Below are 71,345 nucleotides of genomic sequence, written 5' to 3' on the forward strand. Positions count from 1 at the left end.
ATGCCCCAAACTTGGTCTGGTCTGCTCATCAGAGTCCCCTCTACGGGCGTGTTTTGGATTGGATTTTTTTTTTAATGACTATATTTGTCTTCCCTTTTTGTCCGGCCCATAACTCTGCCTAGAAAGGCCTTACATGCCCCAAACTTGGTCTGGTCTGCTCATCAGAGTCCTCTCTACGGGCATGTTTTGGATTGGATTTTTAAAAAAATTGACCATATTTGACTTCCCTTTTTGTCCGGCCCATAACTCTGCCTAGAAAGGCCCTACATTCCCCAAACTTGGTCTGGTCTGCTCATCAGAGTCCCCTCTAGGGGCGTGTTTTGGATTGGATTTTAAGATTTTTGACCATATTTGTCTTCTCTTTTGTCCGGCCCATAACTCTGCCTAGAAAGGCGCTGCATGCCCCAAACTTGGTCTGGTCTGCTCATCAGATTCTTCTCTACGGGCGTGTTTTGGATTGGATTTTAAAAAAATTGACCACATTTGACTTCCCTTTTTGTCCGGCCCATAACTCTGCCTGGAAAGGGACTACATGCTCCAAAACTGGTCTGGTCTGCTCATCAGAGTCCCCTCTACGGGCGTGTTTTGGATTGGATTTTGAAAAATTTGACCATATTTGACTTCCCTTTTTGTCCGGCCCATAACTCTGCCTAGAAAGGCCCTACATGCCCCAAACTTGGTCTGGTCTGCTCATCAGAGTCCCCTGTACGGGCATGTTTTGGATTGGATTTTATAAAAATTTGACCATATTTTTCTTCCCTTTTTGTCCGGCCCATAACTCTGCCTAGAAAGGCCCTACATGCCCCAGACTTGGTCTGGTCTGCTCATCAGAGTCCCCTTTACGGGCATGTTTTGGATTGGATTTTAAGATTTTTGACCATATTTGACTTCCCTTTTTGTCCGGCCCATAACTCTGCCTAGAAAGGCCTTACATGCCCCAAACTTGGTCTGGTCTGCTCATCAGAGTCCTCTCTACGGGCATGTTTTGGATTGGATTTTTAAAAAAATTGACCATATTTGACTTCCCTTTTTGTCCGGCCCATAACTCTGCCTAGAAAGGCCCTACATTCCCCAAACTTGGTCTGGTCTGCTCATCAGAGTCCCCTCTAGGGGCGTGTTTTGGATTGGATTTTAAGATTTTTGACCATATTTGTCTTCTCTTTTTGTCCGGCCCATAACTCTGCCTAGAAAGGCGCTACATGCCCCAAACTTGGTCTGGTCTGCTCATCAGATTCTTCTCTACGGGCGTGTTTTGGATTGGATTTTAAAAAAATTGACCATATTTGACTTCCCTTTTTGTCCGGCCCATAACTCTGCCTGGAAAGGGACTACATGCTCCAAAACTGGTCTGGTCTGCTCATCAGAGTCCCCTCTACGGGCGTGTTTTGGATTGGATTTTGAAAAATTTGACCATATTTGACTTCCCTTTTTGTCCGGCCCATAACTCTGCCTAGAAAGGCCCTACATGCCCCAAACTTGGTCTGGTCTGCTCATCAGAGTCCCCTGTACGGGCATGTTTTGGATTGGATTTTATAAAAAATTGACCATATTTTTCTTCCCTTTTTGTCCGGCCCATAACTCTGCCTAGAAAGGCCTTACATGCCCCAAACTTGGTCTGGTCTGCTCATCAGAGTCCTCTCTACGGGCGTGTTTTGGATTGGATTTTTAAAAAAATTGACCATATTTGACTTCCCTTTTTGTCCGGCCCATAACTCTGCCTAGAAAGGCCCTACATTCCCCAAACTTGGTCTGGTCTGCTCATCAGAGTCCCCTCTAGGGGCGTGTTTTGGATTGTATTTTAAGATTTTTGACCATATTTGTCTTCCCTTTTTGTCCGGCCCGTAACACTGCCTACGAAGTACCCACATGCCCCAAACTTGGTCTGGTCTGCTCATCAGAGTCCCCTCTACGGGCGTGTTTTGGATTGGATTTTGAAAAATTTGACCATATTTGACTTCCCTTTTTGTCCGGCCCATAACTCTGCCTAGAAAGGCCCTACATGCCCCAAACTTGGTCTGGTCTGCTCATCAGAGTCCCCTCTACGGGCATGTTTTGGATTTGATTTTTTTAATAATTGACCATATTTGACTTCCCTTTTTGTCCGGCCCATAACTCTGCCTAGAAAGGCCCTACATTCCCCAAACTTGGTCTGGTCTGCTCATCAGAGTCCCCTCTAGGGGCGTGTTTTGGATTGGATTTTAAGATTTTTGACCATATTTGTCTTCCCTTTTTGTCCGGCCCATAACTCTGCCTAGAAAGGCGCTACATGCCCCAAACTTGGTCTGGTCTGCTCATCAGATTCTTCTCTACGGGCGTGTTTTGGATTGGATTTTAAAAAAATTGACCATATTTGACTTCCCTTTTTGTCCGGCCCATAACTCTGCCTGGAAAGGGACTACATGCTCCAAAACTGGTCTGGTCTGCTCATCAGAGTCCCCTCTACGGGCGTGTTTTGGATTGGATTTTAAAAAATTTGACCATATTTGACTTCCCTTTTTGTCCGGCCCATAACTCTGCCTAGAAAGGCCCTACATGCCCCAAACTTGGTCTGGTCTGCTCATCAGAGTCCCCTGTACGGGCATGTTTTGGATTGGATTTTATAAAAAATTGACCATATTTTTCTTCCCTTTTTGTCCGGCCCATAACTCTGCCTAGAAAGGCCTTACATGCCCCAAACTTGGTCTGGTCTGCTCATCAGAGTCCTCTCTACGGGCGTGTTTTGGATTGGATTTTTAAAAAAATTGACCATATTTGACTTCCCTTTTTGTCCGGCCCATAACTCTGCCTAGAAAGGCCCTACATTCCCCAAACTTGGTCTGGTCTGCTCATCAGAGTCCCCTCTAGGGGCGTGTTTTGGATTGTATTTTAAGATTTTTGACCATATTTGTCTTCCCTTTTTGTCCGGCCCGTAACACTGCCTACGAAGTACCCACATGCCCCAAACTTGGTCTGGTCTGCTCATCAGAGTCCCCTCTACGGGCGTGTTTTGGATTGGATTTTGAAAAATTTGACCATATTTGACTTCCCTTTTTGTCCGGCCCATAACTCTGCCTAGAAAGGCCCTACATGCCCCAAACTTGGTCTGGTCTGCTCATCAGAGTCCCCTCTACGGGCATGTTTTGGATTTGATTTTTTTAATAATTGACCATATTTGACTTCCCTTTTTGTCCGGCCCATAACTCTGCCTAGAAAGGCCCTACATTCCCCAAACTTGGTCTGGTCTGCTCATCAGAGTCCCCTCTAGGGGCGTGTTTTGGATTGGATTTTAAGATTTTTGACCATATTTGTCTTCCCTTTTTGTCCGGCCCATAACTCTGCCTAGAAAGGCGCTACATGCCCCAAACTTGGTCTGGTCTGCTCATCAGATTCTTCTCTACGGGCGTGTTTTGGATTGGATTTTAAAAAAATTGACCATATTTGACTTCCCTTTTTGTCCGGCCCATAACTCTGCCTGGAAAGGGACTACATGCCCCAAACCTGGTCTGGTCTGCTCATCAGAGTCCCCTCTACGGGCGTGTTTTGGATTGGATTTTGAAAAATTTGACCATATTTGACTTCCCTTTTTGTCCGGCCCATAACTCTGCCTAGAAAGGCCCTACATGCCCCAAACTTGGTCTGGTCTGCTCATCAGAGTCCCCTGTACGGGCATGTTTTGGATTGGATTTTATAAAAATTTGACCATATTTTTCTTCCCTTTTTGTCCGGCCCATAACTCTGCCTAGAAAGGCCCTACATGCCCCAAACTTGGTCTGGTCTGCTCATCAGAGTCCCCTCTACGGGCATGTTTTGGATTGGATTTTTTTAATAATTGACCATATTTGACTTCCCTTTTTGTCCGGCCCATAACTCTGCCTAGAAAGGCCCTACATGCCCCAAACTTGGTCTGGTCTGCTCATCAGAGTCCCCTCTAGGGGCATGTTTTGGATTGGATTTTAAGATTTTTGACCATATTTGTCTCCCCTTTTGTCCGGCCCATAACTCTGCCTAGAAAGGCGCTACATGCCCCAAACTTGGTCTGGTCTGCTCATCAGAGTCCCCTCTACGGGCGTGTTTTGGATTGGATTTTGAAAAATTTGAACATATTTGACTTCCCTTTTTGTCCGGCCCATAACTCTGCCTAGAAAGGCCCTACATGCCCCAAACTTGGTCTGGTCTGCTCATCAGAGTCCCCTCTACGGGTGTGTTTTGGATTGGATTTTTTTAAAAATTGACCATATTTGGCTTCCCTTTTTGTCCGGCCCATAACTCTGCCTAGAAAGGGCCTACATGCCCCAAACTTGGTCTGGTCTGCTCATCAGAGTCCCCTCTACGGGCGTGTTTTGGATTTTAAGATTTTTAACCATATTTGTCCTCCCTTTTTGTCCGGCCCGTAACACTGCCTACGAAGTACCCACATGCCCCAAACTTGGTCTGGTCTGCTCATCAGAGTCCCCTCTACGGGCATATTTTGGATTGGATTTTAAGATTTTTAACCATATTTGTCTTCCCTTTTTGTCCGGCCCATAACTCTGCCTGGAAAGGGCCTACATGCCCCAGACTTGGTCTGGTCTGCTCATCAGAGTCCCCTCTACGGGCATGTTTTGGATTGGATTTTAAGATTTTTGACCATATTTGACTTCCCTTTTTGTCTGGCCCATAACTCTGCCTAGAAAGGCCCTACATGCCCCAAACTTGGTCTGGTCTGCTCATCAGAGTCCCCTCTACGGGCGTGTTTTGGATTGGATTTTTTTTTTAATGACTATATTTGTCTTCCCTTTTTGTCCGGCCCATAACTCTGCCTAGAAAGGCCTTACATGCCCCAAACTTGGTCTGGTCTGCTCATCAGAGTCCCCTCTACGGGCGTGTTTTGGATTGGATTTTTTTTTAAATTGACCATATTTGACTTCCCTTTTTGTCCGGCCCATAACTCTGCCTAGAAAGGGCCTACATGCCCCAAACTTGGTCTGGTCTGCTCATCAGAGTCCCCTCTACGGGCGTGTTTTGGATTGGATTTTAAGATTTTTGACAATATTTGTCTTCCCTTTTTGTCTGGCCCATAACTCTGCCTAGAAAGGCCCTGCATGCCCCAAACTTGGTCTGGTCTGCTCATCAGAGTCCCCTCTACGGGCGTATTTTGGATTGGATTTTAAGATTTTTAACCATATTTGTCTTCCCTTTTTGTCCGGCCCATAACTCTGCCTGGAAAGGGCCTACATGCCCCAGACTTGGTCTGGTCTGCTCATCAGAGTCCCCTTTACGGGCATGTTTTGGATTGGATTTTAAGATTTTTGACCATATTTGACTTCCCTTTTTGTCTGGCCCATAACTCTGCCTAGAAAGGCCCTACATGCCCCAAACTTGGTCTGGTCTGCTCATCAGAGTCCCCTCTACGGGCGTGTTTTGGATTGGATTTTGAAAAATTTGACTATATTTGACTTCCCTTTTTGTCCGGCCCATAACTCTGCCTAGAAAGGCCCTACATGCCCCAAACTTGGTCTGGTCTGCTCATCAGAGTCCCCTGTACGGGCATGTTTTGGATTGGATTTTATAAAAATTTGACCATATTTTTCTTCCCTTTTTGTCCGGCCCATAACTCTGCCTAGAAAGGCCTTACATGCCCCAAACTGGGTCTGGTCTGCTTTTCAGAGTCCTCTCTACGGGCGTGTTTTGGATTGGATTTTTAAAAAAATTGACCATATTTGACTTCCCTTTTTGTCCGGCCCATAACTCTGCCTAGAAAGGCCCTACATTCCCCAAACTTGGTCTGGTCTGCTCATCAGAGTCCCCTCTACGGGCGTGTTTTGGATTGGATTTTGAAAAATTTGAACATATTTGACATCCCTTTTTGTCCGGCCCATAACTCTGCCTAGAAAGGCCCTACATGCCCCAAACTTGGTCTGGTCTGCTCATCAGAGTCCCCTCTACGGGCGTGTTTTGGATTGGATTTTTTTTAAAATTGACCATATTTGACTTCCCTTTTTGTCCGGCCCATAACTCTGCCTAGAAAGGGCCTACATGCCCCAAACTTGGTCTGGTCTGCTCATCAGAGTCCCCTCTACGGGCGTGTTTTGGATTTTAAGATTTTTAACCATATTTGTCCTCCCTTTTTGTCCGGCCCGTAACACTGCCTACGAAGTACCCACATGCCCCAAACTTGGTCTGGTCTGCTCATCAGAGTCCCCTCTACGGGCGTATTTTGGATTGGATTTTAAGATTTTTAACCATATTTGTCTTCCCTTTTTGTCCGGCCCATAACTCTGCCTGGAAAGGGCCTACATGCCCCAGACTTGGTCTGGTCTGCTCATCAGAGTCCCCTTTACGGGCATGTTTTGGATTGGATTTTAAGATTTTTGACCATATTTGACTTCCCTTTTTGTCTGGCCCATAACTCTGCCTAGAAAGGCCCTACATGCCCCAAACTTGGTCTGGTCTGCTCATCAGAGTCCCCTCTACGGGCGTGTTTTGGATTGGATTTTTTTTTTAATGACTATATTTGTCTTCCCTTTTTGTCCGGCCCATAACTCTGCCTAGAAAGGCCTTACATGCCCCAAACTTGGTCTGGTCTGCTCATCAGAGTCCTCTCTACGGGCGTGTTTTGGATTGGATTTTTAAAAAAATTGACCATATTTGACTTCCCTTTTTGTCCGGCCCATAACTCTGCCTAGAAAGGCCCTACATTCCCCAAACTTGGTCTGGTCTGCTCATCAGAGTCCCCTCTAGGGGCGTGTTTTGGATTGGATTTTAAGATTTTTGACCATATTTGTCTTCCCTTTTTGTCCGGCCCATAACTCTGCCTAGAAAGGCGCTACATGCCCCAAACTTGGTCTGGTCTGCTCATCAGATTCTTCTCTACGGGCGTGTTTTGGATTGGATTTAAAAAAAATTGACCATATTTGACTTCCCTTTTTGTCCGGCCCATAACTCTGCCTGGAAAGGGACTACATGCTCCAAACCTGGTCTGGTCTGCTCATCAGAGTCCCCTCTACGGGCGTGTTTTGGATTGGATTTTGAAAAATTTGACCATATTTGACTTCCCTTTTTGTCCGGCCCATAACTCTGCCTAGAAAGGCCCTACATTCCCCAAACTTGGTCTGGTCTGCTCATCAGAGTCCCCTCTACGGGCGTGTTTTGGATTGGATTTTGAAAAATTTGAACATATTTGACATCCCTTTTTGTCCGGCCCATAACTCTGCCTAGAAAGGCCCTACATGCCCCAAACTTGGTCTGGTCTGCTCATCAGAGTCCCCTCTACGGGCGTGTTTTGGATTGGATTTTTTTTAAAATTGACCATATTTGACTTCCCTTTTTGTCCGGCCCATAACTCTGCCTAGAAAGGGCCTACATGCCCCAAACTTGGTCTGGTCTGCTCATCAGAGTCCCCTCTACGGGCGTGTTTTGGATTTTAAGATTTTTAACCATATTTGTCCTCCCTTTTTGTCCGGCCCGTAACACTGCCTACGAAGTACCCACATGCCCCAAACTTGGTCTGGTCTGCTCATCAGAGTCCCCTCTACGGGCGTATTTTGGATTGGATTTTAAGATTTTTAACCATATTTGTCTTCCCTTTTTGTCCGGCCCATAACTCTGCCTGGAAAGGGCCTACATGCCCCAGACTTGGTCTGGTCTGCTCATCAGAGTCCCCTTTACGGGCATGTTTTGGATTGGATTTTAAGATTTTTGACCATATTTGACTTCCCTTTTTGTCTGGCCCATAACTCTGCCTAGAAAGGCCCTACATGCCCCAAACTTGGTCTGGTCTGCTCATCAGAGTCCCCTCTACGGGCGTGTTTTGGATTGGATTTTTTTTTTAATGACTATATTTGTCTTCCCTTTTTGTCCGGCCCATAACTCTGCCTAGAAAGGCCTTACATGCCCCAAACTTGGTCTGGTCTGCTCATCAGAGTCCTCTCTACGGGCGTGTTTTGGATTGGATTTTTAAAAAAATTGACCATATTTGACTTCCCTTTTTGTCCGGCCCATAACTCTGCCTAGAAAGGCCCTACATTCCCCAAACTTGGTCTGGTCTGCTCATCAGAGTCCCCTCTAGGGGCGTGTTTTGGATTGGATTTTAAGATTTTTGACCATATTTGTCTTCCCTTTTTGTCCGGCCCATAACTCTGCCTAGAAAGGCGCTACATGCCCCAAACTTGGTCTGGTCTGCTCATCAGAGTCCTCTCTACGGGCGTGTTTTGGATTGGATTTTTTAAAAAATTGACCATATTTGACTTCCCTTTTTGTCCGGCCCATAACTCTGCCTAGAAAGGCCCTACATTCCCCAAACTTGGTCTGGTCTGCTCATCAGAGTCCCCTCTACGGGCGTGTTTTGGATTGGATTTTTTTTTAAATTGACCATATTTGACTTCCCTTTTTGTCCGGCCCATAACTCTGCCTAGAAAGGGCCTACATGCCCCAAACTTGGTCTGGTCTGCTCATCAGAGTCCCCTCTACGGGCGTGTTTTGGATTTTAAGATTTTTAACCATATTTGTCCTCCCTTTTTGTCGGGCCCGTAACACTGCCTACGAAGTACCCACATGCCCCGAACTTGGTCTGGTCTGCTCATCAGAGTCCCCTCTACGTGCGTGTTTTGGATTGGATTTTAAGATTTTTAACCATATTTGTCTTCCCTTTTTGTCCGGCCCATAACTCTGCCTGGAAAGGGCCTACATGCCCCAAACTTGGTCTGGTCCGCTCATCAGAGTCCCCTCTACGGGCGTGTTTTGGATTGGATTTTTTTTTTTATTGAACATATTTGTCTTCCCTTTTTGTCCGGCCCATAACTCTGCCTAGAAAGGCCCTACATGCCCCAAACTTTGTCTGGTCTGCTCATCAGAGTCCCCTCTACGGGCATGTTTTGGATTGGATTTTAAGATTTTTGACCATATTTGTCTTCCCTTATTGCCTGGCCCATAACTCTGCCTAGAAAGGCCCTACATGCCCCAAACTTGGTCTGGTCTGCTCATCAGAGTCCCCTCTACGTGCGTGTTTTGGATTGGATTTTGAAAAATTTGAACATATTTGACTTCCCTTTTTGTCCGGCCCATAACTCTGCCTAGAAAGGCCCTACATGCCCCAAACTTGGTCTGGTCTGCTCATCAGAGTCCCCTCTACGGGCGTGTTTTGGATTGGATTTTTTTAAAAATTGACCATATTTGACTTCCCTTTTTGTCCGGCCCATAACTCTGCCTAGAAAGGGCCTACATGCCCCAAACTTGGTCTGGTCTGCTCATCAGAGTCCCCTCTACGGGCGTGTTTTGGATTTAAAGATTTTTAACCATATTTGTCCTCCCTTTTTGTCCGGCCCGTAACACTGCCTACGAAGTACCCACATGCCCCAAACTTGGTCTGGTCTGCTCATCAGAGTCCCCTCTACGGGCGTATTTTGGATTGGATTTTAAGATTTTTAACCATATTTGTCTTCCCTTTTTGTCCGGCCCATAACTCTGCCTGGAAAGGGCCTACATGCCCCAGACTTGGTCTGGTCTGCTCATCAGAGTCCCCTTTACGGGCATGTTTTGGATTGGATTTTAAGATTTTTGACCATATTTATCTTCCCTTTTTGTCTGGCCCATAACTCTGCCTAGAAAGGCCCTACATGCCCCAAACTTGGTCTGGTCTGCTCATCAGAGTCCCCTCTACGGGCGTGTTTTGGATTGGATTTTTTTAAAAATTGACCATATTTGACTTCCCTTTTTGTCCGGCCCATAACTCTGCCTAGAAAGGGCCTACATGCCCCAAACTTGGTCTGGTCTGCTCATCAGAGTCCCCTCTACGGGCGTGTTTTGGATTTAAAGATTTTTAACCATATTTGTCCTCCCTTTTTGTCCGGCCCGTAACACTGCCTACGAAGTATCCACATGCCCCAAACTTGGTCTGGTCTGCTCATCAGAGTCCCCTCTACGGGCGTATTTTGGATTGGATTTTAAGATTTTTAACCATATTTGTCTTCCCTTTTTGTCCGGCCCATAACTCTGCCTGGAAAGGGCCTACATGCCCCAGACTTGGTCTGGTCTGCTCATCAGAGTCCCCTTTACGGGCATGTTTTGGATTGGATTTTAAGATTTTTGACCATATTTGACTTCCCTTTTTGTCTGGCCCATAACTCTGCCTAGAAAGGCCCTACATGCCCCAAACTTGGTCTGGTCTGCTCATCAGAGTCCCCTCTACGGGCGTGTTTTGGATTGGATTTTTTTTTTTATGACTATATTTGTCTTCCCTTTTTGTCCGGCCCATAACTCTGCCTAGAAAGGCCTTACATGCCCCAAACTTGGTCTGGTCTGCTCATCAGAGTCCTCTCTACGGGCGTGTTTTGGATTGGATTTTAAAAAAAATTGACCATATTTGACTTCCCTTTTTGTCCGGCCCATAACTCTGCCTAGAAAGGCCCTACATTCCCCAAACTTGGTCTGGTCTGCTCATCAGAGTCCTCTCTACGGGCGTGTTTTGGATTGGATTTTAAGATTTTTGACCATATTTGTCTTCTCTTTTTGTCCGGCCCATAACTCTGCCTAGAAAGGCGCTACATGCCCCAAACTTGGTCTGGTCTGCTAATCAGATTCTTCTCTACGGGCGTGTTTTGGATTGGATTTTAAAAAATTTGACCATATTTGACTTCCCTTTTTGTCCGGCCCATAACTCTGCCTGGAAAGGGACTACATGCTCCAAAACTGGTCTGGTCTGCTCATCAGAGTCCCCTCTACGGGCGTGTTTTGGATTGGATTTTGAAAAATTTGACCATATTTGACTTCCCTTTTTGTCCGGCCCATAACTCTGCCTAGAAAGGCCCTACATGCCCCAAACTTGGTCTGGTCTGCTCATCAGAGTCCCCTGTACGGGCATGTTTTGGATTGGATTTTATAAAAATTTGACCATATTTTTCTTCCCTTTTTGTCCGGCCCATAACTCTGCCTAGAAAGGCCTTACATGCCCCAAACTTGGTCTGGTCTGCTCATCAGAGTCCTCTCTACGGGCGTGTTTTGGATTGGATTTTTAAAAAAATTGACCATATTTGACTTCCCTTTTTGTCCGGCCCATAACTCTGCCTAGAAAGGCCCTACATTCCCCAAACTTGGTCTGGTCTGCTCATCAGAGTCCCCTCTAGGGGCGTGTTTTGGATTGTATTTTAAGTTTTTTGACCATATTTGTCTTCCCTTTTTGTCCGGCCCGTAACACTGCCTACGAAGTACCCACATGCCCCAAACTTGGTCTGGTCTGCTCATCAGAGTCCCCTCTACGGGCGTGTTTTGGATTGGATTTTGAAAAATTTGACCATATTTGACTTCCCTTTTTGTCCGGCCCATAACTCTGCCTAGAAAGGCCCTACATGCCCCAAACTTGGTCTGGTCTGCTCATCAGAGTCCCCTCTACGGGCATGTTTTGGATTTGATTTTTTTAATAATTGACCATATTTGACTTCCCTTTTTGTCCGGCCCATAACTCTGCCTAGAAAGGCCCTACATTCCCCAAACTTGGTCTGGTCTGCTCATCAGAGTCCCCTCTAGGGGCGTGTTTTGGATTGGATTTTAAGATTTTTGACCATATTTGTCTTCCCTTTTTGTCCGGCCCATAACTCTGCCTAGAAAGGCGCTACATGCCCCAAACTTGGTCTGGTCTGCTCATCAGATTCTTCTCTACGGGCGTGTTTTGGATTGGATTTTTAAAAATTTGACCATATTTGACTTCCCTTTTTGTCCGGCCCATAACTCTGCCTGGAAAGGGACTACATGCCCCAAACCTGGTCTGGTCTGCTCATCAGAGTCCCCTCTACGGGCGTGTTTTGGATTGGATTTTGAAAAATTTGACCATATTTGACTTCCCTTTTTGTCCGGCCCATAACTCTGCCTAGAAAGGCCCTACATGCCCCAAACTTGGTCTGGTCTGCTCATCAGAGTCCCCTGTACGGGCATGTTTTGGATTGGATTTTATAAAAATTTGACCATATTTTTCTTCCCTTTTTGTCCGGCCCATAACTCTGCCTAGAAAGGCCCTACATGCCCCAAACTTGGTCTGGTCTGCTCATCAGAGTCCCCTCTACGGGCATGTTTTGGATTGGATTTTTTTAATAATTGACCATATTTGACTTCCCTTTTTGTCTGGCCCATAACTCTGCCTAGAAAGGCCCTACATGCCCCAAACTTGGTCTGGTCTGCTCATCAGAGTCCCCTCTACGGGCGTGTTTTGGATTGGATTTTAAGATTTTTTACCATATTTTTCTTCCCTTTTTGTCTGGCCCATAACTCTGCCTAGAAAGGCCCTACATGCCCCAAACTTGGTCTGGTCTGCTCATCAGAGTCCCCTCTACGGGCGTGTTTTGGATTGGATTTTTTTTTTTACATGACTATATTTGTCTTCCCTTTTTGTCCGGCCCATAACTCTGCCTAGAAAGGCCCTACATGCCCCAAACTTGGTCTGGTCTGCTCATCAGAGTCCCCTCTAGGGGCATGTTTTGGATTGGATTTTAAGATTTTTGACCATATTTGTCTTCCCTTTTTGTCCGGCCCATAACTCATCAGAGTCTCCTCTATGGGCGTGTTTTGGATTGGATTTCTTTTAAATTGACCATATTTGACTTCCCTTTTTGTCCGGCCCATAACTCTGCCTAGAAAGGCACTACATGCCCCAAACTTGGTCTGGTCCACTCATCAGAGTCCCCTCTATGGGCGTGTTTTGGATTGGATTTTTTTTAAAATTGACCATATTTGTCTTCCCTTTTTGTCCGGCCCATAACTCTGCCTGGAAAGGGCCTACATGCCCCAAACTTGGTCTGGTCTGCTCATCAGAGTCCCCTCTACGGGCGTGTTTTGGATTGGATTTTAAGATTTTTAACCATATTTGTCCTCCCTTTTTGTCTGGCCCGTAACTCTGCCTAGGAAGTCCCCACATGCCCCAAACTTGGTCTGGTCTGCTCATCAGAGTCCCCTCTATGGGCGTGTTTTGGATTTTAAAAAATTTGACCATATTTTTCTTCCCTTTTTGTCCGGCCCGTAACTCTGCCTAGAAAGGCCCTACATGCCCCAAACTTGGTCTGGTCTGCTCTTCAGAGTCCCCTCTATGGGCGTGTTTTGGATTGGATTTTCAAAAAATTGACCATATTTGACTTCCCTTTTTGTCCGGCCCATAACTCTGCCTAGAAAGGCCCTACATGCCCCAAACTTGGTCTGGTCTGCTCATCAGAGTCCCCTCTACGGGCGTGTTTTGGATTGGATTTTCCAAAATATTGACCATATTTGTCTTCCCTTTTTGTCCGGCCCATAACTCTGCCTGGAAAGGCCCTACATGCCCCAAACTTTCTCTGGTCTGCTCATCAGAGTCCCCTCTACGGGCATGTTTTGGATTGGATTTTTAAAAATTGACCATATTTGTCTTCCCTTTTTGTCCGGCCCATAACTCTGCCTAGAAAGGGCCTACATGCCCCAAACTTGGTCTGGTCTGCTCATCAGAGTCGCCTCTACAGGTGTGTTTTGGATTGGATTTTACAATTTTTGACCATATTTGTCTTCCCTTTTTGTCCGGCCCATAACTCTGCCTAGGAAGGCCCACATGCCCCAAACTTGGTCTGGTCTGCTCATCAGAGTCCCCTCTACGGGCGTGTTTTGGATTGGATTTTAAGATTTTTGACCATATTTGTCCTCCCTTTTTGTCCGGCCCGTAACTCTGCCTAGGAAGGCCCCACATGCCCCAAACTTGGTCTGGTCTGCTCATCAGAGTCCCCTCTACGGGCGTGTTTTGGATTGGATTTTGATATTTTTTACCATATTTGTCTTCCCTTTTTGTCTGGCCCATAACTCTGCCTAGGAAGGCCCCACATGCCCCCCCTTCACTCCCTGTGATCTCTTGGACTTTTTTCCCATTTTTTCCCTTTGTGCTCCTGGGGCCCCTTCTTTCCCCGCCTGGTCCCTTGCCCCTGCACTCTCCTTTATCAATTAGACTTTTTTATACTTTTGCCCCTTGGGGCCCACTGGGTCTCTTGCTCCTCCACTGTACTTTATTTTGAGATCTTTTGCCCCTTTGCTGGGTCCCCTGGACGAGCAGCTGGGGTGGACCTTTTGCCCAAGGGCCACATCCAAGTTTAGGGAAGAAAGTCTTGACACCCTAGGGTGTTGAGCCAGTCACCAATTGCTATGTCCATCAGACAAACAGATCAGCCTCGCCTTCCTAAACCCCATGTGGGTACCCCTTCTCGGAGCTACTATTCCAACCTTCGGTTACCCAATACAATTTTCTCCTTCCATTATGGATTTAAGATTATTTTGGACCAATCAGGGGCCTCATTTATCCAGCGTGCGTAGAAATTGTTCTTACGTGGAGGTTTAGAATATTCCCACAAACAGTTCAAGGTGCGATTTATCAAACATTCGTACGAGCGGCATACGTACACTTCTAGGAGATTTTCCTTGATAAATCTCACTGGGGTTCTCCGTACGTCGCTAACTCAGTTAGCCTGTTTTTCGTGCAGGCCCGCCTGCGGGCCCGAAACACTGCTCCCTCCTCCCCCAGTTACTACGCACTAAATGTTAATAAATAAATAAAAATTACTCCTACACATGTTATACATCATTGGAAAGCTACGATTCTTGTGCTTGTAGATATGTAAACCATTTCAAGATTGAGTCACAACAACAAGTGTAGTCAACGTATTTGTCCAGTCACCACTTTGTAAACAACACCAAAGCCAAACGTCTCTACTTACCCTCAAAGGTTCAGTGTCGTCCAGGTCCAAATACAATGTTTTACATTCATGAATAGCCATTAACCTTTGTTTCATTATGCAAGTTAGCCGACGGAAGAAACAACTTGTTCACATAAAAGTGTTCTTTTCTCCGGTTAGCAACGGAGTATTTACAATATGAAGGCATCAAAATGTCAGTTGAACCCTCCCCCCCCCCCCCCCCTCCCCCCACACTCGTTTTTGTGTTTCAGTAATACTAATTAGGGATTTAGCTATTGTATATGACAGTTCTAAGTACCACCTTTCATTAGAGATAACAATTATGAAAAATAATACCTTTTTATCCTAAGTATTTGATCTTGGTTACAAAGGGTCATTTTGGAGTCTCCAAAAGGCCCTTTTAGAAAACGCCTGGATGTACTCTTATAAAAACGTGTCAAATATGAATATATTGTGGTATTATGTTTGACTTTTGATTTGAGTTGGGCAAGGCTTCAACCTGTGGTCCAATTTAGTCTTCCAGCTAATACCTATCACCTCTAGGCCTCTTCAGGCCTCTGTTTTCAAAACAAATTCTAGGCGGAAATAGAAACTTTCACTTTCCTTGTGTTCAAGCTGCTATTACTCAACACTAGTATGACTGACAGGGGTTCTGGGAAATAACTTCAGAGTGTCAGCTTTCAAAAGAGACCATTTACATGCATGTACTCCAAATGGTTCAAGAACAGCTTTCAATTTACTTTGGGTATGCTGTTTAGGCGTTTTCAGGCAAATTTAACAGGATTTATTAAGGGGTTAGCTGGATTTGATTGTTGACGATTTGTCATTATCTTGGATTGTTCGGTTCTTCGAAGCTCATTCTGGACTTGCTGTCATAGCAACAAGTCCTTTAGCTTAAAACTGCTCGGGAGCAGGTTTATTTTATGTAAACAAGATTTGATTGCGACTATATAAGCAGAGGTGATACAGGAAGCCTGTCACAGACATGTCTTGTCCGATTGTACGACAACAATCTGTTGCGGAAGGTGCAAGAATAATTAGCAGAATTTAAGCATCCTGTTAAATGTGCCTAAAAACGCCTAAACAGCATACCCAAAGTAAATTGGAAGCTGTTCTTGAACCATTTGGAGTACATGCATGTAAATGATCTCTTTTGAAAGCTGACACTCTGAAGTTATGTCTCCTGTTGTCAGGACCCCTGTCAGTCCTACTAGTGTTGAGTAATAGAAGCTTGAACACAAGGAAAGTGAACATTTATATTTCCGCCTAGATTTTGTTTTGAAAACAGAGGCCTGAAGAGGCCTAGAGGTGGTAGGTATTAGCTGGAAGACTAAATTGGACCACAGGTTGAAGCCTTACCCAATTCAAATCAAAAGTCAAACATAATACCACAATATATTCATATTTGACACATGTTTTTATAAGAGTACATCCAGGAATTTTCTAAAAGGGTCTTTTGGAGACTCCAAAATGACCCTTTGTAACCAAGGTCAAGGTCAAATAAAAAGGTATTATTTTTCATAATTGTTATCTCTAATGAAAGGTGGTACTTAGAACTATCATATATAATAGCTAAATCCCTAATTAGTATTACTGAAACACAAAAACTGAAGCATGAACACATTGGAGTGCTTTATCTGATTCCAAGGATTGACGCACAAAGAACACTGATTCTGTCAACCATATTGCGCAATCGACTTTTATTTTGAAGGCTCCACAGACGCATACAAATGAGGTATTGGCATTTTCAGCTAGCTGTCAGCTACAAGGCTAACGAGCTAATTTCAGAGCCAGTCGAAGCCAGTTCGAGAAATTTGTTTAGAACGAGTGTGGGGGGGGCGGGGGCGGGGGGGGGGGGGGGCAGGACGCACAGACCTAGTTGGCTTTAGAGGGCTGTCAACGGGGCATGGAAGCTCCTATTGGGTCAAACAAGGTGTCAATCAAAAGGGGAGGGTTCAACGGACATTTTGATGCCTTCATATTGTAAATACTCCGTTGCTAACCGGAGAAAAGAACACTTTTATGTGAACAAGTTGTTTCTTCCGTCGGCTAACTTGCATAATGAAACAAAGGATAATGGATATTCATGAACGTAAAACATTGTATTTGGACGAATTACTTTACATGGTTAGATACTTTGAACCCTTGGGACTTACGCAGATCAAGTTTTGATGTCATGATTTGCACACCTGGACCTATTTGAACCACTTAGGGTGAGTACAACTTTTTTCTTTGGCATTGTTGAAGGAATGTTCACCGGAAAAAGACGTTGACTTTGCTTGCTATTGCGACTTGATCTTGAATTGGTTTATTTCAATGGAAGCACAAGAATCGTAGCTTTCCAACGATGTATAACATGTGTAGCGTCTAAAAAATATATTTGTTAGAATTTAGTGCGTCGTAACTGAGGGAGGGGGAGGCAGCATTTTTGTCACGCGGGCGAAACAGGAGCATAAACAACCGAATCAATTGCTCATAGATCCAAGCACAGCACGATATGCTAATAGCCTATACTTTTTGAGAGATATAGCCTATCGTTTTTTTTGTGAGGGTGTCATTTACATCAGAAATTTGTTGAAACCACATTATGACATTAAAGATGATAAACAAAGTATGAAAATAAAAAAAACATAGGCCTAGCTTACTGTAATAAGCGATAAAACATCTAACGTGGTCACTACTATACATTTAATTTGGTCTGCTACTTTTTGCCAGCCCTCTTTCTTGAATTTTGCAGACTGAGGTGTTCCCTTGCGTTCTGATTAAATCTTCAAATTCGGAGTAACCTTCGAGTAAGCTGTTGCTCTGTTGCGGAAAAAACGGGGCGCTCTTTTTGGCCATGGTGAGCAGCCATAGACTTATGTGAGCAGCCAATAGCAGCGTTGCTGATCAAGGTTTCTACTATCGATACATACCCCCTTTTAGACCAACATATAACTCAATCCAGCTATACTAATCATAAACAACAAGTGTGTTCAAAGAACCGAATTAGCCAGATCATGATAAGCAAGATGATGTCATCTTGGATGTGTCATTTGATCTCGGATGTAATAAGCGACGTACGGAGAACGGGCCCCTGTTCTTAGTCTATAAACTTGTGCACAAACACAAGTATTTGCATACGAAATGCCCCATATTATCTAAATTAGTTGAATCACCACCAATAAAAAGGGAGTTAACAAGTTAAACTAGAAATTGGTAATGAAAATGGAGCAAGAAAAGAAAAGAAAGAAAAATATATTTTCCCAAAAGGAAATGGAGGTCGGAGGTTGAGTGCAACCAAACATTTTATTCAGAACACTTAGCAATGCTTTGATGGTTTGATCACCCCAAAAAATTATATTGTTTGGAAAAAGGTAGCGATTGCTGTTAACGCAGCATCTTCAGAAATACAAAAAAAAACGAGTTTGATTTAAAATCAAGTGCGAAAAAAGCTGTAGCTGTAAACAGGCGTGTATGGGAAATTGATGTAGGCTACTGAGGCCCCAGGCCTCATTTATGCTGTATCTAGTGGAATTTTAGTCCCCGAGTCCTGCTTCTTGTGCCATCTGATGCCTGCCGCCCGCAGTCTGCCACCCTCTACCGCTGAAAGGTTTGTCACCCCGGAAGTTGGGGTCTCCCCAGCACGATTTTCACAACCTTTTTTGGTTGACATTGAGATGACAGCATGATCAATAGTGGATGAATTGGGAGTACATCTACTCTGTAGTGCCACCATGAGGCCACGTTGGCCCAGGGGCTCTGGAAAGTTTTTTGGAGGAAAACAAAAAAGAAAAGTAACAAAGAAGTCAGCTTTCATCATGGAAGAATTTTTATCACTTGTCCTGCCGGGGACAGAATTCGAAAGCAACAACAAAGGGTGCAGATGTGAGTCAGCCTAGGTTTGGCTCTAGCCTCCTTTGCAATACAAGATAGATTTCGGCACACATCCACCTGTCTGAAAGTAATTGTTAAATTTTGTCTTGTGTGTAAAATCATAAAACTCATGTGTCATCCAGTGTCATGAGCAGGGCATAGCAGAGTGCTGTTGTGATTAGCATTCCACAGGGGGATCTAGGTCACTGCTTTATTGGGAGGTCATGCCATCCTCACACCCTCCTCCAATAGTGTTGTAAGAGTCAACTCTAGTCTTCACCCAGATACATATTTCATCACATTCTTGTTTTATTAGTCTTTTTCACAACAGATTAAGATACAGTAATCACTTTTGGAGAAAAAAACACAAACATCCAGTGTATATCCGAGTGCTTTACAGTGAAAGACTTCTTTAGCACCACCATTGGAGACTGTACAACCACACTGATCTGCTCCACAAACACATGGGCCAGGGGGCCCATCTCTTTACACACCACCTCTCCTTGTACCTTTCTCTCTGCAACCCCTAATCAGCAAGCAAGATGTAGAGGTTTATGCTATCTGACTTTTTTGTTGGTACTTACTCAATTTGTTGTTCGAATAGGAGAGGAGACAAGAAAAGGAGACAAAGAAAGGTGGAGTATTGGAACACAGCCCAGGTCAACCTGGATTGACATGCTAAGATGCAGTACCACTCCACACCACCAAGGGGAGCAACAGGGAATAGTTGGGGCTGAGTTTGCCTTCAAACCCGCTCTGAATACAGATGAGATTATGTACAAGAGGGAAAGGGACTTTTTGCTTTTTCCACCATGGGATTCATAAACATGACAAAAATATATGATACAATTTCTTTCAAAATAAAGATTAAATAAATATAGGTGAAATCTATCTTTAAAATTATCTGAAATGCATATGTCAATTCGAACATAGTCAACAAGTTTTGCATGTAAGTCACAATCCTCAAAAGGGACAAAATATAAAACAAAAATAAGATCAACAGAAAGCATGAGTTGACATGATTTGTCTCTACGTAAAACAAAGTTTGTGATGAAAATTGCAGGCCTATACAGTTCTGTAACTGTTGTCAGAGAGGCTGGCTGGTAGGATGGAGAGAACCAAGCATGGAGGGACGTCATAAACACAGCTCAGTGTCTGACTGGACAACAGGGAGGGAAAGGGCAGGGATTGGCCACACATCAAAAACAGTCCACAATAAACAACACAGTCCTCGTCTGGGAAAACACATATCCACCATTCCAAGTCAGCTGATGAGCAGAAAATCCTGAATTAATCTAAATACACTTGTTTTTTATGGTGCTTTTTTCTCTTAGTTTAAGTCAAGGATAACATTGAAGAACACACACTCACGCACATACACTGTTTTTGATTTCTGTATCTATGAGTTCACAATCACAATTTGTGCTACAACATTAGACGGAAAGGGCAGAGTTTAAGAAGGGAGGAGCCGAGTAGTGCTGATGGCTGATTGGCTGGGATATGACGAGGGAGGTGGGGTAACGAGGGCGCACATCCACATCCACAACGACAACCGCTGGAAGAGGGGCGAGAGAGAGAACATAACTTGTTAAATTGTCAACAATCTTGGTTGATCTTTAAAAGGTCCCATGGCATGCTGTTTTTGTATGCTTTTATATATAGGCCTTAGTGGTCCCCTAATACTGTATCTGAAGTCTTTTCCCGAAATTCAGCCTTGGTGCAGAATTACAGCCACTACGAGCATTCCCAAAATGAGCTTTACTTGACACTGACGTGCCATTTCTGTGTCTGTAGCTTTAACCCTTGTGTTCCCGAAGGTTCACAACGACCCATCGTTGTATTGCGACAACTTTACCCAATACAAAAACAAATAAAAAGCATTTTCTTTTAACCTTAGCGCAGTGGGGGGTCTGAGACAGCCTAACGGTTGAAAGAAAATGCTTCACTTTATTTTTGTATTGGGTAAAGTTGTCGCAACACGACGGTGGGTCACAATGACTGAAGGGTCCCAATGACCCTAAGATAACAAGGGTTAAATGCTATGAGGAGGAGAGAGGCGGGCCTAACTGCCAAGCTTTGGTCGTTTGCAAGCCATGATGTCTCGAGGAAAAACCAATATCACGCTCACACAGTCGTAGCTCATTTTCTCATTGGTGGGCCAAATTCTGTGCAGGCAAAGCAGAGAAGACAGCAGATTTTTTCACGATTTCAAAGCCTAATTTAACATACTTGTCGGTGTTATTTTTTCATTCGAATTTGGATGGGTAGTTAATAACACATTATTCTGTGGTGTGGCAAACTTAAAACTCGTTTCCAGGTCCACTTTACAGGATCTTTAAATAACCTCAAAGTGAACATTTCAAGCCATGGGACCTTTAAAACTCATATTAAAAAAGGTTTGTAACTATCTGAAAGTTTCTGAAAAGTTCCAGTTTCAGCCTGCAGGGTTGTGTGAGAAGAATTGTACCAGGGCGGGTTTGGGCTGGAGGAAGAGGTGTACCTGGGAGTGTTAAGGCTGGGGGAGGAGGTGTATCTGGGAGTGTTAAGGCTGGGGGAGGAGGTGTACCTTGGGGAGGTCTACATGAAGTCTTTGATGTTGAGATCATCCAGGGCGTTCTTCGGGGGCGGAGGCCTGCGGGGGCTCTGAGCCATGCCTGGAGACATCTAGGGATGAGATAGGGGACAGTTACAGGTACAGGTCTGTATGTTGGCATGAGCGTGTATGCTGCAGCTCTGAGTAGCCTAACCACTAATGAGAAATCTGAATCTGTAGTTCCTCCTCAGGGCAGCATAACAGGACAGTATGATAGGGCTCGGAGGGCAGCATGACAGGACAGTATGATAGGGCTCGGAGGGCAGCATAACAGGACAGTATGATAGGGCTCGGAGGGCAGCATAACAGGACAGTATGATAGGGCTCGGAGGGCAGCATGACAGGACAGTATGATAGGGCTCGGAGGGCAGCATAACAGGACAGTATGATAGGGGGCTCGGAGGGCAGCATGACAGGACAGTATGATAGGGCTCGGAGGGCAGCATAACAGGACAGTATGATAGGGCAGCATAACAGGACAGTATGATAGGGGGCTCGGAGGGCAGCATGACAGGACAGTATGATAGGGCTCGGAGGGCAGCATGACAGGACAGTATGATAGGGCTCGGAGGGCAGCATGACAGGACAGTATGATAGGGCTCGGAGGGCAGCATGACAGGACAGTATGATAGGGCTCGGAGGGCAGCATGACAGGACAGTATGATAGGGCTCGGAGGGCAGCATGACAGGACAGTATGATAGGGCTCGGAGGGCAGCATGACAGGACAGTATGATAGGGCTCGGAGGGCAGCATGACAGGACAGTATGATAGGGCTCGGAGGGCAGCATGACAGGACAGTATGATAGGGCTCGGAGGGCAGCATGACAGGACAGTATGATAGGGCTCGGAGGGCAGCATGACAGGACAGTATGATAGGGCTCGGAGGGCAGCATAACAGGACAGTATGATAGGGCTCGGAGGGCAGCATAACAGGACAGTATGATAGGGCTCGGAGGGCAGCATAACAGGACAGTATGATAGGGCTCGGAGGGCAGCATAACAGGACAGTATGATAGGGCTCGGAGGGCAGCATAACAGGACAGTATGATAGGGCTCGGAGGGCAGCATAACAGGACAGTATGATAGGGCTCGGAGGGCAGCATAACAGGACAGTATGATAGGGCTCGGAGGGCAGCATAACAGGACAGTATGATAGGGCTCGGAGGGCAGCATAACAGGACAGTATGATAGGGCTCGGAGGGCAGCATAACAGGACAGTATGATAGGGCTCGGAGGGCAGCATAACAGGACAGTATGATAGGGCTCGGAGGGCAGCATAACAGGACAGTATGATAGGGCTCGGAGGGCAGCATAACAGGACAGTATGATAGGGCTCGGAGGGCAGCATAACAGGACAGTATGATAGGGCTCGGAGGGCAGCATGACTGATGATGTGTGTGTTAGTGTGTATGGGATGTGTCTGTGAGTGTGTGTGTCCATACCGGGGCTCCGGAGGCCCCGGCTGAAGGGAAGCCTGGCCTGACGATCGGCATCATGGGCGCTCCAGCCCCGGGGGCCCCAGACTGGGAGAGCCAGAGAGAGAGGGAGGAGAGACAGAAGAGAGAGAGGAAAGAGAGAGAGGGAGATGAGAGCGAGACAGGTGGTGGAAGGAAATGAGAGTAGTGAGATACCACAGTGGACCTGTTGAGAGCTGGTGGACAGCCTACAGGGGTTATTGGCCATCTTAGGTGCTCCTAAAGGTCAAAGGTCATGAGGTTGACCGAGGTCAGAGACCTAAACGTTGTACGGTCAAGAGACTGGGGGGGGGGGGGTGGGTCTTACCATGCAGAGTCCAGGGTTAGGGAAAGAGCCCATATAAGGAGGCATTCCCATGGGGACGTTCTAGGGGTGTGGAGGGGGGGGGGACAGGAGGGAGGACATTACTACATAGGACATCACTGCAACAAAGCACACACGTCAACAACATTTAACACGACTCAACAAGATTTACAGACACAAACAAAACTGTGAGACATTGTGGAGACAAACAACTATACATTTAAATGCACTGAGACGTAGTTCAGCACACAGCAGCAGCGCTAACCCAACACCAGAACTATCATCTCATGCACCTGTGTAGGGTTAGGGTAAGGGTTGCGGAGCCGAGAGGAAGCAGCCAAATTAGCAGGCAGGACAATTTAGTTATAACCGTCTGGCGGCAATAGTAATTCATTGCTACGATGTGCAATACAAGTCAAAAAGCGACCAGCTATAATGCATTCCTTGAATGTAAAACCTAAAAGGAGAATAGATACTATGTTTGCCTGTTCAGTGTTGTTCTAGTCCTTAATTCTGATTTGTGTCTGTGCTGGTTTAAAAAGCACTGCCATCGCAGTTAAACACCCTGACCAGAGAAAGCTGAAGCCGCTTCTCTCATTCTGAACCACATGTTCTAACCCTAACCTCTAACCCTAACTACAGGTTCAAATTCCTGCATGTGTTCTTCCTTAAACTAGGGGAGGATTTCTAATAGCTACAAGTAATATTGACAGCTCTAGCTTACACTAGGGTTAACCCTAACCCTAACCTTATTTATGTCTACTAATATAGCTGTGAAGGAATTATGGTGGACTTGGGGTGGGGGTTAAAGTTGGACAACTGTCTCTGGGTGATGCTTCCTCTATCAACCTTCCTGGCCCTGTGATTGGACCACCCTGGAGAGGCAGATGAGGCCATGCCTTTGCCATGCTGCTCCATGCTGACAGACACATACAACATTTACCATGGGCGCACCCCAGCTGGGTGGAGCTACCTGAGGGGGGGCTGCAGGGCCCATTCCCAGATCTATGGAGGGAGAGGAAGAGAAAGATGGAGAAAAGAATGGAGAGAGAAAGGGAGAGAAGGATGGAGAGGAAGGGGAGGGGGGGAGAGGGAGATAGAGAAGGAGGAAGAGAGACAAATGGAGAGAGAAACAGATTGAAAGTATACCAGAATACCTCATACATTCTGTCACAATATCACCCTATTAAGCGCTATGTGAATATAAAGTAATTTAAATGCTGTGTTCATCCACTAGTCCTGTGTGGGGTAGACTGTATGCTGGAGTGTTCTACTATGGGGTGTTTAGTGCTTACTGCCAGCCAGGTTAGCCACTAGTCCTGTGTAGACTGTATGCTGGAGTGTTCTACTTACTGCCAGCCAGGTTAGCCACTAGTCCTGTGTAGACTGTATGCTGGAGTGTTCTACTTACTGCCAGCCAGGTTAGCCACTAGTCCTGTGTAGACTGTATGCTGGAGTGTTCTACTTACTGCCAGCCAGGTTAGCCACTAGTCCTGTGTAGACTGTATGCTGGAGTGTTCTACTTACTGCCAGCCAGGTTAGCCACTAGTCCTGTGTAGACTGTATGCTGGAGTGTTCTACTTACTGCCAGCCAGGTTAGCCACTAGTCCTGTGTAGACTGTATGCTGGAGTGTTCTACTTACTGCCAGCCAGGTTAGCCACTAGTCCTGTGTAGACTGTATGCTGGAGTGTTCTACTTACTGCCAGCCAGGTTAGCCACTAGTCCTGTGTAGACTGTATGCTGGAGTGTTCTACTTACTGCCAGCCAGGTTAGCCACTAGTCCTGTGTAGACTGTATGCTGGAGTGTTCTACTTACTGCCAGCCAGGTTAGCCACTAGTCCTGTGTAGACTGTATGCTGGAGTGTTCTACTTACTGCCAGCCAGGTTAGCCACTAGTCCTGTGTAGACTGTATGCTGGAGTGTTCTACTTACTGCCAGCCAGGTTAGCCACTAGTCCTGTGTAGACTGTATGCTGGAGTGTTCTACTTACTGCCAGCCAGGTTAGCCACTAGTCCTGTGTAGACTGTATGCTGGAGTGTTCTACTTACTGCCAGCCAGGTTAGCCACTAGTCCTGTGTAGACTGTATGCTGGAGTGTTCTACTTACTGCCAGCCAGGTTAGCCACTAGTCCTGTGTAGACTGTATGCTGGAGTGTTCTACTTACTGCCAGCCAGGTTAGCCACTAGTCCTGTGTAGACTGTATGCTGGAGTGTTCTACTTACTGCCAGCCAGGTTAGCCACTAGTCCTGTGTAGACTGTATGCTGGAGTGTTCTACTTACTGCCAGCCAGGTTAGCCACTAGTCCTGTGTAGACTGTATGCTGGAGTGTTCTACTTACTGCCAGCCAGGTTAGCCACTAGTCCTGTGTAGACTGTATGCTGGAGTGTTCTACTTACTGCCAGCCAGGTTAGCCATGGTGGAGTCCAGGTCTCCCATGGGCTTGCTGGGAGAAGAGGCTCCTATGGTGGAGGAGCCCTGTGGCGTCACAGCAGGCTTCATCACATCACCTAGCCCATCAAAAACTGCAGACAGGAGGGGAGGGGGGATGGACAGGAGGGGAGAAGAGCGGGATGGAGGGAGAGGGTGACAGGAGGGAGAGAGAGATGGGGTGATGGGGAGAGAAAGGGGGGGTGATAGTGAGAGGTGGATGGAAAATAAGAGGGGCAGTTTAGAATCAAGCAGCTCCAATTCTCTACTACAGGGGGCATTACCATGACAACCAAATCAGAGGGTTTCCATGACAACAGTGATCAGAGAGGAGCAATGGAACGTTGTCAAGAGGCAGGCTCTGTAACCCCTTCCTGAACACTAAAGTGTTACTAACCAGCCTCAACACACACATCCACAAGCATGTGTACACAAATGTATCCACACTTTGTCACACACACACACACACACACACACACACACACACACACACACACATATACACTCACTGTCATGCACACATACACATGGATACAGACTGTCACACACATGCACAAACACATGTACCAGTGATCCCCATGATTCCACATACTACAGTCCATTTTACAGTAATATAACCTTAAGCTGTAACACAGTATTGTATCATATATTTACATCATTATTGAATCGCCATGGTTATGCTGTTTTTCTTTTGGATATCAATGAGACACTAAATCTATTAAGCACAATAAGGATTATAACACATTTTCTTCTCATAAAAATTACACAGGGCAGGTAAGCGAAGCACGTATCCATCTACAAACTACAGTAACCTGATTAGGGCTAGTCAGGGTCAGACACGTGCAGGAATAGCAGTGCTACAGATGCTGGAGGTTGTCTGAGACATCTGGGACCAGTTGAGCTCTACTACTACGGCGATTCACTCTGGGAGGAAACAACACTGCACACACAAAGGGGCCAAAACACTCACCCAGTCAGAAGCAGGAAGCAAGCAATGAGCCCCAAAGCCAGATGGAGAGGTGGAGAATGGAGGGAAAAGAGGGAAAGAAAGAGAGAAGAGAACATGATGGAAATGTGAACAGAAAGGGAAGAAGCATAGAAACAGGCAGGGATGGGTTAGGGATGTCCGTAGGCCACAGAAACGGGGTGTGGATGAAGCCGGGAGAAAGAGGGAGAAAGAAAGGAGGGAGAGATAAAGGAGGAGGAGGGAGAGAAAGAGGGAGTGAGAAATAGAGAAAAAGGGAGGGAGACAAAGAGGGAGGGAGAGATTGGAAGGGGAAGAGAGTTAAGCCGTCAGCAGTAGTTTTTGCAGACTGTCAGTTCTGAAACATGGGGTGAGACACCTAGAGGCCTGTTCCATAAAGCGAGTTTACCGAATAAGCAAGGCTTATGTCAGTTAGTCGGGCTCATTTCCAGTTGATTCGGTTCCATAAAGCCAGTTTCATGTAGTTCGAACTCAGTTACTATGGCAACTTATGCTGCAAAACTAACCTGGTCCGGCGCAGGCTGTCAGGCTTAGCGCGTTTTGTTAACCAGACGTTCCTGTAACACTGACCTGACGGGAAAACGATGATTCACCACAGACTTTCTGGCGTGATGCCATATTTAACTTTTTTTTACCTATCAGTGAAAAATTTACATTTATAAAAACATCTACTTCAATAAATAAAACATTTAGGCTAATGCATTAAACACTGATGAACAATGATTTCAGAATAATACAAACCTATGTTTTACTTATGGTAGTTTGAGAAACGTTTAGGCAGATGCTACATGAAATGTCTTGCATTTCCCCAACAGAATGATCATAGCTACATAAATCATGTACAATTGCAAAAACAAACCTACACTCACTGGCCACTTTATTAGGTACACCTCGCTAGTACCGAGTTGGACCCCCTTTTGCCTTCAGAACTGCCTTAATTCTCCATCTCATACTTTCAACAAGGTGTTGGAAACTTTCCTCAGAGATTTTGGTCCATATTGACATGATAGCATCACACAGTTACTGCAGATTTGTCGGCTGCACATCCATGATGCGAATCTCCCGTTGCACCACATCCCAAAGGTGCTATATGGGATTGATATTTGGTGACTTTGGAGGCTATTGGAGTACAGTGAAGTCATTGTCATGATCAAGTAACCCGTTAATGATTTGAGCTTTGTGACATGGTGCATTATTCTGCTGGAAGTAGCCATCAGAAGATGGGTACACTGTGGTCATAAAGGGATGGACATGGTCAGCAACAATACTCAGGTAGGCTGTTGCATTTAAACAATGCTCTGGTGCTCTCCCAGGTGATCTGTGTAATTGTAAGGTGTGGTGTGGGGAGGACCCAGGTGATCTGTGTAATTGTAAGGTGTGGTGTGGGGAGGACCCAGATGCGAAAGAGATAGGAGGAAGGATAACAACACGGAACTGTACTTCAGACAAAACAAGAACATGGTGGTGATACTTACATACAGCAAGACTGAGAAACAATGACTGACCAGGGCTGCGTTTCTCGAAAGCGTCGTAAGCCTACATTGATGGTAGAATCCATCGTACGACGAATCTTAGTTTTACGGGCCGTTCCCAAAGACACCGTAGCTAAAGTGTCTCTTGAAAATTTGTAGCTCTTGAAAGCGCATAGATTAGCCTACTCCTTACGAGCATGTTTGGGAAACGAATGTAAGAAATATCCTTGGTTTCGTTATTTTGCTCGATCGTTGCTATGATCCATCGTTATCGGGAAACGCAGCCCAGGACTGGACACAAAACATGGACTTAAGTACAGAACAAGGCACAACCAATAACACTAATAAGAACCGAAACCACTGAATGAGACACAGAAATAGGGAACACTAGGGACTCAATGAACACTAGGGCAGGGAACACTAGGGACTCAATAAACACTAGGGCAGGGGACACTAGGGCAGGGGACACTAGGGACTCAATGAACACTAGGGCAGGGGACACTAGGGACTCAATGAACACTAGGGCAGGGGACAGTAGGGACTCAATGAACACTAGGGCAGGGAACACTAGGGACTCAATGAACACTAGGGCAGGGAACACTAGGGACTCAATGAACACTAGGGCAGGGGACAGTAGGGACTCAATGAACACTAGGGCAGGGGACAGTAGGGACTCAATGAACACTAGGGCAGGGAACACTAGGGACTCAATGAACACTAGGGCAGGGGACACTAGGGACTCAATGAACACTAGGGCAGGGGACACTAGGGACTCAATGAACACTAGGGCAGGGGACACTAGGGACTACATATATTCCAGATATTCCTGTAGCTCCATGCTGTGTGATTGAAATTACGACCTGAGCACCAGAGAGTCAGTTTAGCAGACCTGGGCATTGTATGGCCCGCGGGCCATAACCGGCCACAGGCTGTCTCAATCCGGCCCACGTGAGGTAAATCAAAAATGTAAAATAAATAAATGTGTTGAGCGGTAGTAAATATGTAGTCCTGAAAGACTAGTGATCAGGCGATTTACATATATGTGCGCTTGCGCAACCTCACCGACAGGAGAGTTAGCTGTTGGTTAGCCCTCGAAAATGAAAAACTTTGCCACTGATTAACTTTTAACAAGACATGGACTTCTAAGTATCTGTTTACTGAGGTCAAAGTGAAAGCTGTGAAGAAAAAAAACTAACGCGGACATAATAAGAACTTGACTGATTCAGTGGGCGCAGGCTGATGGTTTGCTAGTTGAACTGCAGACCCTGATCATTACCTGTCAGCTGTCCTTCGCATATCCACCTCAGACATTCAGACAGATTTCGATGCACTTGTTCAAGCCCAGTGGATTTCTCTCACAGAACAAAATGAACTGAAAAAACGTATTGCTTTTTGTATAAAGTTGATCAATTCCACATCTTTAACATACTGCAAAACAACTTTTCAGTGTTTGTGAAGATTAACTGGTTACAAATAAAATGAAACACTGTTGTTGTTGTTTATACTGTTTATTACTTCTATAATCTTTCCTATTTGACCTACACCAAAATCTAAAATATTTATATAAATATTTACAGAATATCCTTATTCTTCTGATAACCAGTAGCAGCTAATCAAAATATATACTTTACTGCTTTTTACAATGGGAGAAAATGAATAGTGAGCAAATTGATGAGGCCCTCCAACACATTTCAGGTTTCTCATGTGGCCCCTTGTAAAAATGAATTGCGGACCCCTGAGTTACGAAGCTGGGCCATGGAGCTAACCCATGGAGCTAGGATTTTGATGCTAGGGAGAGTGTGGCAAGATGATTTAGCCAAGACCATAAGGCAAGAAGGCCAAATTACAGGTGTTGGCCATCTGAAGGGCATGGGACAGCAAGGTGGGACCCGCTATAAGACTTTGAGCCATGAAATGTTAGGTCTCAGTTCAGGGAAGCACTTTTAAACTGTAGCACTTTCTATTTTGAAATGTTTTATTTTGCTTAAAATGTTTTAGTTTGGTAGCTCAGTGAAGCACTTAAAAGATTTTTTTATATATACAGTATGATTGTGCTTCAAATAAAAAAAATATTTGCCTACACCTTATTCTTGTTTAAGATCATTTACATAATATATATGAATGTATATGGAGCGTGATAAAAAGGTGACCTTGAAATTGTGGCGACGCAAGGAAAAATTTTGGTGCACTTAAATTTTGTGCTGGTGCACCTAAATAAAAAAGTTAGGCGCACCAGTGCAACCAAGGCAACAAGTTAGTCTGGAGCCCTGTATTATGTGTTTGGTTTTTGAACTCCTGTCTGTCCCTACATTTAGAGCCTGCCTGCCATTTTTGTACCTGTTGTTGTGGAATTTATGAAACATTTCTCTTTTCACTTAGCTTCTACTGCTCTGTACATGCAAGACAGTCTGGAATATCTACAGCACCACAATATCTACAGGTACTACTGATATCTACAGTAGTACCAGAGATATCTACAGTACTACTGATATCTACAGTACTACAGATATCTACAGGTACTACTGATATCTACAGTACTAGATATCTACAGGTACTACTGATATCTACAGGACCAGAGATATCTACAGGTACTACTGATATCTACAGTACTACTGATATATACAGTACTACAGATATCTACAGGACCAGAGATATCTACAGTTCCAGAGATATCTACAGTACCAGGGATATCAGCAAGAACAGGTACAACATAGACCACAATGTGGGCGTGTCTATGTGTGGGTGTGTCATGCGGAGAGGTGTGTCTACATCTGGTAGGTGAGTCTTACCTGACATTAGCTCTGCTCCAGGAGCTGCTGGCTGGGGCTCACCTCCGGTGGACTCTACCAGATGAAACCAAACCAAACCATACAAGGCCAACGTGGGCCAAGCCAGGCCAAAAGAGGCCGTTCCAAGTGCAGCATGAGGGCAGAGAAGGGTTAAGAGTCAGCCTTCAGCTCCACACTGGGAAGCCCTATCCAGACAGAGTAGAGACACACACAGTAGATATCATTCACATGACTAACAGGAGCATTCCCCTGCTTGGTGAACTCACACATACATAAGAACACAGAAACACACACACAACTACATTCACACGTACACGTGTATAAAACTGTGGTCTCAAGTAGTGTTGTTACAAAAACAGGTACTCCAGTACCAAGACGGTAAAAAAATGTTATTAAAAAAACGGTAAGATACCAGAATTTCTGAAGTACTGGGTTGCAGTGTCGGACCATGACAAGCACAGTGTTGCCAAAAGAAATCTCACTAGATTTGTCGCTAGATTAGATTTTTTGTCATGAGGGAAGGCAAAAAGTTGCTCAATCTAGCGACAGTCGTTAAATTGTCAACACTGCAGGGGCTCCACTAAAAGTTGTTGACAAGAAAAGTGGAAGAGCCACAAATTGAAATACTTTAGGTGTGATGTCAGATGACAATGAGAACATCGTCAACCCAGAGAAACCAAATTGCAAACATCACCGTTCATGTCCTTTATGGTTTATAGCATACTGCAAATGTAATACCTAACACTGGGGCATACGAAAGGAGAGGGCACAACAGGGTGAACACATTTTTACAGAGGCTTTTAGATGACAGTTTTCCAAAATGTGTGTTTTGGAGTTTGGGATGTATATTTACTTTGTGCTTGTTTTGCGGCAACATTTAAAGAGCCCCATGAAGCGTGTTGAATCCACTCTTTCTACTTCTTATAAATTATGTTCAAGTCCAGATTTATATATTTCAGCTCTTTAAATTCCTCTGCTGAGTAAATTATGTTCAAGTCCAGATTTATATATTTCAGCTCTTTAAAGTCCTCTGCTGAGTTAGCTTCATGTCTACACTCAGTCCACACATGTTCTGCCTTTAGGCCTACACAGTCTCCACACATGTTCTGCCTTCAGGCCTACAGTCTCCACACGTTCTGCCTTCAGGCCTCCACAGCCTCCACACATGTTCTGCCTTCAGGCCTCCACAGTCTCCACACATGTTCTGCCTTCAGGCCTCCACACATGTTCTGCCTTCAGGCCTCCACAGTCTCCACACATGTTCTGCCTTCAGGCCTCCACAGTCTCCACACATGTTCTGCCTTCAGGCCTACACAGTCTCCACACATGTTCTGCCTTCAGGCCTACACAGTCTCCACTCTCTGCCTTCAGGCCTACACAGTCTCCACTCATGTTCTGCCTTCAGGCCTACATGCATTGTGATTGTATTGATGATAAGTAGGCTACAACCTTAGATATTGTAGGTGACTGTTACTGTCAACAAATTGTGAAATGTCAATGGTATTGGTACAGACTACTGAAATGTTGGTACCTGACAACACTAGTCTCAAGCACACCACACTAATCTTATCCCAAAATGATGCATCAATTTTAAAGCTTTTACCAATCACAGGTGACTCTGCAAGGGTTAAGTCAATTGGCCTACATAAAACTACAAGCCTCCATCCAAGTTCTGACACATATCTGGCCCTGATCCACAATACAAATGAAAAGTACAGAACTAGTGGATCCAAGCTGATGAAGGAACACTATAAATCACACTCAGTAATTTGTGTATAATCAGGTTAAATGTTAACACAATTGGAATCATGGTCCTATTGTGACATATGGCTGCATTTGAACCATCTTAATAATGAAAATACCAAAAACGACCCCATCTAATGAGAACCCTCCCACCCCCTCCTCGGGGAAGAGCGAGGGGTGGGGCAAGGGACCCCCAAACAGGTTCATGATGTTTGAAGAATCCGGTTTGGGTGGATGAGCGGATGACAGGAGGGGGGCGGATGAGAGGAGGGGGGTGGATGACAGGAGGGGGGTGGAGAAGCCATCTGCTGATTTGAAGGAGAGAAGAGGGTTAGAATACATATAAATGATATACCAACAGACACACTGTACATTACACACACAATATATACAGTATATACCATACCAACAGACACACTGCACTACACACTAGGGGCCCTTATCTTGCACCCAGCGCAATTGACTTTGTACACTGATGCAAGTGTCATTCCTATTTTGCACTCGACGCACAGCGGACTTTTCCCTCCACAGACGCACGTCGGTAAATTAGGGAATGACCTTGCGCTCCCGGGGGCGGTTCAGTGAAAAGAGGAGGCGTGTTCCGGCGCAAACGTTTCCTGGTGCTATTTTGCAGTTTCAGAAAAACAATTCCGCCACAGACCAGGAAAAACGTAGTCTACAGTCAATGGCGCGTTATTCAGATGCTATTTTAAGGGCGCATCCTTGGCCCGTGCGCACTGCTGGCGATTACATTGTTTTGCTTTATTGTATGGCTGTGTTACATTTCTTTCATGTCATCAATGATTAAAAAAGATTTTCATGAGAAATCTCTATGTATATGAACTTTATTTGTAACAATTGTGGCAATTTCCTCCCACGCCTGTTTAACCAAAGCTAATTTGGGTGGGTTTCTTCTCCCATCCCCATCAGAATCACAATTCGGTTTATTCGCCATGTAGCCTTTGTTACACAAACACAGAATTTACTGTGGCAAGAAGGTGCAAACAATAAACATACAGGTCTTAAATCAAGTAAAAAAGTACAATAGTTAAACTAATTCGAAGAACTAAACAATTTAAAAATATAACAATTAATTTGTTTAAATATATATAAAAATAAGAATACGAATTTGAATGAGCAGCATGAGTGGGCAACTTAGTGCAATGAGAAAACTGCTCTGCCTTTCCCATACAATGTCACTTCTCTATCTTTTACGGCCCTGACGAAAACGTCTGTCTCCTCGGCTGTGAACCGCTTTGGCATGCGCCTGGCAAATGGTTTATTGCACGTTACGCCCAAACCACACCTATGAGTAATGCAGCTACTTCAGACCAACCAGTGTTTCCTCTAGGATTTTTTTTAGCAGTGGGGGCAGGTCTGTCCGAACCCCCCACCCCAGCCGAAACAAAGTTCTAACCCTATATTTCGGAGCAGGTTAATGTAATAGACTAATAGCTAATGTAATATTGCACATGTTTTCGTCCTATTTCCCCTAGGCAATAAAGTTAGGCTACTTAAAGACACCTTACACTCATAAAGTATGTTCTAAATGGCATAAATGCTGCCAATTAATAATTGACTTAACAACTTATTGTAAATGGTCAGTAGCCTAGCCTATCGATTAAGGTAGGCCACTCGGAAGCACTGTCTGCTTCATTTGATCTTGATAGGCTAAGCATTCTGTAGCAAATAATAACAATAAACCCACAATTTATTAATTAAAACTACTTCAGCATAATAATGCACCTAAAATACAAACGTGAGCAAGGGCAGCAATCGCTATCGAATCAACAGACGTGCAATTTAGCTAGCAGGGGAAGAATACAAACAACGAAAATCACCAGTTAACTTAAATTTGCAAGAACTATAGACTAATACAATAACAGGCTTAAATGAACTGACAACATAAGTTATACGACTTACAGTTCTCAAGGACGCACACACGCAATCTCAACTGCGGTGTGAAGCGCGTGTCCGTGCTATTCGCCGACATGCACTCTAACAATCACTGCTGATAGACGGCCTAAAATTGTACAGCCCTATTTCTGATACCATGGCCGCAGAAATTTAGACATAGAGGAAACACTGTCAACCTATTTTTGATTTGCGCCAGGAGCAGAGTAATTTTTCCCGCCGGTATTTACATTTACATTTAGTCATTTAGCAGACGCTCTTATCCAGAGCGACTTACAGTAAGTACAGGGACATTCCCCCGAGGCAAGTAGGGTGAAGTGCCTTGCCCAAGGACACAACGTCAGTTGGCATGACCGGGAATCGAACTGGCAACCTTCGGATTACTAGTCCGACTCCAACAGGTATAATAGCAACAGCGCCGGAGTCCCGCCCACAAAGTTACTTGCGTTTCAGATCGTTAAAATAGGGCCCTAGGGGTGCAACAACTCAACAAGCTCAAACGGGTTTCGGTTTGGTTTGTTAAGCACATTAGGGGGAATAAAAAAACATCACCATTTCAGTGTTCTCTCTGTATTTTCTCTGCATGAATAACATTCTTACATCCAGAGATTTGATAACATATGAAATCAACAATAATTTTCTAAAGCAAATGTTACTCAGGTTATTTAAAGCAAACATAACACATTTTCAATCTCCGTTTTTCCTTCCATTTAGGAGTAGCGTCGCACATATGTGATCGTTCGAATGCGGGTCTCACAGCGTAACGTCGCATATATGCTATTTCAAACATTCCAATTTAATATTTTCCGATAGACAAACTATGTGACAAATTCTTTAGTATGGCTTCAAAATGTACTACTGAGAAGGCTAACAAGTAGCCTAACACTAGCACGGTAGTAGCATTGCTACGAGTATTATGCTAGGTCATTTAGCCCGGAAGATGACACAAGCTAGCTAGCTACCGTTTTGGGAAAATAACTTATGCTGTGGAGACAGTCAGAAATATTTAGAACTCACGCATCTAAAGGTTAATTGCAAAAATAACTTTCAAACGTTAACAATAAAATAACATTATATAACAGATCATATTTCTAAATACTTAGCTCTCTTAATACTCTCCAGGAAAGGGTACAGGAAAGGGGAAGGGAAAAGGGTGTTAGGTTGTGTTTTCTCGTAGATCCGAAAAACTGCGGCTTACATGTAAAAACTGAGCCGTGGTTTGTGTGTTGAACAATTTTTTCTTTTGCGGTTCGGTTTTGCACCCCTACTAAACACACTATATTCTGTATGTCAAAAACTGCATGCACTAAAGCATGTGCCATGAGAGGTATCTCACCAATAATCAATAATTATATTTTTGTGATATATCACACCACAGAGTTTACTGCTTTTATACAATGGTTACATCACCGGGATATGTATATCCTTTTCTTAAGAAGTAATTCACATTTCAGTGTGTTCTTGATTCTTATCGATGTCAATGATTTTTGTTTATCTTCACCAACAAAAAAGGTTATCAGTTTAGCTTGGTGGTCAACTAGTCTCATTAATTGTTATATGGTTGCTAGGCATTATCAAATGAAGATCATAATTTCTGGCGAGCAAGCAATGACATTAAGTTAACATGTATTTGTACTGTAAGTCGCTCTGGATAAGAGCGTCTGCTAAATGACTAAATGTAACTAAACTTGTAATGGAACGAATCCATAACATTTCAGATTTTGAGAACAACCCATTGTATAAAATGTAATCTAATGCATAAACATGAATAATACACTGAAAAACACAGACAAACACACTGGGCAATGAAAAACAGGCTTTAAACAGACAGCAGAAGATATGGACAGCGCAGTGAGAAGAGAATAAGAGAGGCAGAAGAGAGGGGGAATAAGAGAGGAAGGAGAGAGGGAATAAGAGAGGAGAGAGAGAGGGAATAAGAGAGGAGAGAGAGAGGGAATAAGAGAGGAAGGAGAGAGGGAATAAGAGAGGAGAGAGAGAGGGAATAAGAGAGGAGAGAGAGAGGGAATAAGAGAGGAGAGAGAGAGGGAATAAGAGGGAATAAGAGAGGGAGAGAGAGGGAATAAGAGTGAATAAGAGAGGAGGGAATAAGAGAGGAGGGAGAGAGGGGGAATAAGAGAGGAGGGAGAGAGGGGGAATTAGAGAAGAGAGAGAGAGGGAATAAGAGAGGAGGGAATAAGAGAGGAGAGAGAGAGGGGGAATAAGAGAGGAGAGAGAGAGGGAATAAGAGAGGAGAGAGAGAGGGGGAATAAGAGAGGAGAGAGAGAGGGGGAATAAGAGAGGAGAGAGAGAGAGGGAATAAGAGAGGAGAGAGAGAGGGAATAAGAGAGGAGAGAGAGAGGGAATAAGAGAGGAGAGAGAGAGGGAATAAGAGAGGAGAGAGAGAGGGAATAAGAGAGGAGAGAGAGAGGGAATAAGAGAGGAGAGAGAGAGGGGGAATAAGAGAGGAGAGAGAGAGAGGGGGAATAAGAGAGGAGAGAGAGAGAGGGGGAATAAGAGAGGAGGGAGAGAGGGGGAATAAGAGAGGAGAGAGGGAATAAGAGAAGAGGTAGAGAGGGGGAATAAGAGAAGAGGGAGAGAGGGGGAATAAGAGAGGAGAAAGAGAGGGAATAAGAGAGGAGGGAGAATAAGAGAGATAATAAGAGAGGAGGGGGAGAGGAGAGAGAATAAGAGAGGAGGGAGAGAGGGGGAATAAGAGAGAGAATAAGAGAGGAGGGGGAGAGGGGGAATAAGAGAGGAGGGAGAGAGGGAATAAGAGAGGAAGGGGAAAGAAGGGAGTTGGGTACCTGCTGCAAACAAATCAACACTGGGAGTGGGATCAACTTTGGAGAAACTTGGTTCTGGTATGGAATCAAATAAATCTACAAACGCACACACACACAAACACAGAAATACAAACACACACACTGAAATGCAGGTGCACCACTGTGGCATACAAAACAAATTTGAACACATTGTTGTCAAAAAAAAATCTAAGGAGAAAAGTTTCTGAACAAGGCTGGTAATCTATGGAGAGGGGATGAGGAGAGAACAGACTATTATAAGTCAAGGAGAGGAAAGGAGGGGAGTTAGGAATGGAGAGGAGAGGGGAGGAGAGGAGTTTTACCACTGAAGAGGTTTATCGATGGGGTGGGGGTGCGGATGCTAGGGGTGGAGTTAATGAGAGGTGGAGGTGGAACAGGAGGGCCGGCTGCTGAGGTGAAGCAGGGCTTAGGGTTAGGGTTCCTCTCCAGGGCTCCTCCAACATTGTTCTCCGTAGGCATCATAGCAAACAAGTCCATCCCGGACGGGGAGCCTGAGTTTGAGCTAGCATCACCAGTGGCAAAGGGGTCTATGGATGGGGTGGAGAGAAGGATGGGAGGAGGAGGGGGGTAATTTTATACAATGATCAGCATACATTGAGCCATGTTCTTCTTTAATGACACTGAAACAAAAAACTTTTGACAGTTTGGACAGAAAGACAACAACAGGTGAACCGAAGGAGCCTGGTCATGGGGATAAGCCAACAGGATACAGATCAAGAAAGAAAACAAAATAATTTATAGTAGCCCCTGGTAGCCCCGGTAGTCCCCAGTAGACCCTAACCCCAGTCAGAAGGAATTCCCAAAGGTCAAAGACCATTCCCATAGCAACACCAGCAGAATTAAATCACCATGACAACAGCAATTGCTCTACCCAGAAGCAATGGACACCAACTACCCTCACTTGACAGCTATGGGATCAGTGTCTGTGTTTGGTTCCACACTCTTTCACACACACACACACACACCAAGCTACTGTATGCAGAAACTGTAAATGTACGCACCCATCATGCTGACATTGTGCACAGGTACAACAAAAGGATCCCAAGCATGGTCACATATATACACCCACCATCCACACACACACCCACACACACACGCACCATCCACACACACACACCATCCACACGCACACCCAAAATCCACACGCACACCCACCATCCACACACACACACAACCTGTAACGCACCGGCTCCAGGGTCTGCTGCTGGGGTGGGTGTGGCTTCCGTAGCCCCGCCCTCGGCTGCAGCAGGGGCATCGCCAGGAGCAGCAGGGGTAGCAAATGCATCTGGGGTCCACACACACATACACACGCACACACACACACATACATGCACATGCACGCACACACACTCATGCACACAAAGAAATGACAGAGAGGGAGAGAGAAAAAAGAAGACATATAGGAAGTGTGTAGGAGTGGTATACAAAGAAGGAAGAGATAGAGGGATGAAGAGAGACAAATAAAAGGAGAAAATAGAGTTGGGAGAAAATGAAAGTCAGAAGATACAGTATAGCAAGTTTAACAGAAACATACCACCTTTATACGTTTGTGTTCATCTGTGTTGTATTTTTCAATCTTACTAAGATGGACACAGTCATTTAACCACAAGATGGTTAAAATGACTGTTTAAGAAGAACCAACATAATAAATGGAGTTTAGAAAAGCTTGCAATTAGAACAGTGGTTTGTCGCATGATTGATGCCAGAAGGATGAGTGGATGAGCACACACACAGGATGAGCGGATGAGTGAATGAGCACACACACAGGCAGGGTCTGTACAGGTGATGAAGCACTCTCCCTGTACAGGTGAGGTTCCTCTATGAAGGAGATTTGGACAAAGGAGCATGTGTTTTGTGTGGATGAGATAATGATGCTGTTTGATAGATTTACTTTTCACTAAGGTGGAGGAAAAGCTTGCCTGGCTATCAAACTGAAGCATGTGAAAATGAATGAGAAGTGTGTGTTTGTGTCAGTGGAAATGTGGGGATGTACAGGGGGTGTGTTTGTGTGCGTAAGTCAACCCATGTATTTGTTCCTTTGTGTATTGAGAGGGTACACACCTTTATAGTCACACATTAGCACTGCATATGCTAATTTTCTTTCTGAGTAGTGATTTTAAAACAACCTGAAATAATAAATAAACTCCTTCGGTATAGAGGATCCTCACTGTATAGTCCAGCCTTTAGGGTTACGCCAACACAGCACATTAGCAAGGTAGCTTATTTTGACCAGAAGATACAGCTTCTGATGAGCTGCTGACCTAGGTAAGACTGGTGTCCAACTTTTGGGGGTCATATTTTTTTCACTACACTGGCTCATCAAAACCCAGGTTTTTAATATAACTATACTTCACAATGGTTTCATTTTGTTGCTACAAGCTAGCGGACATTCTAACAATGTCAATACATTTACACTCATTTATGAGATAAAAGAAAAACTTTCATGAATTTGCAATCAAGTGTTAGACTTAAGGGTGTGGTGCGCTAAACGTTCATATGGAGTGTATATATTGTCATTCATGTGAAACTGCTGTTTTTGGGTGAGTGTGTGTGACTGTGTGAGTTTGTGAGTGTGTGTGGGGTGGGGCTGAGCTGTCCAGAGTGCTCCAGAGACCCTGGAAGCCGGGGTGACCCCTGACCCACCACTGACCTCCCAGCAGGTCCATACTGGCGGCGGCGCTAGTGGGAGGAGCCAGAGCTGTCTCCACGGCAGCAGGGGAGGGAGTTACCGCAGCGGGAGAGGGGGTGGAGTCTACAGCAAGGGTTGGGGCTGGAAGCAGGGACTCGGCCATCTCTGCCAGAGCACCAAAAACCCCAAACCACCAAGAATGTTCCCAACCCAACCAAATAAAGATCCCAAAACAATAATAATAATAAAAATTTAAAAAAACATTAAAACCAAATGGAAAAAAATGGAAGAAATAAAAATTTGTCACCAAAAGCATCACGATAGTGAAGAAACAAAACAACCAAAAAAACGAAATAGGAACCAAAGCGAACAGCCCCAATGTGAACCAACAGAAACAAGACGGAGGAGGGGGGGGAAACAGAGAGAGAGACACTACTGAGACCAGTGAGAGAGAGACCCCCACTAGGACACATACTGGTCTAACTGGAGCTTTACAGTGCTAAAAACAGGTGCATTATGGGATAGCTCACCTGACCCAAGGAGGTCTGAAGAGGCAGCGCCAAGGAGGAATGGCACAAAAAAATCTGCTTTTAATAACGGCAATGTGAGTTACAACAACCATTTAATTTGAGCTTCTTTGGCAGTTATATTCTTAGAATAAAAATACAAATGTCTTCACTCATTGTATACTGTATATGATATGCATTATAAAACAGATACATTGCTGGTAATGTTTAATATGTCATATATGAGATCTGTAGTATGTGTTGTGGTTGTTCCATATGGTAGAAGGAGACGTTACCTCCCCAGGATGTGGGGGCTGCTGACGCCCCGACACACGGTCCTGAAGAGGAGAGAGGATCCAGGTCCAACAGGGAACTACAGAGATGGAGGGAGGGGGAAAGGGAGAGGAAGATAGAGAGACAGGGAGGGGGAGATGGAGAGGGAGAGACAGGGAGGGGGAGATGAAGAGACAGGGAGGGGGACATGAAGAGACAGGGAGGGGGAGATGGAGAGACAGGTAGGGGGAGATGAAGAGACAGGGAGGGGGAGAGACAGGGAGGGGGACATGACGAGACAGGGAGGGGGAGATGGAGAGGGAGAGACAGGGAGGGGGAGATGAAGAGACAGGGAGGGGGAGATGAAGAGACAGGGAGAGGAAGATGGAGTGGGAGAGACAGGGAGGGGGAGATGGAGAGGGAGAGACAGGGAGGGGGAGATGAAGAGACAGGGAGGGGGAGAGGAAGATGGAGTGGGAGAGACAGGGAGGGGGAGATGGAGAGGGAGAGACAGGGAGGGGAAGAAGATGAGGAATAGATATCGAGAGATTTAAAAAAAAGATTACACAAATTACACAAAGATTGATACGTGTCCCAAACATGTTACATTCACAGCAAAAAACGTTTTCAGCAGTATGAGAGAGATAGCAGTGACACCAGTATGAGAGAGATAGCACAGTGACAGCAGTATGAGAGAGATAGCACAGTGACACCAGTATGAGAGATAGCACAGTGACAGCAGTATGAGAGAGATAGCACAGTGACAGCAGTATGAGAGAGATAGCACAGTGACAGCAGTATGAGAGAGATAGCACAGTGACACCAGTATGAGAGAGATAGCACAGTGACAGCAGTATGAGAGAGATAGCACAGTGACACCAGTATGAGAGAGATAGCACAGTGACACCAGTATGAGAGAGATAGCACAGTGACAGCAGTATGGGAGAGATAGCACAGTGACAGCAGTATGGGAGAGATAGCACAGTGACACCAGTATGAGATAGCATAGTGACATAGCAGAGGATTACACTGCATGCCCACTCCAGCAAAGCAAATAGCTGCAGTTTTCTAGAGCCATCAATGGTTCTTTGCTCTGGGGGCGTGTCAGACAAGTGAGTACAGAGCTGTAGTTTCTACACTTTTGTAGTTCGTATTGGAGTCATGACCAAGTGTGCAGACTTTGGTCAGTTAAGGGTTTAGGTTAATGTATTTATTAATTTATTGTAATGGTTGGTATTTATGATAGCTAGCTAGCACTTCAGATATTTCTCCAGTAACATTTGCTGGCAAGCTAATATACTGTTTTACTTGTTTTATTGATGATTTTAACTGTGTGTTGAACACTTGCTGGATTTTGATATGTTTTAATAGATAACCACACAAACCGTTAATTGACTACTCGGAAAGGACTGGATGGGCAGCCATACAGATGCTAAGTTTCTCCACCATCTTGAAACTGGGTGAAAGCTGGAAATGTTGGATAACCCTAAATGACTAACCCTAACCCTAGAAATTTTGGACACTCACTCCGTCTCAGTGGGCGGGGGCTCGAGAGTCGGGACAGCAGCTGACTTGGCGGGCGTGGAGGTGGGGGACACATTGTTGGTGGGAGATCCCTGGATCACAGGCAGGGAAACCCCAATTAGTGGCCCTGTTCCCATGGGAGAAATTAAACAGAAAATTGTTCCATGTACATGGTGCTGAAAAAGAAGGCTCACCTTTGTAGGAGACCTGAAACAGAGAAAGTAGTTTAGCATCTGAAGTTCCACACAGCTAGATATAATAACACCTTCAAACAGTAACAATATTGTATCACCTACCACTACCATATTAGGGTTAGCAGGGATTAGGGTTAGCCTAGATACCATGCGCTCGTGTTCTGGAACATCAAGTTTTGTGTGATGACATGACATAAAAATTACATGTGTTTTACATGTTGTCACATTCATATCACACATTTACATGTGTACCACATACATGTAATGCAGATGTGAGCATCATGTCAGTATTATTTATTCTAGTGAACAGGTCTGATCCAGCAAATAATTCTCACCCAGTAAATGACTGGAGGGTATATTTTCTCTAAAAGAAGAACAAACAATTGGATCTTTTGTTGATAAGAAAGATGTTTGCCGGTGTAATCTGTTAGCATTTTCTGTCGGTCAGCGCTACATCACACGTTTCATTGCTTTGATTGGTTGTGATCCAGTTGCGCCCAGATGCAATTTGGTCTGCTCCTGTTGATAGCACCAATGGGAAATCAAATATTAACTGAAAAGTTCCAGACTAATACGCATATGCGAATTGGTCTGGCGATGCCAGGCTACATGTTTGTATAAACATGAACCAGCGTTATGTGTCTGTATGTCTGTGGTCACATCTTCACAGCTTCAATCACACACAGCTCTTCACATGGTTGACATGTGACTTCCCATCCAGGGTCATGGAAACCTGCTACATCTACCACTGCACCTGAGGTAAACCATGCTACATCTACCACTGCACCTGAGGTAAACCATGCTACATCTACCACTGCACCTGAGGTAAACCATGCTACATCTACCACTGCACCTGAGGTAAACCATGCTACATCTACCACTGCACCTGAGGTAAACCATGCTACATCTACCACTGCACCTGAGGTAAACCATGCTACATCTACCACTGCACCTGAGGTAAACCATGTATGCTCACCCATCACTGGGATCCCAAATGACAACCACAAAGGAATAAAGAGGGAGGGTTAAAGAAAAACTTAGGAACAAAACAACTAATTGTGTATGTTTGGTAGTGCTGGGTCTGCCTGGGACAACAGCAGAGAGGGTGTCTCTACTACTAGTAGTTCTGGTTGTATCAGGGGGAGTGTGTGAATGTGTTTATTACTAGTAATGACTAGGGTGTAGCAGGCAAAAGGCTCTAATGCAGATATCAGATCAGCACACCATGATTGCAGCCTCACTAATGCAGATCTTAGATCAGCACACCAGGATCGCAGCCTCACTAATGCAGATCTCAGATCAGCACACCATGATCACAGCCTCACTAAAGACATTTCAGCATCTCTGATGTATGTCTCAGTTAACACAGCAATTCTTTATGAAAAAATATGTTATTAATTAGACAAAATGGAGTGTGAATTCTAAAATTGCCTGCTATAATCCATATCACTCTGGTCTGGCCTAATCTGGTGTAGTCTGGTTTGATTTGGTCTGATCTAATCTGGTCAATTCTAGTCTGACATGGTCTAATTTTGTCTGCTCTCTTCTAATCTGGACTGGTCTAATCTGTCTTGATGTGGTCTAATCTGGATGCATCCAATCTGGCCTGGTGTGGTCTAATCTGGATGTGTCTAATCTGGCGCGGTGTGGTCTAATCTGGATGTGCCTAATCTGGCCTGGTGTGGTCTAATCTGGATGTTCCTAATCTGGCCTGGTGTGGTCTAATCTGGATGTTCCTAATCTGGCCTGGTGTGGTTTTCTTACCCCTTCTTTCCTCCCTTCTGGTCCTCCAGGCTGTTCATATGCGTCTCCAGAGAGTCCAGGATGCTGCTGGGAGCCTGAGAGAGAGCAGCGCAGGGTTAGAGTCATAAGAGAGAGCAGCACAGGGTTAGTCATGAGAGAGCAGCACAGGGTTAGAGTCATGAGAGAGCAGCACAGGGTTAGAGTCATAAGAGAGAGCAGCACAGGGTTAGAGTCATGAGAGAGCAGCACAGGGTTAGAGTCATAAGAGAGAGCAGCACAGGGTTAGAGTCATGAGAGAGCAGCACAGGGTTAGAGTCATGAGAGAGCTGCACAGGTTTAGAGTCATGAGAGAGAGCAGCACAGGGTTAGAGTCATGAGAGAGAGCTGCACAGGGTTAGAGTCATGAGAGAGAGCTGCACAGGGTTAGAGTCATGAGAGAAAGCAGCACAGGGTTAGAGTCATGAGAGAGCAGCACAGGGTTAGAGTCATGAGAGAGCAGCACAGGGTTAGAGTCATGAGAGAGAGCTGCACAGGGTTAGAGTCATGAGAGAGCAGCACAGAGTTAGAGTCATGAGAGAGCAGCAAAGGGTTAAAGTCATGAGAGAGCAGCACAGGGTTAGTCATCAGACAGAGCAGCACAGGGTTAGTCATGAGAGAGCAGAACAGGGTTAGAGTCATGAGAGAGCAGCACAGGGTTAGAGTCATGAGAGAGAGCAGCACAGGGTTAGTCATGAGAGAGCAGCACAGGGTTAGAGTCATGAGAGAGAGCTGCACAGGTTTAGAGTCATGAGAGAGAGCTGCACAGGGTTAGAGTCATGAGAGAGAGCAGCACAGGGTTAGAGTCATGAGAGAGAGCAGCACAGGGTTAGAGTCATGACAGAGAGCAGCACAGGGTTAGAGTCAAGAGAGAGAGCAGCACAGGGTTAGAGTCTAGGGTCTAGGGTATGACACCCTAACCACTGCATGTTGACACAATTTCATAACACAGCACCACCGCAAACCACAGGCCAGCGAAGGGTTAAATGAATTAAAGATCCTGCTAAATTCAATAATTTCGAGGGGGCGGAGCTTCAGCTCCTTCAGGAGACATGCCCCCCCAGTCTCAAGCAGAGACTTCTGATTTTCTCACGATTTCAAAGCCTAATTTAACATACTTGTCTGTGGGGTTTTTTCATTCGAATTTGGATGGCTGCTTAACAAGACATTCTTCTGTGGTGTGATGAGCTTAAAACTCATTTTCAATTCCACTTTACAGGATCTTTAAGGATCACACACACAGTCACACAGCACAATATCAACCTGCTACAGCAAACTAGTAACATAATTGAGCATGCCAAAGACTCATCCTCCAAACAGGCACTCTGCCAGGCCACCACACATCTCTATGGTTACCGGGTCCTCAAGAGGCTTAAAGGGACAGTCCTCATCATCAGAGTCCGCTAGGTCCACCACCACACCAGGGTGGAGACACTGGCGGGTATGGAAGGTTAGGATGGATCAAACCTATCTGTGTGTGTTCGGGTTGTCTTTATCCATTCTCAACATATGACTTATTATCTAAAAACATGGTTAAAACAAGTCATTTTCCATCACAGAGGAAACAGACAGGTCACATGACCCTACAGCAGCATGTCCACTCACATAGTTGATGTCAGGAATGTCATTTTTCTCAACTCCAACAGTCTACAAGAGCAAAAATCAAAGGGGAGAATTAATACAACAAAAATACACATATCTTACAATTGTTTCAACTCAGGCCCAGCTTGATATTACACGTTACCTCAGCGAGCTTCAGGAATTCTCCGATCTTGGTCACTCTGGTCAGGAACCTCTTGTAGATCTCCAGAGCCTCCTTGCAGTCACTCTTCTTCATTTTGAAGTACTTCTCTGTAAAGGGTTTAGGTTAGGGTTTGGTTAAGGTGTTAGTCTGTAACTACTGCATAGCTACACACCACTATACCTATAATATGCAACTATACTCACACCACTCTAACTATAATCACAGTACTCTTTTATCTATAAATACTATCAATAACTATGATCTATAGCTATAATCACACCACACATCAAACTGGACCATCAAATCCATCCTCAGCTTGAACATGCTGTTTAGGACCTGGGCTGGTGTAGGCTTAAGCAGCTGTTTGTACCTTCTGTAGGCCTAAGCAGCTGTTTGTACCTTCTGTAGGCCTAAGCAGCTGTTTGTACCTTCTGTAGGCTTAAGCAGCTGTTTGTACCTGGTGTAGGCTTAAGCAGCTGTTTGTACCTTCTGTAGGCCTAAGCAGCTGTTTGTACCTGGTGTAGGCTTAAGCAGCTGTTTGTACCTGGTGTAGGCTTAAGCAGCTGTTTGTACCTGGTGTAGGCTTAAGCAGCTGTTTGTACCTGGTGTAGGCTTAAGCAGCTGTTTGTACCTGGTGTAGGCTTAAGCAGCTGTTTGTACCTGGTGTAGGCTTAAGCAGCTGTTTGTACCTGGTGTAGGCTTAAGCAGCTGTTTGTACCTGGTGTAGGCCTAAGCAGCTGTTTGTACCTGGTGTAGGCTTAAGCAGCTGTTTGTACCTGGTGTAGGCTTAAGCAGCTGTTTGTACCTGGTGTAGGCTTAAGCAGCTGTTTGTACCTGGTGTAGGCCTAAGCAGCTGTTTGTACCTGGTGTAGGCTTAAGCAGCTATTTGTACCTGGTGTAGGCCTAAGCAGCTGTTTGTACCTGGTGTAGGCTTAAGCAGCTGTTTGTACCTTCTGTAGGCCTAAGCAGCTGTTTGTACCTGGTGTAGGCTTAAGCAGCTGTTTGTACCTGGTGTAGGCTTAAGCAGCTGTTTGTACCTGGTGTAGGCTTAAGCAGCTGTTTGTACCTGGTGTAGGCTTAAGCAGCTGTTTGTACCTTCTGTAGGCCTAAGCAGCTGTTTGTACCTTCTGTAGGCCTAAGCAGCTGTTTGTACCTGGTGTAGGCTTAAGCAGCTGTTTGTACCTTCTGTAGGCCTAAGCAGCTGTTTGTACCTGGTGTAGGCCTAAGCAGCTGTTTGTACCTGGTGTAGGCCTAAGCAGCTGTTTGTACCTGGTGTAGGCTTAAGCAGCTGTTTGTACCTTCTGTAGGCCTAAGCAGCTGTTTGTACCTTCTGTAGGCCTAAGCAGCTGTTTGTACCTGGTGTAGGCCTAAGCAGCTGTTTGTACCTTCTGTAGGCCTAAGCAGCTGTTTGTACCTTCTGTAGGCCTAAGCAGCTGTTTGTACCTGGTGTAGGCCTAAGCAGCTGTTTGTACCTTCTGTAGGCCTAAGCAGCTGTTTGTACCTGGTGTAGGCCTAAGCAGCTGTTTGTACCTTCTGTAGGCCTAAGCAGCTGTTTGTACCTTCTGTAGGCCTAAGCAGCTGTTTGTACCTGGTGTAGGCTTAAGCAGCTGTTTGTACCTTCTGTAGGCCTAAGCAGCTGTTTGTACCTTCTGTAGGCCTAAGCAGCTGTTTGTACCTGGTGTAGGCCTAAGCAGCTGTTTGTACCTTCTGTAGGCCTAAGCAGCTGTTTGTACCTTCTGTAGGCCTAAGCAGCTGTTTGTACCTTCTGTAGGCCTAAGCAGCTGTTTGTACCTGGTGTAGGCTTAAGCAGCTGTTTGTACCTTCTGTAGGCCTAAGCAGCTGTTTGTACCTTCTGTAGGCCTAAGCAGCTGTTTGTACCTGGTGTAGGCCTAAGCAGCTGTTTGTACCTTCTGTAGGCTTAAGCAGCTGTTTGTACCTGGTGTAGGCTTAAGCAGCTGTTTGTACCTGGTGTAGGCCTAAGCAGCTGTTTGTACCTGGTGTAGGCTTAAGCAGCTGTTTGTACCTGGTGTAGGCTTAAGCAGCTGTTTGTACCTTCTGTAGGCCTAAGCAGCTGTTTGTACCTTCTGTAGGCCTAAGCAGCTGTTTGTACCTGGTGTAGGCTTAAGCAGCTGTTTGTACCTTCTGTAGGCCTAAGCAGCTGTTTGTACCTTCTGTAGGCCTAAGCAGCTGTTTGTACCTTCTGTAGGCTTAAGCAGCTGTTTGTACCTGGTGTAGGCCTAAGCAGCTGTTTGTACCTGGTGTAGGCTTAAGCAGCTGTTTGTACCTGGTGTAGGCCTAAGCAGCTGTTTGTACCTGGTGTAGGCTTAAGCAGCTGTTTGTACCTTCTGTAGGCCTAAGCAGCTGTTTGTACCTGGTGTAGGCTTAAGCAGCTGTTTGTACCTGGTGTAGGCCTAAGCAGCTGTTTGTACCTGGTGTAGGCCTAAGCAGCTGTTTGTACCTGGTGTAGGCCTAAGCAGCTGTTTGTACCTGGTGTAGGCCTAAGCAGCTGTTTGTACCTGGTGTAGGCCTAAGCAGCTGTTTGTACCTGGTGTAGGCCTAAGCAGCTGTTTGTACCCGGTGCACTACGTTACTGCATGTGATACCAGCAAATTTGTCCTCTCTGCATGCTGTGTTTGAGATCTTGCTGTACTGTCTTGTAAGAGACTGCACCCACATAATTGTTGGGTTAGTTCACTGTGTTCACGGTTCAAAATTGTTCACTATGCTTGGTCAATAGTCCTTCCGTAACTATGACCACCAAAATACTGTTAGAACTGTGCACTTCTGCTCCTTGATGTTTTGCTGTACTTTCTGCATGCAGGATTTGAATGTGGCTTTGGATCTGCTCCCACTGTTGAGGAGGGTGCTGAAGGACCCTGAAGGGCGACAGTGGAAGGGTAGCTCACCCAGCAGGTTGATGACACCGTCATTGTAGGAGGCAAAGAGCTTCACCAGGTCCTTGAAGAGCAGCAGGAACGCTGCGTTGATGATGCCGTTGTTAAGCTCCTTGGGATGGACCTGAGGGCACAACAGAGAGAGAGAGCTAGGAGTGTTTCCCAGACATTGATTTATTATATATAATATAAATATATATATTTTATGGCGGCCCGCCACAATTAAAAATTGACCTCCACAAATGTATTTACTTGTTTTGCCATGTTGAACAGTAAAAAAAATATGTTTTTCATTAAAACACATTGATGAGCTCAGCCCCTTCTTGCCCCACCCGCGTTCTCTGTCTCTCTCTGTCTCTCTCTCTCTCTCTCTCTCTCTCTGTCTCTCTCTCTAATGGACTACACCCTCTCTCTCCGTGCACGCTCTGAATCAAAGCGCGGGACAAACAACCTTTTCCCTCAGAGAATGAGGATGAATGAGAATGCAAACATTTTTACTTGTTGCATTACTTGTGTACCCTATCTACACTCACATCAAACCGATACTAGGACATATGTAGCTGCCGCAACAATGTTTTTCTTTCATAGTTATAAAATAAATAGTATAAAATAGTATAAATAACACTATAAATAGTGTTATTTTGAGTTTGTAATGTCACTGAGTAATGATTGTAAGTTCTGTGTTGCGCTTCTAACGCCTATTGGTTAAAGAGTATTGCAATGCATATAGATCACGTGCTTCATTGGTAAGACGGCTCATGTGCTTCCGGATGCTGCAAAGAACGCAAAGGCACGGAGGAACACGCTCATCGAAAATAACAAGAAAATAGACTGAAAATAGACTAACAACTCCTAAATGTGTGGTCATGCGCACACGGTATGTTTGTGTTTTATTTTGTATGGATGTTTATGTGGATTAATTGTTTTGGTGACAGACGGATATGTTGTATGTTTTTGACTTCAGTTTTTCAGTGTTTGACGGTGTTTGCTGATAAAGAAAAGAATGTGCAAAGAAAATAAATGTTGATCAAACATCAGTTGGAGCATAGTAGGGCTGCAACTAACGATTATATTAATAATCGATTAATCTGTCGATTCTTTTTTCGATTAATCGATGAATCGGATTAAAAAAGAAGAAAAAAAAAGCATTAATTTCCAACCCTTTATTCAAAAATAAAACTGACAGTGCAAATTCACAGTGCAAAAAATCTTCAGAATGTGCACAAACAGGCACAAAATTTAGAAAAAGTTATTAATATTAGCGTGGATTTAATGCTATTTTCCAAGATGAGCAATTTATTTGAGTTTTGTTTAAAACTTTATTGAAAATTGAAAGGTTGTGGAAGTAGGCCAGACTTTATTAGAATAATCTGGTGTATATTTAAGATTTTTTGACACCATTTTGAAAAAAGTTAAGATTTGCGAGGATTAAAGATCCTGTAAAGTAAATTCCATGTTTTGCTTCTAAGTACATTATATACGTGTGAAATTAGTTCCTGAAAGCATGTGCAAAGCGCTAAAACTTTGTCACACTGAAATGTGGAGTTAAACCGAAGAACAGCTTCTCTTCCGTTTTCAGATCAGGTTTTAATGGGCGGAGCCAAAAAATGCCCTATCTACGTCATTTCGCCCTATCTACGTCAGATCACTGAATGGCTCCTCCTGCTGTACTGTTATTGTAGCCTACATCAGCTAGCTAGCTAGCTTCAGGATGTCTCCCACCACCCGCAACTGCATCTTTCCTGGATGCAAGAACTCCAGCTGCGCTGCAACGCCATTTAAGTTCCCTATTGATAACGAAAGGAATAATAGGTGAATAGATTTTGTGAAGAGCCACGCTCATGGAAAGCTTCGGATAAACTCCAACAGCCGCCTCTGCACTGACCATTTCACGGCAGACAGTTTTAACATGGACCAGAGACAGACGGGGTTCACCAACACACGGCTTCTCTTGCAGCGCGGAGCCATACCGAGCATCGCCCCTCCGGCCGTTCATCCTCCGGTCGCACCTGGATCATCCACCGCCGCCAGCAGTTCATCACTCAGTTCTGTGTGCTTGTTATAATTATACTATATAACATTTACAGAGGTATCTCTGCTATGAGTTAGTGCAAACCGCTAAATTGATATTAGGCTACTCGGTGTAGAATTATGGTATTTTGGTGAAATGGTAGCTAATGTGTTAGAAGTAGCCTAGTTGGAGAGCTCACTGTCTGCTGTCTCTGGTGTCCATTTTTACTGTTACAGCTCAGGGGAACATTTAATTTATATGCATCTGTATGTTTCACTCATTGAACAAATACATTCTAATTCTATACGGTTTTGTTCGGCTTGACATAGCGTCCATTATCTGGGTCGGAGGTAGGCACTAGGCAGCGAGGGGCGGAGCTTCAGCTCCTTCAGGCGACACGCCCCCCCAGTCTCAAGCAGAGAAGACTGCTGATTTTTTCACGATTTCAAAGCCTAATTTAACATACTTGTCGGTGTTATTTTTTCATTCGAATTTGGATGGGTAGTTAATAACACATTATTCTGTGGTGTGGCAAACTTAAAACTCGTTTCCAGGTCCACTTTACAGGATCTTTAAGCTATTTTCAAAGAGTGATTTTCTATCATTTTATTTGAAACTTCATTGAAAAAGTAAAGGCTGTGGACGTATACCAGACATTGTTAAGATACTCTGGTGTCTGTTTGAGGTTTTATATTCCTAAAAATATTATAAAAGTCTACATTTTTCAAAATGGTATTGGTAGTTTTCACCCGGTCCCTAACACGATGCTGCAAAGTAGCGTCTTCCGATTGTGAGACAAATGTCGAATATTTCACCTCGGTCAATTAACCCTTGTGTTATCTTCGGGTCATTCTGACCCATCAGTCATTGTGACCCACCGTCGTATTGCGACAAATTTACCGCATACAAAGACAAAGTGAAGCATTTTCTTTTAACAGCTAGGCTGTCTCAGACCCCCCACATTGCAAAGGTTAAAAGAAAATTATTTTAATTTGTTTTTGTATTGGGTAAAATTGGGTAAACACAACGATGGTTCGTTATGAACCTTTGGGTCATGTGACCCGAAGGCAGCACGAGGGTTAACACACTTTTTCAATGTATTTAGTGTGAAATGCTCCCACACCTTGGATGACTTGGGTCGTACTGATTTCTCTGCCTCCGCCAGTGTTTCAGAACAACGTTACTCAACAGCGTCTCTCCGATGGCCTTTCCTCTACCTCCGCTCCGTGCTCAACTAAACTTTTTTTTTAAATACTCCAACATCTCCTTGACTTATTGAGTGGCGTAATAATCGCGCGACACAACGAATCGATAATGAAATTCGTTGCCAACGCTTTTAATAATCGATTTTAATCGGTTTCATCGATTCGTTGTTGCAGCCCTAGAGCATAGCTTTATCTGTACCAAATGGAAAAGTTTAGGAGCAGTTATAACATAGGTTTGGGCTGAGACACATTTTTACAACATCTGGCTCCGCCCCTGCCTACCGCCACAAATATAATCACATTCTGTGGGAAACACTGACTATGTTAATAGAGGAAAAGAGAGAACTATGTTTATAGAGGAAGAGGGAGAGAGAACTATGTTTATAGAGGAAGAGAGAGAGAACTGTTTATAGAGGAAGTAAGGGGGGTCAGATGGCTGAGCGGTTAGGGAATCGGGCTATTAATCGGAAGGTTACCGGTTCGATTCCCGGCCATGCCAAATGACGTTGTGTCCTTGGGCAAGGCACTTCACCCTACTTGCCTTGGGGGGAATGTCCCTGTACTTACTGTAAGTCGCTCTGGATAAGAGAGTCTGCTAAAGGACTAAATGTAATGTAAATGTAAGAAAGAGAGAGAAGAGAGAGAACTATGTTTATAGAGGAAGAGAGAGAGTGTTCTCAGCAAGGGTCTGTATTGAGTTCATCCAAGTGTCCAGGTGAGTTCCACGTTGAGCCAGTGCAGATGAAACTCACATCAAACTCCAGCAGCGTGTCGATCTGGGCCTGCAGGATGGGCATGCCCTTCAGGAGTTTCTCAGGAGTCATGGTCCTCATCACCCCGTCAGCGCTGAGGACACAGCAGGTTCTCACTCACAGATTAGGACTAGGCTGGGTTATACTAACAACGGACTACAGATAATTATGACACATAAGGGTGCACTGGCACAAGATAAAAGGTAGTTATTCCTAAATTATGTTTAATTTATGACTTCCACTGCAGGCCATTAATAACCCTTTTTCTTTCATTATAATAAAAACATGTTATTTTTTGTAATTATGTTTTATTTTTATTTTTTAAGAGAGATGTAAAAAAGAAATAGCACAGGCCAATTAAGGGATGTGCAATATTACACCTATATTGCAGCAATATACTATCCAGGGACTGGAAAGTTTTTGGGCAGAGGTAGACAGAAAATTACGTACACAAATCAGTTAGGTAAAGGGTCAGAGTTAGGTAGAGGGTCAAGGTTATGTAGATCCTGGTGACCTCTAACCCCAACCACAGCGAGGGCTGTGGAGACAACCTCATATGATGCTCTTTTACTGGCTACTATGGGATGACTGACATACCCTTTCTTGACCTTGGTGAAGTCGAAAGCCATCTGGCGATAGGCGAAGGCCTTCTCATTCAGGTAGCGGCCGTATCGTCTGATGAAGGTAGACATATCATATCCTACAAACGGGGACAAAATGCCATCCACACAGTCACCGTCTACAACTGTACATGTGAGATAACTGCATTCTCTCCTCTCTGTGACCTTTTAGTAAAAACATAATTTCATCAGGACACAAATTGTCTCAGTACAAGTGCTACAATACTAATATCTTTTATCTAAAGACTGATCTGTTAGTTATTGATTTTATTGAAGCATCTGATGCTGGTGCTCCTTGGGAGAGCTAGTTGTGCTAGCCTGGTACTACTGGTCCATCAGAGCTAGTTGTGCTAGCCTGGTACTACTGGTCCATCAGAGCTAGCTGTGCTAGCCTGGTACTACTGGTCCATCAGAGCTAGCTGTGCTAGCCTGGTACTACTGGTCCATCAGAGCTAGCTGTGCTAGCCTGGTACTACTGGTCCATCAGAGCTAGCTGTGCTAGCCTGGTACTACTGGTCCATCAGAGCTAGCTGTGCTAGCCTGGTACTACTGGTCCATCAGAGCTAGTTGTGCTAGCCTGGTACTACTGGTCCATCAGAGCTAGCTGTGCTAGCCTGGTACTACTGGTCCATCAGAGCTAGCTGTGCTAGCCTGGTACTACTGGTCCATCAGAGCTAGCTGTGCTAGCCTGGTACTACTGGTCCATCAGAGCTAGCTGTGCTAGCCTGGTACTACTGGTCCATCAGAGCTAGCTGTGCTAGCCTGGTACTACTGGTCCATCAGAGCTAGCTGTGCTAGCCTGGTACTACTGGTCCATCAGAGCTAGCTGTGCTAGCCTGGTACTACTGGTCCATCAGAGCTAGCTGTGCTAGCCTGGTACTACTGGTCCAGGGTATTCCAATATTGAGACATGCAGCCTTGCCTGATAAATGGGGAGGGGAAGGGGAACAGAGAGGGGGTAGAAGAGGAGACATCTGTGTATTCCATGTCTACATGGTAACTGCTGGATGTTTGGCACGGTCCTTCATATGATTATCAGATCAGTGATTTCCTCTCTCTCCTCCCAGATAGCCCTACTTTCTCTTCCGTCTTCTCTGCTTGTACAGTTATGAGGTAACACTCAGAGAGAGAGAGAGAGAGAGAGAGAGATAAAGGGAGACAGACAAACAGAAACAGAGAGAAAGGGAGAGAGACAGAGAGATAGAGACAGAGAGAGACAAGAGAGAAAAAGAGCACCTCAGTCCCATCCTTACCGTGAGAGCCAGTTTTGTCGATAAAGTTGCTGAGGTTGAACAGTGCTGTTCTGGATGCCAGGTACTGGATAAACCTCTGAGGAACACACAAACACACACAACACACATTAGAATAAGGGAGGGAGAGGGAGGAGGGAGGATAGGGAGGCGAGGAGGGAGGGAGGTCCTCAGGTCTTGTCAGGGAAGCAGCTTTCAGCACCATGGACAGAGCAGCCTAACTCTTACCCTAACCAGAGCACTCTTGGGACTAATGACAACTCTACAACCTTCTCTGTCAGATTGAAAAGTAGGTCTAGTTTAAAGCAAAGCCTAACATGTAAGCTCCTTTTACCAAAGAAACCTCAGAATACTCTGATGATACTCATGGAGGCAGTCAAACTTACACATTTACTCCACTTCAAATAACATCTGATTCTACAAATGACGTCAAGACCTCAAGATGGAAGCACAGGATTCTCTGTTACAGGAAATACACCTAAGAAACACCTCAAGCTACTACTTTTATCAAAGTATCCGGAAACCATTTTATGTTTACCTAGCATGGCTGTGCTAAATTAAGTAAGTAAATTAAATTAAGAACTGATACCAGAAAATTACAAGTACGGAGTATCTGTACTTCGTTACTTCCCATCTCTGGTTCTCTCTCACCCAAGAAATGCACCCCCTGCTAACTCTGACTCGGAAAGTGCCACATGCATGAAACTTACTCTGGTTACTCATACTCAAGTGGCTTAGAGAGAATAACATGAACCCTTCCTCTGCCTAGTCCCCTTAACATGAACCCTTCCTCTGCCTAGTCCCCTTAACATGAACCCTTCCTCTGCCTAGTCCCCTTAACATGAACCCCTGTTCTGCCTAGTCCCCTTAACATACTCTGCCCTCCTGAACCACCCTCGGGCCTACTGACCTCGTTGCCATGGACACACATGTGGTGAGTAGTGACGAGGGCCTTGAAGACCACGACCCAGCTGGCGTTGGTGGCCCTTTCAAACAGCGTGTCGGCCATCTGAGGGATGTTGACATTTGTGGCGTTGGTGGCGGAGATCAGATCTGCATCAGGAGAAAGAGCTGTTATGTTGCTGTTCATCGCTAGCGCAGGTCAGTACGTGTTCCAGAGAAGATCCATGGAAATGACTGGAACGGGCTGAACCCCAACATACTGCAGCGGTTAGGGTTAGGGTGGGTTAGGGTGGGAACCTCTGGGATCACACATCATCCCACACTTACCTTCGCATACACACCCACACAAACACCATTCTGCACAGACGTACACCAACCCAGCCCCCCTCCCCCACACTTAGTCCTGAAGCAAGTCTAATGAGACAGATTCCTCACACATCCTCCCACACACACACACACACACACACACACACAGAAGATCCAAGGCCACACAAACACACAGAAATAATGCCATGTCATCCTCATCTCCCACATGGCATGGAGAGACAGACCTGACACAAAAAGTCAACAGATTAATGCTAATCACTGTTGAGGGGGTCTGGTGTGGTGCGGCGGACATGCATGCAATTAAACATACAGTGTGCACACACAGACACACTACAGCTAACTGCAGTTAACATGCTACACAGACACACTACAGCTAACTGCAGTTAGCATGCTACACTGACACACTACAGCTAGCTGCAGTTAGAATGCTACATAGACACACTACAGCTAACTGCAGTTAGCATGCTACACAGACACACTACAGATATCTGCACACAACCATACACAAAACACACACCCATACTGACAATCACAACCATACAACCACACTTACAACCACATACTTGCACCACAGAAAATGACTAAAAGGCTGTTACATAACCTCTGCCACCAATTGGTAGGAGTTGAACTCAACATCTATGCACATCTATGCACATCTATGCACATCTATGCACATCTATGCACATCTATGCACATCTATGCACATCTATGCACATCTATGCACATCTATGCAGCGAAGTCCACACACACTCCCTCTCTCAATTTCCAGGTCGACAGAATCCATCCCATTTTATACACACACACTCACACCTACACAGTACACACTCACACCTACACAATACACATGTAGTACGGTACCCAAAGAGCACTTTTAAATACACACATTTATATTGATTAAGGCCTTTTGTTTGTACGTGTGCGTGTGTGTATGTGTGTGTGTGTAACAAGGATTGACTGGTCTAAATAAAGAGTCTTACAGTAATCCCCAGTAGTCAGGAGAGCTTCTAGAATGAACCTGCAGCCATACAGGGTTAAGGTTAGTAGCCGTGTCCAGTGTCCACAAGACAAATATGCTGGGGGGTGGGGCGCACATGAAGGTGCTGTCATGTCCCTGAAGTAGGCCGGTATGTTTCAGGGCTAACATGATGTCCCTGAATATTTCTGGGCTAACATGATGTCCCTGAAGTAGACCAGTATGTTTCAGGGCTAACATGATGTCCCTGAAATAGACCGGTATGTTTCAGGGCTAACATGATGTCCCTGAATGTTTCTGGGCTAACATGATGTCCCTGAAGTAGGCCGGTATGTTTCAGGGCTAACATGATGTCCCTGAAGTAGACCGGTATGTGTCAGGGCTAACATGATGTCCCATGGAGAGGTTCCTAGCAGTGCACAGTAGACTCAGTCCTGTTAGGGCTAACCCTAACCCTGCATGGACACCACCCACTGCAGTCCTTATACTAGCCTCGGCATTGTCACCTTTGGCTGTGTAAATAATGCATGCAAGTCATTGGGCTGATAACTGCATTATTCATCAGGAGAGTGGATCACTCGGTCTGAGTCCTGGCTCTGCAGACACACACAGGCTCATCCATACCCTGACTCGGCCATCGCCTGCTTTAGTCTGATGGATGCCTGGGTGATAGTGATTAACAACTTCATGTGGCTGTTCCTGTCTTCATACATGCCAGCATTGCACTGTGAGGTCTAACATTTTAATAACACACCCCTGAATAATACAGACCTGAAGTTGCTAGGTATGCTGGTCTCTGTGGTCTTAAACTACCCTGACCTGATGTTAGACCGATTATTTTAGGGAATGTCTAAGTCCCTAACCCTAGTCCTTACCACAATCACTAAACTAATCTAGGGAAGATGGGAAGATTATTTTGAGATAATAAAATGCAAAACATACAGAAAGGTATTCACACCGGTTGAATGTCCTGCAAGGCACAGGTAAGGTAAAAAGAGTGTGTTTGGTGTAAAATGTGTTGGAACAGGTCCCATGTATGTGTCAGTCTTGATTCATGACAACTGCTTCAATCACTGTGAAGAAGAGAGGTCAGCACTGGGGTCATCTCCAAGGAAACATCAATGCTGGCATACCTCCCCTCACACTGGGTAAGAACAGCAAGGTGAATAAACATCAGCACTGGCCAGATATATCTGCAGGCCATGAATTTTGTGGATGGTGATACATTAATACTCAATTTGTGACAAATTGTGTATGTTCCTTCTCGTGCATGTGTGCATGCAATGCTCAATTTAAACTGGGTGTGTTGCCATCATGTCCAGAACCACAGTAATGGGCTCATGCTCAGGCTACTCACACTCAAGGTGCTTCTTCTTCGGCGCCATCACCTCGTGAGTGGTGGCTTTGCAGACGGCACGAGCCATGTCTGATCCCGTCAGCTGGTATTGCGCAGCGGCAATGCGATCTGTGAGCGTCTGCCCCGACATTTTCTCCCCGTATAGTAGACCACCTCAGGAATTACGTTCACCAGGTCGATAAAAAAATTATCCGAAACCGCTTTCGACACGGAAAATGTGTATCACCAAATTCCGGTGCAGTCCTCTCCCTCACGGGTAGGCCTATGACCTTCTGGACTGGCGACAAATAGCACAATTTGAATAATACAAATAAAGAGCAATTGTTTCTGTTTCAAATCATTACATTACATATGTGTGCGTTCACATGGACAGACTTACGCAAGATGGCCAATATTCGTCGTGTCCCTTAGTAAGCTAGGCTTCCGTTCAGTTCAGCACCTTGGATAAAGCTAGCGACTCTTACGTAACACTACGCTAGCCGTGAAATCTATTTTATCACCCCACAGCAATAACAAAAAACTAGATTAGATTCTTACGACAGTGTGGCGCTTTATAACACGTCAGAATGGTTTGGGTAAAGTCTTCAACCTCAATTCAAATCTAGGCTATTCCTTCTAGCAGTAGCCTGGCATTGGATAGACGGCCAATTGCTTCCTCACCTTAGTCAACGGAATACACGAGAAAAGACAAGCACGGGTGGAATGCAGTGCTATCTAAATAACGGTTTTTCAGTAATGACGCGACGTGAGCCCGGCTGCTCGTGAACTAGGCTATAATCTACACTCCGGACCTTTTTCAGGATGAGGAGTCCAAATGAGATGCTTTGCCCTTCTCCTCTGTCGACAGTAGCTGCGCTCCTTTCCCCCTCTGGCGGTCACCAACTCTGACGCTGGCGCGAGCAACCTACAGGAGTAGCTATTGGAGAGATGCTCGAGAAAATGTATTGTTCAATTCCACTGACTCATTTGATTATTTATTTATTCATGTAAGTGCCTATATTATATTTACATTCTCCTCTCCCAGTGTCAGTATATACACAGACAGGGTCAGATGACTTGGTTAACAAACACTTACGGTATCCTACCGTATCATGTTAGTGGCCGCAATGGTGCGTTCTTAAAGGGGACTATCGTAGGTATAGGATGGCTGGGAGGTGTGTGAACTAGCCGTGACTAAAGAAACGGATGTATTCTGACATGATCATTTGCTTTTGTGCGGGTTTTAAATCAACGGCAATTACAAGTGGCTCGGAAAAAAAGATAGTCCTAGCTTCGCCTACTACGTAGGCTGTTTCCTCCAGTGTGTAGGTAGCCTATACCGCGCTTACCAGAAGCACGAATATCATTATGCACCAACAGTTAATTTAGTTTGTTTCCAAATGCACTACTGTTGCCTGTGTAGTAGTCTACACAATGTGTACGCAAATGGTAGTGTGTCTATGAAACGACGTTAATATAAAATAAGCCTACATCGAATATTATAGACATTGTCCAGAATGCGTATTGCAGACTACAAAACGTGAGTATGAACTGTGTGTGAACTGGACAGTAACTACTAACCCTAACCCTAACCCACCCGGGCAACTGAAACGGTCTGGGTTCTTTGAGGCTTGCAAGACCAGTAGGTCGGATATTGCTTCCTAATATGTTTGTGCTGCTGGACCTTTTGAAAGTTTAAGAAAAAAAGTGTTCATGGCTGTTTCAGTACAAGTGTTTTCTTTGTAGGTCACTTAAAAGATTATCACCTAAAACATATTCAATTTGTCCGTTTGTGCGCATCACAGGGTTTTGCCTTGCTGAGGGCGGGGTTATGTGACGTATCAGGAACTTCAGCCACGTCGCAGTTACCCGGAAGGTTTTTGTCCCTCAACAGTTTTGCTCACACAACTGGCATTAAGTAAGTTACAACAACATAATATTGAAAACAAAATACGATTTATTTTAGTTGATAGAAACTGTTTCATTGATACTCTTTCATATTAAATCATTCACGAGCTGAGTATGCATACATTTAATAGACATTCCGGCAGATACTTTTACCATTCACTCAATGAGGTCAGTATCATTGCAGACGCTGTTGATGTATGCACTTTTATGAGAAACTAGAGAGGGTGCGTCCGTTGCAGCCCCAGCTGACAAATATGTTTTGCTGTATCACCTTCAAATCTATTGTTTATCGATCGCATACTGAATCAATGGATTTGGTCGCAACAAATCCTTTCAATGTAGTCTACCACCAATGAAAAATATTTTCTTTCTCCAAATGTTTGATGGGATATCTCACCTTTCAAACAGCCTGAAAGATGCATTCAAGGTTTACCAAGATCCCTTCCATGCAATTCCCGAGATTAATCAGTAATCAGTCCCACTACAATAGCTCAACACAGCGCAGGGAAAACAAAGCTGACAACCTAGGATAGCTAACTGGTTGGTAGTACTGTAGCTGGCTACCAGCTGGCATATCCGATGCTTTGGATAACTGCATATCAGTAACAGAAGAGCAAATTGGCAGATATAATGTACCATTTTGCTCACCTGGAGAAGCTGGCTGTGCTCCGTTTTGCTCCTAGCTTCAGACCTGACCCCCGGACCGGTAAGTAACTTGAACAGCTGAGCTAACTAGCTATATCTCTACTGCTGTGTCGGATTGCTGGAGCTAACCAGTACAAATGGTTAAAATACAGGGTGTTGATATCACAGCCTGGAAGCATAGCTAGTAGAGCCAGACCGATAAAGTATTTTTAAGGCCGATACCGATAGAAATATTTGGTGTTTAAAAAATCAGATATTCCGATATATCGGCCGATATATATATTTTTTTTTTTTCAGAAACGCGTAACAAAACATAAACAGATTTCCATAACACTCTGCCCGACTCTGGCTGGATCAGCTGGTTGTAGGGTTTGTGGCGTTCTAAACACGAGTGTTTCCAACAGGGATGTTGTAGAGTGCCCTCTGGTGGACAAACTATGCAAAGCCAACAATCATAACATGGTTGAAGGGTGTTTCGTCCGTCTTTTAATTATTTCTTTATATTCATTTATAGGCCATTATGAGCCTTGATTTTGTACCTTGTTTGTATTGTGAAGGCATAATAAAAATGTAACTATCGGGCATTATAAATGCCGATACCGATAGTTTGGAAAATGCCTAATATTGGCCTGCCGATAAATCGGTCGGGCTCTAATAGCTAGCTACATAAGACGTTATCACCCTGGCCTGTGCCTGAAGCCTTTCTGCAGCTGTCTGTTTGCAGATTTAGCTAGCTAGCTGTCTCCCAGAAGCTAACGAGCTACTGAACTGATGTTCTGATTGGCTGGGTGTGGCATTTATCTCAGTATAACTCGAGACAACTATCAACTCGGCAGAAAACTTCCCTCCGTATGCCTTTGCCTCGTCCATTAGTTGTACATAGCAGGTTAAATTATCCCTTACTTCTCATACAAGGTGTTGCGTGAGAAATGGTTGAAATGCGTGAGACTTGTGTGCCCTGAAAGGCAAGCACACCCAATGAACGGTGGTGTCGGTAATAGAAATGCAAACGTTTATTAATTACATTACACCAAGGTCTGAGAGAGATGTTGAAGAGTATGGTCAGCCTAGGTCTCAACCAGTCAACGTCACTCCTTTGCTGTCTGTCAGGAATGGCGCAGTTCGAGGAAGTATCCCGGAAGTCCGCTCTCCACACCAAGCCAGAAGGCCTAGTGCTGCAGTACGGCACGGCAGGGTTCAGGACCAGCGCCAGACTCCTCGACCACGTCATGTTCCGCATGGGCCTGCTGGCCACGCTGCGCTCCAGGAAGACCCGAGCCATCATAGGAGTCATGGTCACCGCGTCACACAACCCTGAGGTCTGCTGCAACCCTTACTCTATAACTACTGGATCTTGTGAATAATATAGTAATATGACCCCAAAGTACTGTAGTGTAGAGCATGGTATCTGTCCATGGGCTGGAGTTGGTATGCTAAGAATAGTGTCTTGGTATTTTTAAAGGAAGGTTGTCAACTATTGATTTGGTTTCCGGTGAACTGTTCTGTTTCTACTACTCCCTCCATCCTTCTATTTTTAGGGTTTCTCCGGTAGGAGGAAACCTATTGTTTTTGTTAGTATTCTTATTATTTTTCTTCTTCTCCATGAAATGGCTCAATAGCTCAAAAGTCCTTGGCCCGACTTTTTCACAAATTTCACATGATACACCAGGTCACTCACTACTCCCAGACCACTAATGGCCCTCGTACGCCCATAGGTGGCGCTATAAGCCATGCCCAAAGTCTACGTGATTTCCCCATTATTATTCTGCATTTTCATTGCGCCCCATTACTCCAAAATGCCAGAAAATTGGTATAAATGCCTTATTTCTCATCAGGAACAAAAAAGCCTCAAGGACCCATAAGGTCCGCCATGATAGATTTTGCTGTACTGTCCAAATTTGGTACAACCTTCCAAACCATTCTCCTCATGAACCATAGATCCAATCGACTTGAACTTTTTTCAAAATTGCTGAAAGGGAGGATTTATGTAAATGTCCACATACCTCAACATCTTTGTGTCAATAAATCAAATATAATTTTAAGTGATGGTTTTTCAAACCTAATAGGGTTCAAGATGACATCACTCTGAAGTACCATAAACAATTTCACCTTGGTATGTCAAAATGTGATTGAATTAGAGTGGTTTAAACTTTGGCCAAATCTAACAACGCTTACCACAGGAGAAACAGATCACTTTTTTTATACAGTAACTGACAACAACAATATACAACACTGAGAATAGCTCAATGGGCTAAGACAGGGTACTGTAAAGTGTAAGGTCATAGGTCCAAGTCCATTCACAGCCTTTGGGCCTGTCATTATTCAGATTTTCTGTTTAGTTGAACAGGATGACATCATTCTGAAGTACCATACGCAATTTCACCTTGATATGTCCAAAGATGACTGAATTACAGCTGCTTGAACTTTGTCCCAAAGCTAACCAAAGCCTTTTCTATTCATATAAACTCAACAGTTGATGTGTAGCAGAGAGGATAGAGAGGCTGACTTGCAACCTCATGCCTTTGAGTTTGAATCTCCATTCAGTCTGTTGTTGTTTGCCAAACATGGAGCAATTTTGCTCTCTTGTTGTCCAACTCTTGACCTTCTACAATGTACATTTTTATAATATTCCCCATATCCTCCCCATTTTGAGGAACCTGCATCGCTGCTTGCAGTTCTATTTAGGTTCCTCCGGTAGGAGGGAACCTATTGTTATTGTTGGTATTCTTATTAGGTTCCTCCGGTAGGAGGGAACCTAGTGTTATTGTTGGTATTCTTATTATTATTAGGTTCCTCCGGTAGGAGGGAACCTATTGTTATTGTTGGTATTCTTATTCTTATTATTATTTTTCTTCTCCTTGCGCCCCAATATCTCAAAAAGTCACTGGTCATAAATTTTCTAATTTGGCACATTGATACTACATCCAAGTGGGTACCCCCAAACAAAATATGGGCCACATCGGACCATAGGGGGCGCCACAGGCCACGCCCAAAAGTCCGATTTTCAAAGTGATGGCATTTCCACCCCATTGCTCCAATTCTTCTGAAACTTGGTGTGCATGCCTCATTTTTCATGAGGAACAAAAAAGCCTCAAGGACCCATAAGGTCCGCCATGATGGATTTTCATGTACTGTGATAATTTGGGAAAACCTTCAAAATTCCTCTTCTCTTGAACCAAAGGTGAAATTGACTTGAAATTTGGTACAGATATGTATCATTGACGTATTTAATAACGTTACTTAAGGCAATTGAATCAAGTACAAAATGGCTGAAATGGGTGTATTTATGTAAATGTCCACATTGCCTCAATATGTTTGTGTCACTAAATCAAATGTATTTTTGAAGGATGGTTCAAACCTAATAAGCTTTAAGGTGACATGCCTCTGAAGTACCATGCAAAGTTTCACCTTGATATGTCAAAATATGACTGAATTACAGCTGTTTGAACTTGGACCAAATCTGACAATGCTCGCCATTGGAGAAACAGCTTTTTTTAATTATCCAGTTATTGAACTTTGTGTATTCCATGCCTGGGAATGGCTCAATTGGCTGAGATGTTGTGCTGGTAATCAAGGTTCAATACCAGTCAGAGGCATAGTTTTTATTTTTTTTATTCTGACAAAACGGTTTCTAGTATTCCGATCAATCCTCCGGTTGTAAAAACATAGCAATGCGTGTTTATTTGAGCCCATCACAACACTCTGATCATCTGTTAAGCGAGACTGTGTAAACCACTGCAAAACAAGCCAGGTTCACCACAGCAGCTAGCTACTTGTAGTCTACGCATGGTAGAGATCACTCTGTTCAGGTGGATCCCTTGCCTGTTGCACAAATTCATTTCAGTAACTTAAGCCAGGACACATTCCCACTGATGCTAGGCATGATTTAAAATTCCCTTCCATGACAAGTTATGGCACTCCAAACAACCTGTTTAAAAAAACGATGAGAAAGTTATTCTTTACAGCAGCAACCCAGTCATCCCGTTGTCCCGTTTTTATAGGAAATGTACAAGCAGTTTCAACTTAGGCTGAATCTAACAACGCTTACCACAGGAGAAACAGCTTACTTTTTTACACAGTAACTGAACATGACAATATTCAACACTGAGAATAGCTCAATGGGCTGGGATGGTGACCTGATAAGTATAAGGTTGTAGGTTGGAATCCAGCCATAGTCTTTTGGCCTGTCATAATTTTGATTATCTGTTTAGTTCAACAGGATGACATCTTTCTGAAGTACCACAAACAATTTCACCTTGGTATGTCAAAATATGATTGAATTAAAGCTGTTTCAACGTTGGCTGAATCTAACAACGCTTACCACAGGAGAAACAGCTTACTTTTTTATACAGTAACTGAACATGACAATATTCAACACTGAGAATAGCTCAATGGGCTGGCATGGTGACCTGTAAAGTATAAGGTAGTTGGTTGGAATCCAGACATTATCTTTTGGCCTGTCATAATTTTGATTATCTGTTTAGTTAAACAGGATGACATCATTCTGAAATACGATGCACAATTTCATGCAATTTCACCTTGAAATGTCAACCGTTTCTTAACCTTTGTCCAAAAGCTGACCAAAGCTAATACTCTGCCCTTTCTATTCATACAATCTCAACAGTTGGTGTGTAGCAGAGAGGGTAGAGAGACTGACTTGTAACCTTATGCTCATGAGTTCAAATCCCCATTCAGCCTGTTGTTGGCCAAACATGAAGTAGTTTTGCTCCCTTGTTGTCCAACTCTCGATCTTCTGCAGTGTACATGTTTATAATATTTTGCCATTTTGCGGAGGAACCCGCATCGCTGCTTGCAGCTATATTTTGTTTTATTCTTTTTCTCTCTGAAAACCCTCCATCTGTCCAGGAGGATAATGGGGTTAAGCTGGTGGACCCTATGGGGGAGATGGTGGCCTCGGCATGGGAAGGCTATGCCACCGTGCTGGCCAACGCTGAGCAGGACACACTCGTTGCGGCTCTGGAGGACGTCATCGAGAGAGAAGCCATCAGCATGGACCAGCAGGCCAGTGTCTTCCTGGGCAGAGACACTAGGTACACGTTCCTGTTTACAGCATGCTAGCCCAGGCTGTAAACAGCATACTGCACATATCTAGCCCAGGCTGTAAACAGCATACTGCACATATCTAGCCCAGGCTGTAAACAGCATACTGCACATATCTAGCCCAGCCTGTACACAGCATACTGCACATATCTAGCCCAGCCTGTACACAGCATACTGCACATATCTAGCCCAGGCTGTAAACAGCATACTGCACATATCTAGCCCAGCCTGTACACAGCATACTGCACATATCTAGCCCAGCCTGTACACAGCATACTGCACATATCTAGCACAGCCTGTACACAGCATACTGCACATATCTAGCCCAGGCTGTACACAGCATACTGTACAGATTGCTAGTCCAGTGAATAATATTATATACAATAAAAAATGTATTAAATTAGCTGTCGCTTAGGGCCGCTTTCTTCCAAAGCGACCTACAGAGGAATTTAAACCAGCAACCTTTTGATCTGTAGTCTAATGCTCTACCCCTGAGCTATACCAGAGGGTTAGAGAGACACAGCGCGGTCAGGTGAACTGATACAGTAGGATGTTCTTCACCATGCAAGAAGGCTGGAGATGTTACTTTGTGAAACGTTGTCCTATTTCTCCAGAAGCAGCAGCGATAGCCTATCACAGGCAGTGTTGGATGGAGTTTCTGCCCTCGGAGGTCAGAGCAGAGGTGAGTGTTCTCCTCAACTCTCACTGATTGGTCCATGCTTGTGTCCTACTAGACTACATTTACATTTATGCATTTAGCAGACGCTTTTATCCAAAGCGACTTCCACGAGAGAGCTTTACAAAAGTGCATAGGTCACTGATCATAACAACGAGATAGCCCCAACATTGCGAGCAGCCAAAACATGAAGCATACATTGTGAAAAACCAAATAAGTGCCAAAGGGAAGAACCATAAGAGCATGCAGTTAAACAAGTCACAATTAAACAACATGAAACTCAAAAAGTGCAAGAGTGTACCTATAGAAAAACAGCCCTAACCCTAACCCATCAACAGTAAAATATTTCACAGCGAGTACAAGAATTTAAATCCGTTACAACTAACCAACAAGAGTAACAAGTCTCTCAATAAGAGTCATTGTGATCCTGGAGGAAACTAGAATCTGAATCAGAATGGGTTTTATTCGCCATCAAAGTTTGCACAGACAAGGAATTTGTTTTGGCAGGAAGGTGCAAACATGAAACATATAGGAATCTAAAATTTAAATATGAGGACTAAATATACTAAGGGTACATAACTAGCAATACTAAGTGGAATTAGAATTAAAATAAACTATAAAATAAAATATAAAATATAAGTTGCAGTAATTTACAATATAGGTCCAGCAAAACATTCCTAAGACTAAGGCCGAATCCCAATACTCTGTCTTACCCCTAGCCCTTAGTTTACCCCTAGCCCTTTTGTCTCGAAACTGAGGGGTAAGGGCTACATAGCCCTATGAAATGAAACACCACTTGGTTACGTATATCGATGTCTATAATTGCCTATTTCTGCTGTTTTTAATGTTGTTGTATTCTTTATTTTTGCTGTTTTTAAATGTAATTTGTACGGTGTCCTTGAGTGCCGAGAAAGGCGCCTTTAAATAAAATGTATTATTATTGTCTCCAAAGCAAGTAGTGTTATGCACTGATATCAAACGAAATTCGTTTGTAATTCGCTGCTAATGGAGTTTAATTAAAACTGTAGACATGCATGGAGTCCATTCAAGTCTAATCAGAGAAATGCGGGACTGTTGTGAAAATCAGCAATGTAACGTTAGCGTAGCAAACTAGCGATATAAAAAAACGTTTAAATTAACCCTTGTGCTGCCTTCGGGTCACATGACCCTAAGGTTCATAACGAACCATTGTTGTGTTTACCCAATTTTACCCAATACAAAAACAAATAAAAATAATTTTCTTTTAACCTTCGCAATGTTGGGGGTCTGAGACAGCCCAACGGTTAAAAGAAAATGCTTCACTTTGTTTTTGTATGCGGTAAAGTTGTCGCAATACGATGGTGGGTCACAATGACTGATGTGTCAGAATGACCCGAAGATAACACAAGGGTTAAGAACATGGTTGCAAATACATATAGGACTGTGTAGAGCACAAAACAAGACTGTCATCATTTTTTAATCAATTATTAAAGCCGAAAATATTACATTTATGGGACTCTGGATGATCTGTCCGCCATTGTTGCAGGTAGCGCAGTATTCACATACCCCTTGGTTTCAAGTAAGCTCCCGAGCTCACTTGGTTTTAAGGGGTGTATACCCCTTTGTCTTAGCCCTACCTCTCGATCAAAAAGAGTATTGGGACACCACTTACTCTCACGGGAATGCGGAAAACTAAGGGCTAGGGGTAAGGGGTAGGGGTAAGACTATAAGAGTATTGTGATTCGGCCTATGTCTGATTGGTCCATGCTTGTGTCCTACTAGATTATGGCAAGGTGACGACACCCCAGCTTCACTACATGGTGTGCTGTCAGAACACACAGGGTCGCTATGGAGACGCTACAGTCGAGGGCTACTACCAGAAGCTGTCTCGGGCCTTCATCCAACTCACCAAGAATGTAAGAACCCTAACCTGCCTGCCTGACAGGTATCCACCAATCCCTCTTCTTCCAGGTGTCTAACCTCCATAACTCCTCCTCCAGGTGTCTAACCGTACAGACGACCAGAAACACCTCCTGGTGGATGGGGCTAACGGGATCGGGGCTCTGAAAGTATGTGAGCTGGAGAGATACCTTCAGCAGGAGCTCAAGCTCTCCCTAGTCAACGACGGCAGCAGCGGGAAACTCAACCACCTGTGTGGAGCAGACTATGTCAAGATGCAGCAGAAAGCACCTGCAGGTGGCGCTGGGAGGGGGAGGTGGGGCTGGGAGGAGGGCGGGGGAGGTGGGGACTGAGAGCAGGAGGGGGAGGAGGGGGGTGAAAGCAAGGTGGAGAAGAGGGATGAGGTGGGGCTGTATATAGTATATAGGTGTGTGTGTTTGTCCCCCCAGGTCTAGATCAGGCTACAGGTGTGTGTTTGTCCCCCCAGGTCTAGATCAGGCTACAGGTGTGTGTTTGTCCCCCCAGGTCTAAATCAGGCTACAGGTGTGTGTTTGTCCCCCCAGGTCTAGATCAGGCTACAGGTGTGTGTTTGTCCCCCCAGGTCTAGATCAGGCTACAGGTGTGTTTGTCCCCCCAGGTCTAGATCAGGCTACAGGTGTGTGTTTGTCCCCCCAGGTCTAGATCAGGCTACAGGTGTGTGTTTGTCCCCCAGGTCTAGATCAGGCTACAGGTGTGTGTTTGTCCCCCAGGTCTAGATCAGGCTACAGGTGTGTATTTGTCCCCGCAGGTGTGGAGATGAGGGCAGGGGAGCGCTCCTGCTCCTTTGACGGGGATGCAGACCGGATCGTCTACTACTACAGAGACTCAGCAGGGAGCTTCCATCTGCTGGACGGAGACAAGATCGCCACACTCATCAGCACCTACCTGAAGGACCTGCTCACACAGGTACACACACACAGGTACACACAAAGGTACACACACACAGGTACACACACACACAGGTGCACACACACTTACACAATGTGTTGCTTTGATGCATTCTTATGGCATGTAAGACCATTTTTGCCTTATTCTTTCAGCTGCAACCTTGATAGTTAAACAGTCTTGGAACCAAATTAAAAAAAAATATATTTACAGAACATAATTCAAGTTAGTGTTAGGTCTAACTATTGCCTTCCTAAGAAATACTCTAACCATTCATACTTTTAGGAATGATGATTCTGTTTTCCAAGAATGAATTGGTCAGTAGGCGGTGCTTTTATACGTGTTAATCTGTGATCTCGAACATAACCTGCTCCCAAACCCCATGGCAATGTATCCCGGTAACAAGTGACCCACCATTGTGACACTGAAGACCAGGTTAAACCTGAAGATACCTCGTTTACCCCAAATCCTGCTTGATAGTTCAGCTCTTTGATCTGGCTGTGCTTCTGTGATCCTGCAGGCTGGGCTGGACCTGCAGATAGCTGTGGTGCAAACAGCATACGCTAATGGGAGCTCCACAGACTACTTAGAAAATACCATGAAGGTGAGAAACACACACACCCGCGCACACACAACCCCACACACACTCACACGCACACACATATACATACACACTACCTAGCAAATACCATGACGGTGAGAAACACACACACAGGCACATACACAACCACATACACATGCATCAACATGCACACACATACACACAAACATACATACTCATGTAGCATACTTGTACTTAAAGAATAGATGCATCTAATGGGAGGATGGCAGAACCTGGGTTCCTGTTTTGCTGTTGTATGAAAGTGCGCTTGTTTTCTCCCAGGTGAAGGTGAAGTGCACCAAGACGGGAGTGAAGCACCTCCACCACGCAGCTCAGGAGTTCCACATCGGGGTCTACTTTGAGGCCAACGGCCATGGAACTGTGAGTCCACACACACACACTGTCTGGTACACACTACACGCACACACACACTGTCTGGTACACACTACACGCACACACACACACACTGTCTGGTACACACTACACGCACACACACACACACACACTGTCTGGTACACACTACACGCACACACTGTCTGGTACACACTACACACACACACACACTGTCTGGTACACACTACACACACACACACACACTGTCTGGTACACACTACACGCACACACACACTGTCTGGTACACACTACACACACACACACACACTGTCTGGTACACACTACTAATGAACATCATTAATACATTTGTGTGTTTGTTCTGGTTGTGTTTCAGGTGTTGTGGTTGTGTTTCAGCTGTTGTGGTTGTGTTTCAGGTGTTGTGGTCATGTTGTGGTTGTGTTTCAGCTGTTGTGGTTGTGTTTCAGGCGCTGTGGTCATGTTGTGGTTGTGTTTCAGGTGCTGTTCAGTGCAGCAGCAGAAGACAGGATCCTGCAGCTGTCTCAGGACCCCAACATCAACGACGAGAGGAAGAGAGCAGCGTTCCTGCTCCAGAACACGGTTGACCTCATCAACCAGGTAGGACCTCATCAATCAGGACTAATATATTCCAGGAGATGATTTTGTTGACTTTTTTATGACTTATATCGGTTTTATTATGCTTTCTCACCATCTCCCCCCACTTCTGTCTACTTCTACCTCTTTTCTTCTCTTCTTCCCTCCCTTTCTCTGCCTCTCCCTCTCTCTCCACCTACCTCTCTCCTGCCTCTCTCCTGCCTCTCTCCTGCCTCTCTCCCACTCTTACTCTTACTCCCTCTCCCTCTTTCTCTAGACAGTGGGTGATGCCATCTCAGACATGTTGTTGATAGAGGCTGTGCTGGCCATCAGGGGCATGACTATTCAACAGTGGGACTCGATCTACACAGACCTGCCCAACAGGCAGCTCAAAGTCAAGGTGTGTGTGTCTTCTGGACCTGTAGAGGCTGCTGCTAGCATGAACACGTGTATCTCTACACCTCTAGAGCTACGCTGCTAGCATGAACACAGCGGTAGGACAAACACACATGGTGTTTGACAGCAGGCGTGTGTGGCCTGCAGGTGGCAGAGCGGGGGGTGGTGTTTGACAGCAGGCGTGTGTGGCCTGCAGGTGGCAGAGCGGGGGGTGGTGTTTGACAGCAGGCGTGTGTGGCCTGCAGGTGGCAGAGCGGGGGGTGGTGTTTGACAGCAGGCGTGTGTGGCCTGCAGGTGGCAGAGCGGGGGGTGGTGTTTGACAGCAGGCGTGTGTGGCCTGCAGGTGGCAGAGCGGGGGGTGGTGT

At 44.7% G+C, this 71,345-nt stretch overlaps 3 protein-coding genes across 11 annotated transcripts in view; 1 reads left to right on the forward strand and 2 right to left on the reverse strand.

Annotated features, from left to right (window-relative positions):
- Positions 1–18,787: 18,787 nt before the first annotated feature.
- Positions 18,788–58,605, reverse strand: snap91b (synaptosome associated protein 91b). Of its 8 annotated transcripts, none has more exons than XM_062468199.1 (23): positions 58,347–58,605; positions 57,968–58,244; positions 55,318–55,460; positions 54,411–54,486; positions 53,135–53,237; positions 52,538–52,631; positions 48,582–48,693; positions 45,676–45,782; positions 45,537–45,578; positions 43,917–43,990; positions 42,153–42,165; positions 41,962–42,050; positions 40,458–40,534; positions 40,186–40,200; positions 39,677–39,820; positions 38,213–38,311; positions 30,548–30,601; positions 25,271–25,381; positions 23,817–23,878; positions 22,877–22,936; positions 22,537–22,617; positions 21,067–21,164; positions 18,788–20,055 (listed from the first exon to the last, which is right to left on the reverse strand). In XM_062468199.1, the coding sequence occupies exons 2-22, from the start codon at positions 58,095–58,097 to the stop codon at positions 21,078–21,080; spliced, it is 1,773 nt and encodes a 590-aa protein (XP_062324183.1). In that variant the 5' UTR covers positions 58,098–58,244; positions 58,347–58,605; the 3' UTR covers positions 18,788–20,055; positions 21,067–21,077. The 8 variants fall into 8 exon arrangements, with proteins under 8 accessions (XP_062324183.1, XP_062324184.1, XP_062324182.1 ...); XM_062468200.1 differs by having other exon boundaries at positions 23,847–23,878; positions 25,271–25,396; XM_062468198.1 differs by having other exon boundaries at positions 25,271–25,396.
- LOC134025282 (uncharacterized) lies at positions 30,554–38,108 on the reverse strand. Its single transcript, XM_062468213.1, has 4 exons — positions 37,329–38,108; positions 37,009–37,083; positions 32,410–32,598; positions 30,554–30,732 (listed from the first exon to the last, which is right to left on the reverse strand). Exons 1-4 carry the CDS (start codon positions 37,501–37,503, stop codon positions 30,698–30,700), a joined length of 474 nt encoding a protein of 157 aa, XP_062324197.1. The 5' UTR covers positions 37,504–38,108; the 3' UTR covers positions 30,554–30,697.
- Positions 58,606–60,313: 1,708 nt separating the features above from the next.
- The window catches only part of pgm3 (phosphoglucomutase 3), a 14,471-nt gene continuing 3,439 nt past the window's right edge, over positions 60,314–71,345 (forward strand). The window contains exons 1-11 of one of the 2 annotated variants that reach the window (XM_062468207.1): positions 60,314–60,560; positions 61,610–61,818; positions 65,366–65,550; positions 66,175–66,242; positions 67,998–68,131; positions 68,216–68,411; positions 68,902–69,059; positions 69,559–69,642; positions 69,922–70,020; positions 70,407–70,608; positions 70,862–70,989. In XM_062468207.1, the coding sequence (XP_062324191.1) occupies positions 60,485–60,560; positions 61,610–61,818; positions 65,366–65,550; positions 66,175–66,242; positions 67,998–68,131; positions 68,216–68,411; positions 68,902–69,059; positions 69,559–69,642; positions 69,922–70,020; positions 70,407–70,595 (1,398 nt within the window). In that variant the 5' untranslated portion in view covers positions 60,314–60,484 and the 3' untranslated portion in view covers positions 70,596–70,608; positions 70,862–70,989. Of the gene's footprint in view, positions 60,561–61,609; positions 61,819–65,365; positions 65,551–66,174; positions 66,243–67,997; positions 68,132–68,215; positions 68,412–68,901; positions 69,060–69,558; positions 69,643–69,921; positions 70,021–70,406; positions 70,609–70,861; positions 70,990–71,345 lie in introns of those variants that run through there. The other variant, XM_062468206.1, reaches the window with a different exon arrangement.

Source organism: Osmerus eperlanus, chromosome 8 (genome assembly GCF_963692335.1).
Source record: "Osmerus eperlanus chromosome 8, fOsmEpe2.1, whole genome shotgun sequence".
Classification (NCBI taxonomy): domain Eukaryota; kingdom Metazoa; phylum Chordata; class Actinopteri; order Osmeriformes; family Osmeridae; genus Osmerus; species Osmerus eperlanus.

Excerpts from the sequence above, each read along its gene's own strand:
- snap91b (XM_062468198.1), bottom strand. The coding sequence starts at position 58,097 with ATGTCGGGGCAGACGCTCACAGATCGCATTGCCGCTGCGCAATACCAG. Across the intron at positions 54,487-55,317 it reads TGTGTGTCCATGGCAACGAG|AGGTTTATCCAGTACCTGGC; the intron begins GTCAGTAGGCCC and ends TGTGTTCCTCAG. Across the intron at positions 45,783-48,581 it reads CGGTGTCATCAACCTGCTGG|AGAAGTACTTCAAAATGAAG; the intron begins GTGAGCTACCCT and ends AACCCTTTACAG.
- LOC134025282 (XM_062468213.1), bottom strand. The coding sequence starts at position 37,503 with ATGGACTTGTTTGCTATGATGCCTACGGAGAACAATGTTGGAGGAGCC. Across the intron at positions 37,084-37,328 it reads ATCGATAAACCTCTTCAGTG|ATTTATTTGATTCCATACCA; the intron begins GTAAAACTCCTC and ends GTGCGTTTGTAG. Across the intron at positions 30,733-32,409 it reads ATTAGATGGGGTCGTTTTTG|GGCTTCCCAGTGTGGAGCTG; the intron begins GTATTTTCATTA and ends CTGTCTGGATAG.